The sequence below is a fragment of the Mobula birostris genome, chromosome 25, assembly GCF_030028105.1.
Source record: "Mobula birostris isolate sMobBir1 chromosome 25, sMobBir1.hap1, whole genome shotgun sequence".
Classification (NCBI taxonomy): domain Eukaryota; kingdom Metazoa; phylum Chordata; class Chondrichthyes; order Myliobatiformes; family Myliobatidae; genus Mobula; species Mobula birostris.
Genome location: NC_092394.1, coordinates 38,548,103 through 38,616,188, shown reverse-complemented (window position 1 = coordinate 38,616,188; position 68,086 = coordinate 38,548,103). Strand labels below are relative to the sequence as shown.

Genomic DNA, 68,086 nt, shown 5'->3' with positions numbered 1-68,086 from the left:
TTCTTGTGTTACAAGCTCACGGCACTCCTTACCTGTAGAAGATGGCCACCACTTGTGGGGTGTCCATCCAAGTCCCTGGCGGCCTATAAGATGATGAGAGGCATTGATCATGTAGATAGTCAGCGGCTTTTTCCTAGGGGCAAAATGGCTATCACGAGAGGGCATAGTTTTAAGGTGCTTGGAAGTAGGTACAGAGGAGATGTCAGGGAAAAGTTTTTTACGCAGAAGGTGGTGAGTGCATGGAATGGACTGTTGGTGATGGTGGTAGAGGCAGATACGACAGAGTCTTTTAAGAGACTCCTGGATAGGTACATGGAGCTTAGAAGAATAGAGGGCTATGGGTAACCAAAGGTATTTTCTAAAGTAAGTACATGTTCGGTGCAGCATTGTGTGCTGAAGGGCCTGTATTGTGCTGTAGTTTTTCTACATTTCTAAGTAAATTATGCTATGGTGAAGCAGGTCCTCAGCTCAAAAGAACTCTGGAGCTTTTTGGTGCAATTTCATATGTTTAAGGTGATAAATAAATGTAATGTGCACAAATGTGAAAAACCAGTCATGGTGGGGATATTAAGGTTATGCCTTTAAAATCGGAAAATAATTGCTCATTGGAACTCTGAACATTGGGCCTCTGTACCTCCCTCTGCAATTGGATCCTTGACTTCCTAACCGGAAGATCACAATCTGTGCGGATTGGTGATAACATCTCCTCCTCGCTGACGATCAACACTCAGGTGTGTGTGCTTAGCACATTACTCTACTCTCTCTATACCCATGATGGTGTGGCTAGGCATAGCTCAAATACCATCTATAAATTTGCTGATAATACAGCCATTGTGGGTAGAGTCTAAGATGGAGACAAGATGGTGTACAGGAGCGAGATATACCAACTAGTGGAGTGGGGTTGCAGCAACAACCTGGCACTCAACATCAGTTAGACGAAAGAACTGATTGTGGACTTCAGGAAGGGTAAGACGATGGATCATAAGTGGAGACAGTTTCACGTTTCTGGCGTCAAGATCTCTGAGCACCTAACCTGGTCCCAACATATCGATGCAGCTATAAAGAAGGCAGGACAGTGTCTATACTTCATTAGGAGTTTGAAGAGATTTGGTATGTCAACAAAAACACTCAAAAACTTCTATAGATGTACTGTGCTGAGCATTCTGACGGGGTGCATCACTGTATGGTATGGGGGGAGCTACTGCACAGGACCGAAAGAAGCTGCAGAAGGCCGTAAATTTAGTCGGCTGCATCTTAGGTACTTGCCTACAAAGTACCCAGGACATCTTCAAGGAGCAGTGTCTCAGGAAGGCCAATATTAAGGACCCCCAGCACCCAGGGCATGCCCTTTTCTCACTGTTACTATCAGGCAGGAGGTATAGAGACCTGAAGGCACACACTCTGATTCAGGAACAGCTTCTTACCCTCTGCCATCCGATTCCTAAATGGACATTGATCCCATGAACATTAACTCACTTTTTTAATATATATTATTTCTGCTTTTGCACGATTTTTAATCTATCCATTATATGTTTACTGTAATTGATTTACCTAATTTTTGCTTCTTCTTCTATATTATGTCCAGCATTGAAATGCTGCTGCTGTTAACAAATTTCACGACATATACCGGTGTCAATAAACCTGATTCTGATTCTGAACTGGCTAGCAATGGGAAAGAACCGAACAAGAACCACTTGAATAACCAATGGGAAGTTAGGATGCTTGTTTTCACAAGATAAGTTATAATATTATAATCTGCAATAAATTATAATGTGGTTTGAAAGGAAATTAAATAACTTTACATTGACTCCAATAAGGCCTTTGACAAGGTTCCACGTGATATGCTTCAGTAGAAGGTTAGATCACCTGGAACCTAAGGGAAGCTGGCTAACTGAATTCACAATTGGCTTGAAGGTAGAAAGTGGAGGATGATGGTAGAAGATCGTTTCTTGGACTGGAGGCCTGTGGTTAATGATGTGCCTCAGGGGTCCATCCTGGACTCATTGTTATTTGTCATCTGTATCACTAACTGGATAACAATGTATAAGGCATGGATGGTATAAGGATGATACTCAATTAGGTGGTATAGTGGACAATGAAGAAGGTTATCAAAAATTGCAAGGGTGTCTTGATCAGATGAGTAAGAAGACCGAAGAATGGCAAATGGAGTTTAATGTGGATAAACACAAAATGTAGCATTTTGGAAATACAAATCCAGGTAGGATTTTCACAATGAACAGTGGAGCCTTGGGAGTACTGTAGAATGGAGGGACTATGAAGTACAAGCGCATGATTCACTGAACGTGGAGTCATAGGTGGTGAAGGCAGCTTTAAGCATACTGGCCGTCATACGTCAGGGCATTGTGCATAAAAGATTGCAGGGAGGTGTAGTAAGTGGCTGGTAAAGCCATCGTGTTAGAATTGTGTAGGGTACAGGTGAGGTCTCACTTGGAGTACTGTTAACAGTTTTGGTCCCTTTTTAAAGAAAGGATATACTGGCATTAGAGGCAATGAAAAAGTAATGCACTAGGCTACTTCCTAGGCAGTGCAGCTAAAGAAATTAGATAGATTATGAGGACACACAGTCCTCTTTTATTGTCATTTAGTAATGCATGCATTAAGAAATGATACAATGTTCCTCCAGTGTGATATCACAGAAACACAAGACAGACCAAGACTGAAAAACTGACAAAAACCACATAATTATAATATATAGTTACAACAGTGCAAAGCAATACCGTAATTTGATAAAAGAACAGACCTTGGGCACGGTAAAAAAAAAGTCTCAAAGTCTCTTGAAAGTCTCACCCTCTCACGCAGACAGTAGAAGGAAGAAAAACTCTCCCTGCCATGAACCTCCAGCGCCGCAAACTTGCCGATGCAGCACCCAGGAAGCACCCGACCACAGCCGACTCTTGAGTCCATCCGAAAACTTCGAGCCTCCGACCAGCCCTTCGACACCAAGCACCAAGCACCATCTCTGCCGAGCGCTTCGACCCCGGCCCCGGCTACAGGCAACAGGCAAAGCTGAGGATTTGGGGCCTTACCCTCCGGAGATTCTCGATCGCACAGTAGCAGCGGCAGCGAAGCGGGCATTTCAGAAGTTTCTCCAGATGTTCCTCCGTGCTTCTCACGTCTGTCTCCATCAAATCAGAATTGTGCACGGTACCCTACTTAACAAATCAGTATTCCTTGGAGTTAAGGAGAATAAGGAGTGATCATATTGAAACATACTGTATAAAATATGGAGGAGCCATGCCAAGTGTCTCATATAGTGGGAAACGTATATTATCTGTAAAGTAAGAGATTGCAGTAGGAATCTTATGTTTCACCAAGATTAAGGATCCCAGATTCAAGATTGTTTACTGTTATTTCCAGAACACAAGTGTAAGGAGAATGAAATAATTGATACTCCAGATCCAATACAGCACAATAAAAAGCATAGTAACATAAAGAACACAATAATAAAAAATCACAATAAATATAAATACATAAGATAGCTTATATACATTTATTTTATGTTTCTAATGTGATGCTAGGCACAGGAATATCTGTACATAAGGTGACTGTCAGGAAATGACAAAGTAATTGTTTTGACTACCCACTGTCTAGACTTCCTGTCCACCATAAAGCAGTTTCCATACGATGCAGTGATACAGCATGTTAGGATGCTCTCTAATGCACATCTGTAGAATGATGTGAGTATAGATGTGCATAGACATGTTCCTTTCAGAAAGTAGAGGTGTTGGTGAGTTTCCTGATTGTCTAGAATGTGTTCTGGGACCATGAGAGTTTGTGCAAGATGTGCACTCCCAGCAGTTTCCAGAAGTAGTGGTGCAAGTTCTCCTGAAGTTATTAGTAGGATTATATATATCTAAGGGTACTAATACATTAGAAGCAGTTCATATAAAGTTTACTGGAAAACAATATTTGAAATGGACAGGCAGTCTTATGGGGAAAGTTTGGGCAGATTGGACTTGCATCTGCTGGAGTTTAGAAGAGTGAAAGAGGCTTTGCTAGAGTGGATATGGAGAGGAAGGTTTCCTGCTTTGGGAAAATCTAGAACTTGGGATCAATGTTTCAGAAAATTAAGGATTTCCCATTAAGGACAGAGATGAGGTAAAATTTTACCTCTTGGAAGGCTGTGAGTGTTTGGAATTCTCCTTCTCAGAGGATAACAAAAATAATCTTTAAATATTCTGAAGTTGGAGATAGATTGATAAGCAAGGAATGAATGATCCACACAGGCTGCAGTCAGATCAGCCATGAACTTGTTAAATTTAATGGAACAGGTTTGAGGGCTGAACTGACCTGATCCTGTTCCTGATCCATATAATCCTGCCTTTGCTGTATGTATTACATTTATGAGGAATCTATAATGGGCACCTCCAAATACTGGAGAAGTGCTAACAAGTTATCTCTGCAAGATACTCTAAATCTATTGCCAAGGTAATTGGCAAACCAACATTAGTACAGTATCCTCTTCAAGGCCAATATACTAGCACTAATGCACTTACTTTGATCACTTTCTGCTCTGGTGGACAAGCAGCTGAAATTGGCACTCTACCCCAAGCTCATTTGCAACATGTGGTTTCAGTGGAAAGTATATCTTTATTAACTTCCTGTCTTCCTATAACAATGCAACATCCTCACTGACTCACTGATGCCTCAGGCTGCGGCCATTCAAAATGGAGAAGGAATATTCAGGGAGATACTGACAGACGTGGGCTATTTGCACACAGCAGGGGTGTGGAATGTCCCAAATTCCTAACATTACACTTAGCAAGCACCTCTTGAACCACCTTTGACAGAACCTGAAGAAACCACACAACCGCCTCAGACCCAACTGCTCAGTTGTTTTTTTTTCAGAATTTTTAAACTTGAAAAATAAACACAAAATACTCTGCAGATGCTGGGGCCAAAGCAACACTCACAACACGCTGGAGGAACTCAGCAGGTCAGGCAGCATCCATGGAAACGATCAGTCAACATTTCGGGCCAGAACGTTGACTGATCGTTTCCACGGATGCTGCCCGACCTGCTGAGTTCCTCCAGCGTGTTGTGAGTAAACTTGAAAAACAGTTCCTCCAAACCATTTCTGTGCCAATGATCTAGCTTACTGGTACTCTACTAGTACCTCAGAGCAATGATCTTTTCCCAGCATTGAGAACGGTAATAAAATCTGTGCTAAAAAGATGATCATAGAATACACTCAGCGGCCAGTTTAATAGGTATCTCCTGTATCTAAGAAAGTGGCCACTGAGTATGTTCATGGTGTTCTGCTGCTGCAGCCCATCCATTTCAAGGTTCAATGTGATCTGCATTCAGAGATGCTCTTCTGTGCACCGTTGATGTAACACGTAGTTATCTGAGTTACTATCATCTTCCTGTCAGCTTGAACAAGTCAGGCCATTCTCTTCTTACCTCTCATTAACAAGACGTTTTCACCCACAGAATTGCCACTCTCATTTTTTTTTTGTTTCTCGCACCATTTTCTGTGACCTCTACAGACCGTCGTTAATGAAACTCCCAGATCAGCAGCTTCTGAGATACTCAAATGACCCCTTCTGGCACCAACAATTATTCCACGGACAGTCACTTAGATCACATCTTTCCCATTCTGATGTTTGGTCCGAACAACAATTAAACCTCTTGACTCTGTCTACATGATTTTATGCATTGAGTTGCTGCCACATGATCAGCTGAGGAGATATTTGCAATGGCGAGCAAGTGTACAGGTGTACCTAATAAAGAGGCCACTGAGTGTATATTTCAAGAAATGTATTACTGACAGTATGATTGATGCAAATTCCTCCCCTCCCCAGTGCTGTGCCAGAAACTTGGATGAAGATTCAGTCTTTTGTGTTCCCACAGTGAGTTCACATGATCTGATTGTTACATGACCTGGTACAGAGTGAGTTGGAAAGATACTGAGCAGTTACCAGCAAGCTCTGTTGAGCTTTATATCACAGAAATACCACAGGTTTGTGGAGAGATGTACAGCCAAATAAAGGGGGGGTGGTTGTTTTACTAAAAATAAAACACCTTTACATGTATATTTAAGGCTTTTAGTCACTTGAACTAAATTGTTAATAGACAACACACATCAAAGTTGCTGGTGAACGCAGCAGGCCAGGCAACATCTCTAGGAAGAGGTACAGTCGACGTTTTGGGCTGAGACCCTTCATCAGGACTATTAATAGACATGCAGCTTTGCAGCTAAATTGATTGCCTTATTTTGTATACCGTATATACAGTAATTTTGGATGAAATCTCTATGTGCAAATTTGCCTCATCTTTGCTCAACGAATGATAAATATTACTAACACTGAAGGAATGTATTCAGACATTTCTTGAAACGTCTATTCCTTACTGACACTAGATGCTTTCCTGCCCACTTTGCACTCTTGGTCTAAAGTTGAAAATTCAGGATGGTGCTACTCAAGGGACTGTCTATGAAGAGGGAAAAATGTGCCAACTCTTCTGTACTCCTCACCTGTTATCATCAATCAACATCTGAGGGAGCAGCTATCATTTTCTCAAAATGTCAAATTTGAAATGACCACCTTTGCTTTTTTTAACTGGAACATGTCTTTTAACTGCTTTAGCTAGGTTTTCTTCTATACACCTGCCCTCACTCAAACCCCCACTCTCTCCCTCCCATCCGGACATATGATTCCCCTTGTTCTCACTTACCACTTCAAAAGATTCTGCATCCAATACATCGTTCTCTACAACTTCCAACATCGCCAATGGATTTCATACCACCTGCCCCCGCACCCCCCCCCCACGGGATAGCACTCTCCATGACTCCCTTATCCAATCATCCTTCCCTGCCAATCTCCTTCTTAGCACTTATCCGAGATTTGAAGTTCATTATGTATTGTCATTCTTCAGGACATGAATGTATAAGAGAATGAAATGATTGTTACTCCTATAAGACATAATCTACAGGTAACTGTAAATTAGCAGTGCATGGGGGGTTGCAGAAGAGCGCTGAGTGACTGTGGAGAGGAGTGGCTGATGTGGATGTAGTGGTGGGGGGTGGCAGGGTGGGTTAACGGGTGGAAGTGTAGATCAGACTGACGGCTTGGGGGGAGCATCTTTTTTGAGTCTAGTGGTCCTTGTGTGTATGTTATGTGGCCTCTCTCCTGATGGGAGAGGGACAAACAGTCCATAACTCTTGATCTTTGTTGATATTACTGGCCTTCTTCTGGCACCTTTCTGTATATTTGCCCTTGATGGCAGAAAGGCTGGTGCTGGTGATATCACAGTGTACTGAAACCAAGTGTGTTGAAAAGTCAGACTCCCATGTGAAGACGACGACCTGGGTGTATTCATAGTCATACTTTATTGATCCCGGGGGAAATTGGTTTTCGTTACAGTTGCACCATAAATAATAAATGGTAATGAACCATAAATAGTTAAGTAGTAATATGTAAATTATGCCAGTAAATTATGAAATAAGTCCAGGACCAGCCTGGAGGGTTCAAACAAAACATCGATGGCTCAACTGAGAGCCACCGCAAAATATAACATTCTCAAAGCTAGGACCCAGCGATGAGCTAATCAGGAGTCTGCTTAAATAATCACAGAACACAAAAAACCCGTGCCAGTCAAAATAAGCTTAAACAGAAAACACAAGAGCTTAAAACAAATACAAATGCTCTATAAATCTCGGAGCCCAATGCTGTATGGCTCCCCATATAGGTCCCAAGTGCTCATGACAGGTGATGCATTGGGCAGTTTTAATTAGCCATCGTAGAGCCCTCTTGTCCATTGCAGTGCAGTTTCCATACCATACAGTGATGCTCCCAACTGCACATCTATAGGAGATTGTGAGTATTGATGTGTGTAGTCCAGCTCTTTTCAGCCTCCTCAGAAAGTAGAGACGTTGTTGAACTCTGTTAACTGTGGATTATTTGTTTTATCACTATGAGCATGTATTCGGGGATCACTGCAACCATACACCACCTCCCTCACCACAGGCAGGACCCTAAACAGTCCTTCTAAATAAGGAACCTGTGAGTCTGTGTTGTTTATTGCACCCACTGCAGCCTCCTATGTATCAGTAAGACTGACACAGATTAGAGGACCACTTTGTCGAGTATCCTTGCTCTGCGCACAGCAACAGCCAGGATCTCTCAGTGACCTCCCATTTCAATTCCACTTCCAGTTCCCACACCGACATGTCTGTCCAAGGCCTCCTCCTACTGCCATGAAAGGCTAAATGAAGGTTAGAGAAGGGATATCTCATATCCTGTTCCAACCTGATGACATCAACTCATCCGCTGAGCAGAACTTTACCTGCTCAGGGGATGTCCCATCCACTGCTACCAACCTTATAGTTCCCACACCCCACACTTCCCATTTCTACCTCCTACCCAAGATCCACAAACCTGCCTGTCCTGGCAGACCTATTGTCTCAGCTTGCTCCTTCCCCACCGAATCATTTCTGCATACCTCGACACGGTTTTATCCCCCCTTGTTCAATCCCTTCCTACCTACTTTCGTGACACTTCTCACGCTCTTAAACTTTTCGATGATTTTAAGTTCCCTGGCCCCCACCGCTTTATTTTCACCATGGATGTCCAGTCCCTATATACTTCCATCCCCCATCAGGAAGGTCTCAAAGCTCTACGCTTCTTTTTGGATTCCAGACCTAATCAGTTCCCCTCTACCACCACTCCGCTCCGTCTAGCGGAATTAGTCCTTACTCTTAATAATTTCTCCTTTGGCTCCTCCCACTTCCTCCAAACTAAAGGTGTAGCTATGGGCACCCATATGGGTCCTAGCTATGTCTGTCTTTTTGTTGGCTTTGTGGAACGATCTATGTTCCAAACCTATTCTGGTATCTGTCCCCCACTTTTCCTTCGCTACATCGACGACTGCATTGGCGCTGCTTCCTGCACGCATGCTGAGCTCGTTGACTTCATTAACTTTGCCTCCAACTTTCACCCTGCCCTCAAATTTACCTGGTCCATTTCCGACACCTCCCTCCCCTTTCTAGATCATTCTGACTCTATCTCTGGAGACATCTTATCTACTGATGTCTACTATAAGCCTACTGACTCTCACAGCTATCTGGACTATTCCTCTTCTCACCGTTTCTTGCAAGAATGCCATCCCCTTCTCGCAATTCTTCCATCTCCGCCACATTTGCTCTCAGGATGAGGCTTTTCATTCCAGGACGAGGGAGATGTCCTTCTTTTTTAAAGAAAGGGGCTTCCCTTCCTCCACCATCAACTCTGCTCTCAAACGCATCTCCCCCATTTCACACACATCTGCTCTCACTCCATCCTCCCGCCACCCCACTAGGAATAGGGTTCCCCTCGTCCTCACCTACCACCCCACCAGCCTCCAGGTCCAACATATTATTCTCCATAACCTCCGCCACCTCCAACGGGATCCCACCACTAAGCACATCTTTTCATCCCCTCCTCTCTCTGCTTTCCGCAGGGATCGCTCCCTACGCGACTTCCTTGTCCATTCGTCCCCCCATCCCTCCCCACCAATCTCCCTCCTGGCACTTATCCTTGTAAGCAGAACAAGTGCTACACATGCCCTTACACTTTCTACCTTACCACCATTCAGGGCCGCAGACAGTCCTTCCAGGTGAGGCAACACTTCACCTGTGAGTCCGCTGGGGTGATATACTGTGTTCGGCACTCCCAGTGTGGCCTTCTATATATTGGTGAGACCCGACACAATCTGGGAGATCGTTTCGCTGAACACCAATGCTCCATCCGCCAGAGAAAGCAGGATCTCCCAGTGGCCACACATTTTAATTCCATGCCCCATTCCCATTCTGATATGTCTATCCACAGCCTCCTCTACTGTAAAGATGAAGCCACACTCAGGTTGGAGGAACAACACCTTATATTCCGTCTGGGTAGCCTCCAACCTGATGGCATGAACATTGACTTCTCTAACTTCCGCTAATGTCCCACCTCCCCCTCGTACCCCATCCATTATTTATTTATATACACACATTCTTTTTCTTTTTCTTTCTCTCCTTTTTCTCCCTCTGTCCCTCTCACTATACCCCTTGCCCATCCTCTGGGTTCCCCCCCTCCTTTCTTTCTCCCTGGGCCTCCTGTCCCATGATCCTCTCATATCCCTTTTGCCAATCAACTGTCCAGCGCTTGGCTCCATCCCTCCCCCTCCTGTCTTCTCCTATCATTTTGGATCTCCCCCTCCCCCTCCCCCCCCACTTTCAAATCTCTTACTAGCTCTTCCTTCAGTTAGTCCTGACGAAGGATCTCGGCCCGAAACGTCGACTGTACCTCTTCCTAGAGATGCTGCCTGGCCTGCTGCATTCACTAGCAACTTTGATGTGTGTTGCTTGAATTTCCAGCATCTGCAGATTTCCTTGTGTTTGCGACATCAACATCCATCAGTTCTTCAAACTCATGGTAACCACTCCCCTCTGCTTTTCTTGTTCCACCCCCTTTGATTCCCATCATTCAAATGGTCCTCTCATCCTTGTTTACCCCTCCCCCATCATGTTTCTCTAGTTCCCCGCTTCCTTTCCTTTATTTCAAGGTCTACTGTCCTATCCTATCAAATATCTTCTTTATCTCTTCACCTATCATCTCTCTTCTTACATCATTCCCTTTTATTGCCTCCCCCATTCACCTACCTATTTTCTGCCAGTTTGTGCTCTTCCCCCTCCCCCTATCTTTTAATTCAGGCCTTTGCCTCCTTCCTTTCCAGTCGTGATGAATGTTGACTATTCATTTCTCTCCATTGATGCTACCTGTCCTGCTGGTTCCTACGTTTTCTGTGTGCTGCACAAGGTTTCCAGAATCTGCAAAATTTGTGATCAACTCTGTCGGGAATATTTACATGCACCTGAAATCTAATAATTTGCCCCGTATATTTTGCTCTTCCTTTTCCAGTCTCCTTCCTGTTGTATTATTCTCCTGGCTCTCAGTATATGCATTCAGCCATAACACCAGATTGCCAGCTCATTTGCACTGCTACCGCCCATCCCTCCCTTCCCTACCCCCAAGTGTAAGCATGAATGCCTGTCATTTTTTTTTTCAGTGAGCACTACCTCACTGAAAAATTGTTTCCTCAAATTGTTCTCCAAATCCCTGGTGTTCTGAACATCATATAAGTGATTGTTCACGGCATTTCACTATAAAATGTAGGTAGTTTTTTTAAAAACTTGCTCATTTGCTTAGTAGCTTCTACATTTTGGGGTAAAAAAATTGCATCTCCTCCCCCACTACAGCAATTTGTGACTAACATACTAGTGCTACTAGTTTTTCCAGTTTCACAGAGAGTCATATTTCTAGTTTGAGTTTCGTACCTGGGCGCTGAGCAACACACACACACACACACACACACACACACACACACACACACACACGCACACACACACACACACACACACACACACACACACACACAATGTTGGATGGAAATCAGCAGGTCAGGCATCAGCAAATCAGCATCTATGGAAAAGAAAAAACAGTCAACATTTCAGGCCAAAACCTTTCATCAGGATTCAGGACCTTGTTAGGAGCTGAAGTACAATCTTTCACTATTTTGGTTCCTTTACTAGCCAAAGTCCTGTTTTGCTTGCTCTTCAACCTACTTTGCTTGACTCTTTGACATGCATTAACCTGGAAAAGCCTCTATCACCTGGTGCAATCTCCACCCAAAACCTTTTGCCTCCACAAATGCTGCTTAACCTGCTGAGTCCTTGCTGCATGTTTTTTTTTGGTTCCAGTTTCCAGTATTTCATGATCAGATTTATTATCACCATCTTAGAAGATGTAAAATTTATTGTTTTGTAGGTGCAGGACAGTACAAATATATAATAAAATTACATATTTTTAAATAGTGCAAAAAATGAGTACCACAATGGACCATTCAGAAATCTGATAACCAAGAAAAAAAAAGTAGTTCCTGAATCGTTGATTGTGGGTTCTCAGACTCTTCTACCTCTTTCCTGATTGTGGTAATGAGAAGACAGTGTATTGCTTTTGCCCTCTGTTACTTCCCCTTCCCATCACATATGCTATCCATTTTGGAAACGTTTACTAATACCCCAAGTAGATTTTAACTCATCAATAGCATATAACAATCAAGGGACTTTAACACTGAGCTATCTTATACTGTCCACTCATTTTTAGGATCTACATATCCAGTGCGGTGCTACATTTATTCTATCCTGACTTGTGGAAGTGAATGCTGGACCATTTCCCCAGCATTGGAAAAGAGACTAGAAGCAGCTGAATTATGGTTCTACAGGAGAATGTTAGAAATATCATGGACCACACACACACACCAAATGAAGAAGTTCTCAGAAGAGCCCAAGCAGTTCAATCACTCATACCAACAATAAGAAAAAGGCAACTCAGATTCCTAGGACACATCGTGCGGAAAGATGAACTAGGAAAACTCATACTCTCTGGAAAGATTGAGGGGAGCAAACCTAGAGGAAGACTTCAGCTTATGTAAATCAAAAGCCTAGCCAGGTGGCTACACATCGAGGAAATTTGGAAGTCATCCAAAAAAAAACGAAGGATAGATCTATATGGAAAACCATGGTCACCAAAAGTCCACATCGGATATGGTACCTAGACAGACAGACGTATCCTTATATTCTGCACAAACACATCTGTAATCTTAAAAAAGAAACTAATTTATCTGGCATTCAGGTGACATAAAACTACCAATATTTCATGTAATGGCCTTTAATCAAACATTGTTTTATATGAGGGGAAAGGACAAAAAGCAAATCTCTGTAAGAAATCAAATGACAGAGATGCAGGGGTAGTAGAACAGTGCAAGAAAGCATATGGGTCTAGATAACGTGTAAATTGCAAGATTAGCAGATCTTTTCAACTGATACTCACCGGTAATGGCTTTTCTCCCCTAATCCCACAGTTTTATTCAAGGACCTATCCCTAGCTCATTGCTGTTTCTGATCTAGAAACTACCTTATGGCTTTGACGCAAAATAAAAATAATTTTCAATCGATACACTGAATGTCACTGCTCTAGTTCACAACCATTTTTCAGTTCCACTATCTAACCTGTCAGACTACTTCTCTCTGACCCCTAAATCTGGGTGAATACCATCTTCCTTCATTTAAATATAGAAAAGACCAAAATTAGTACTTCAGTTCAACGCTATTTCTTTGTCACCAATTCTGTCCCAGACCACAGTACTTATGAAAATGAACTACTTGACATGGAGTTATAACTGAGCTCGATTAGCTTTGGGCCAAATATCCATGTCATTGGAGATAATTTCCACCTTTACTAGAGCCTATCCCACTTGTTGCCAAAATCTTTCCAATACATTAAGGTTAGCCAAAACTACAACTAACAGGCTAAATAAGTGTTTTGAATCAATAAAGGGATTCATGAGCAGTGGTCGGGGCCACTAGTTATCGCCTGTAAGTGTTAACATCTCTGGCTCATTAAATCCTCTCAACATCGAACAGCCTACTTGAAAGTGTTCCATTTCAGAAGATCAGCCAAGCTAGTTCGGTCTTTCCCAGGTTTAAATTTTACCCATTTTATTTTTGATGCGCAACATCCATTGCATTTATATTTGTTCAGAGATCAGAACTATTGTCTACACACCATGTTTAACCAAAGTACCATACAGATTTCGCTGCCTTTCAGTTCTCCGCCTTCAGAGAAGAACCCTTTTATTCTAGTTGTTTACACATACCTCAAAAGTAGGAACAGATTATCTGTAGATCCAAATTCCACCCCCATCCTTTTAACTATTGATCCCTTTGTCGTAATGCCCACATTTTCACCCACGAGAAAAAAAATTGACAAGAAAATCTGAAAGTAATTTGGATTTTATTTCAGCCCTTCCAATTTACAATTTTACCAAGTCCCCGAAGTCTTCGAGAAAATAAATGCTCAAGAGTCATGGGAAAAAGGTTAATCTTTAACATATGGCAATGAGAAAACGATACAGGATTAATAATAAGGCTATAATTTCAAATCACATCGTTGCAAAGTAAATATAAAATAGTATTAACACTTTCAAAGGACTGAACTGCTGTTGTAGACCCATTTTATAAATTCCACCTTCCCAGTTGGCGAAATGGCGGCCGGTATATCCCATCACTCCCCTGTCGACAGGTATTAGTTACTTATAAAATACGACGTAACAACGAAGGTTTTCTTACTAACTGGTAACGCATTGTCGTTGTAACTCGATATTATCTAAACATTGGTGCTTTTACAACAAAAAATAATTTTCGTCAAAACCTTACGTTAACGAACTTCTCTATAGTCAGATTCTCGTCAGATTTAAAAATCGCTGCACCTGGAGTTACGTGGCGTGTAGGTGCAGATACAAATTCAAATTCACCCCCGATTGAAAATCCAAACGCAACTAGGTTAAGACAATGAACTAATTATTTAAAAACTGTACAGTAAATTCGCTTCGTTCCTCAACGAGGAAATGTAATATAAAACGCACAAACTTAATGTGATTTTATCTCGAGAAGTTGGTTCGTATCTTTTTCTTTACAAATTACACATAGTTCTTGCTCGTAGCAACAGACCTAGGTGCAGAATACTTCGCAGTGTAGCCATCGTCTTTCGGGGGGCAGGAACAGCAGAGCAGAGCCCCTCCGAGGATCAGCAGACCCGATGTTCCCCATCCGATGTAGAGGGAGGCACCAAGTTCTCTCCTCTGGGCGTCGGTGACCAGCGGGTTGTAGAAATCCTTGATGATGGTGTTCGCTGACCAGGACACCGGGATCAGGGTCAGCACTCCAGACAAGATGAAGACAATTCCCGCTATAATTGTGACCTTTGCCTTCGTTGCCTCGTTTTCTATGCAGTTGGTGCATTTTCCTCCCATGATGGAGACGAGGATGCCAATGACTCCCACCACAAGGGAGATAACGGTCAAAGCTCTGGAAGCCTGGAGATCTTGCGAGAGCGCCAAGAGCGAGTCGTAAACTTTACACTGCATCTGCCCGGTGCTCTGAACAATGCAGTTCATCCAAAGACCTTCCCAAATGATCTGCGCCACCACGATGTTGTTTCCAATGAAAGCGGTCACTCTCCACATAGGCAGGACGCAGGTGAGGAGTGCACCCAGCCACCCGAACACACACAGGGCTATGCCCAGAATCTGGAGTCCCATTGATGCCATTCTCGAACGATAGCAGAATCAATCTGCGACTTCTTTAAGGGTGAAAGAAATAGTACGACTAACTGCTTAGAAGACCCGGAACAATCTGAAGACAATGTACCTGCTGTGGCGTTTATATCCCCTCGCCAGTGGGCGGGCATTCAGTGCTGTCCACATAACTGAAAAAGAAGGATTTCCCGTTGAACCAGATTCCATTATATTTTTTTCAGATGCTGCTGATACCTCAAGTGCCAGATGGAAAGTTTAGAAAAGCACTTGTGTCCTTCAGACATCAGTGTTTGCAGCTAAATATATTTTATACCAGTAAGATTTTTTATTGGCATTACCAGTTGTAAATAATATCCTACTTGAAGGACAAAAGAATTTCACCTCCACCCAGTAACATTCACATTTCAAGCTGTTTTAAATTCAACTCAAATCACCAGAGGCCTTTACTGCAACCTGTTTTCTGTTTCCTTTAGGTGGAGTTAATTAAAAACTGGTATTTATCATATCTTTGTGGGTTGTAATGAAAGGATTTATGCACAGAGTTCATGAGCATCAGTCGAAATTGACAAAATGGGGAAAAAGTGTAGAAGGTATGCATCCTATAAATGAAAGAAGGGACTCAATTCCTTTCTTCCCAGTTCTTCTAAATTCTGTATTCTTTTCTCCAAAGACAAGGGTTTCCACACAATTGCATTTGGGGTACCTTTCTGAACAATGGTTGTCCCCTCTTCCATAGCTGACAGAGCTTCCAGTCATGTTTCATCCATTCCCTGCATCTGAGATCTCAGGGACTTTCATTATGGACAGAGCAGGACTAGAGTTACCCTTGTGAGGGGATCCTGGAGTACCCCTATTAACTGTTTGGAGAGAGACATATATCATTGATGGTTTGTTTGGAAAGGAGAGAGAGACAGAGTTATTTACCACTGATATGTTGCTTTTGGAAAAGAGAGAGAGAGACGAAGATTAATGGTTGGACTGTCACTTTAAGGCATTGGAAGTAATTTTGGATTTTTTACTGAGCTTGGAGTTAGAGACAGCACCAAGCAGCTAGAAGGTTGCTATGGTGACCAAAGGCTGGTTGTTGATGTTACTTTCAAGGACATGTTGACTGCTTGTGCACTTTACAGACAAAGGAAGGAGGGACTCTTTGAGTGACAGGTGATGCTCAGCCTAGTGAAATAAATGGGAGGTCAGATGATACAGACCTCAGGACACATGATCTGGACACTGAATGAGCATTGTGCCTGCAGAGAAAGTGGGTTTTGGAGGATCGATCAGGCGGATTGATCCAAATTGCTATTCCAATGTAGGAGAAGGGGTTGACTGGTGGGGAGTTGTCTCTGTGTCCACCCTCGCCTGGGTGATAGCTCCACCACAGAAGACTGGTCCCCCTGGTTAAAGTCACAGTCGGTGTCTTGTAAAGGATTTCAGAGGACGACGAGAAGATCGACGGCATCAGCTCACCTGAAGACTCAACTCACTCTCTCTCTCTCTCTCTCTCTCTCTCTCTCTCTCTCTCCATCACTACTCAACTAAATACCACGAACTGAACTGAACTTTACTCAACATCGTAAGACTGTATCTTTTTACCCCTAGACTTAAAGAAGCTTGGCTTTTTTTCATACATATATATTCCACACTTACTTTTATACATAATCATTACTAACCTGTTTGATTTATCTACATTTATATTACTGTATTGCATAGTTACTAATAAATATTAATAGTTTATAGCAATACGAGACTCCAAAGTGGTTTCTATTTCTGCTGGTTCTTTATCCCCGTCACGGGGTACATGACACCCTTATCACTAACTTACACCTCATCAGTCTCTGCATTCAACTGATCATCCTTTGCAATGTTCACCACCTTCAACGTACATCCATCACCAGATCCATCCCCCTCTCTACTTTTAGCTTTCCAAAGGAACTGATTCCTTTGCAACCCTTTGGACAGCTCTAACATCTTTACCGCCCACAACCCTTCTCATGGTACCTTTTCTTTTTCCACCCTCCAGGAAACAAGATAGTCCCTTGTGAAGCAACAAATCACTTGCATGTCTTCCAGTCTTGTGCTAAACAGGGTGCTCATGCTGTGATTTCATTTACATTGGAGAAACCAAATATATACTGGATGATGCACAGAGTATTTGCATTCAATCTGCAAGTGCAATTCTGAGCTTTCTGTTCCCATCCACTTTAATTTTCTATCTTAGTGGACCAGCTCCTCATCTTTCATTTGGCTATGTTGCATCCAGCTGGACTGGACTCAATATCAAATTCAACTTAGCTAGTCTGTATCAGAACTGTCACCTTCTGGTGCAGATTATTCATTTGTAATATTCATATACTTTTTCTTTCTCCATGAGTTTGGTCAGAACGGCTAGGCATTTCAAGCAGCTCTTCATTCTGCACCTTCTATTTTCCATTTTTGTGTTTTTCCCATCGCTTTACCTGCCTAACAAAGCTCACTTTACAGCTTTTGCCTTCTTTATTCTCTCTCTGTTTGTCTCTTCTTCCTGCAATTCTCGCTCTTTCCATCTGCCTCTCTCTCCCTCTCTGCCTCTCACTTTCTCTGCCACTTTATTTGTCTCTCTGCCACTCCCTCTCTCTGTCTTTCACTCTCTACATGCCTCGCCCTCTTTCCCTACCTCTCACTCTCTCTTCCTGCCTCTTGCTCTCTCTCCTTGCCTCTCACTCTCCCTCTCTGCCACACCTCCCACACCCTCCCATTTCCCCCCTCTCCCCCTTCCTCACACCTCGCTCCCCCACCTCTCTCCCCACCCACATCTGTTCCCCCACCTCTTTTCCTCCCACCACTCTCTCTCCATCCCACCTCTCTTCCCACTGCTGCACCTCTCTCTCCCCCACCTCTCTCTTTCCCCACGTCTCTCTTCCCCCCACCTCTCTTCCGCACCTCTCTCTTCCCCACCTCTCTCTTTCCCCACCTCTCTCTTCCCCCACCCCTCACCCCCACCTCTCCGTGGAGAGAGAAGGAGAGTTAATGCTTCAGGTCAATTATGTTTTTTTCAGGCTATTGTTTGATCTTTATGTGTATATGACGTATAGGTATGCAAAATAAAATTTGTCAGATGCATTGAAAGTTCATAAAGTTAAGTCATTGTATGACATCCTTAACAACACATGTGACTGCACCTTCTTTGACAATCCCTTGGCGATCAAAGGGATTAAGTTTTGTTGATTCTAAAGTGGCTGGGATCCACATCCTCGTTCATGAATGAGAAAGAAAGTGCTTAATGGGGCAGGGCAGATTACACATAGTCAGCAAAGGAGTAGATTCGTTCTGCTGCTTACATTCTTTTTCTGTTTCCACCTTTATTCTTAGTGACATCCCAAATGCTCAGTTTTATTCAGTAGGCGTGGGTAGAGGATTCATATTCATTCAAGCAACACACATAAAAGTTGCTGGTGAATGCAGCAGGCCAGGCAGCATCTCTAGGAAGAGGTACAGTTGAAGTTTCGTGCCGAGACCCTTCGTCAGGACTAACCGAAAGAAGAGCTAGTAGGAGATTTGAAAGTGGGAGGGGGCGGGGGAGATCCAAAATGATAGGAGAAGACAGGAGGGCCAGGGATGGAGCCAAGAGCTGGACAGGTGATTGGCAAAAGGGATATGAGAGGATCATGGGACAGGAGGCCTTGGGAGAAAGAAAGGGGGAGGGCCAGAGGATGGGCAAGGAGTATAGTGAGAGGGACAGAGGGAGAAAAAGGAGAGAGAGAAAAAGAAAGTGTGTATATAAATAAATAAATAACGGATGGGATACGAGGGGGAGCTGGGACATTAACGGAAGTTTGAGAAGTCAATGTCATGCCATCAGGTTGGAGGCTACCCAGACAGAATATAAGGTGTTGTTCCTCCAACCTGAGTTCATTCATATTCATCCATATTCATTCAAGGAAGCTTTGAGAACATCCATGAATTATTTCCTTTGCCTACCTGTACAGAATGCGTGGCTTTGGACTCTGGTGCCAAGCATTGACATGGCTTGATGTGTTCAACCAATTGAATGCAACTAAAGCCTTCCTGCTAGGAATATTAATCAGAAGGAGGACACTGACATTCATACATAGAGACTGTCAATGGATTTGGCATATTTTGCAGAGACAAGTTTAGTGAGACCTTAACTGTTTGAGATGTCTGCTGTAAATAGTCACTGTCTCAAAGTTCAAAGTAAATTTACTATCAAAGTACATTTACTATATGTCACCATATGAATATTGACATTCATTTTCTTGCAGACATTCACCGGAATACAGAGAAATGCAATGAAATCAACTTTAAAACTGCATATAAATAAAGACTGACAATCAATCAATGTGCAAAAGAAGACAAACTTTCAAATACAGATATATATATATGTATAATAATTAAGTAAATAAATAATACTGAGAACATGAGTTGTGGAGTCCTTGAAAGTGAATGTATAGGTGGTGAAATCAGTCAGTGTTGAGGTAAGTGAAGTTATCCACGATGGTTCAGGAGCCTGATGGTTGAAAGGTAATGATTGCTTCTGAACCTGGTGGCGTTGACCTAAGGCTCCTGTGCCATGTTCCTATGGCAGCATGGCTGGGATGGTGGGGGTTCTTGATGATGGATGCTGCTCTCCTGTGGCAGAAATTCTTGTAAATGCACATGATGGTGTCTTTTTAATTTCCTTCACCATCAAGGCAAACATAAAGTTACACATTGCCTCCCCTTCACTCTCTGCAAAATCTACTTGGCCCTCAAGGTTGGTAAACTTGGCAATCTTCTCTAGAATGGGCACTCAGAGGAACTCCACCTCAATAGTTTCCTTCACTCCTTGGACAGACCCCACTTCCTTCCTCTACTTGATGCAGGGGATTTTCACATTGTCCTCATACCCCTGACGCTCTTGAATGGTAAGTGTTGCCTTCAGACCTTTCCTTGTAACTCTCACTTGACAAAGCAGTCCCCTAATCTGTGTCGGGTTTCACCAATGTAGAGGAGGCCGCACCGGTCCCTCCCCACGGATCTCCCACCCAGCACTTATCCCTGTAGGTGTAAGTGCTACACCTGTCACTACACCTCCTCTCTTGCCACCATTCAGGGCCCAAACTGTCCTTCCAAGTGAGGCAACACTTCACTTGTGAGTCTGTTGGAGTCATCTATTGCATCCGGTGCTCCCGGTGCGGCCTCCTCTACATCGGTGAAACCCGATACAGATTGGGGGACCGCTTCGTCGAGCACCTCCGCTCCATCCGCCACAACAGACGGGATCTCCCAGTAGCCACCCACTTCAACTCTGCTTCCCACTCCGTTCAGATATGTCCATACATGGCCTCCTCTACTGCCATGATGAGGCTAAACTCAGGTTGGAGGAGCAATACCTCATATACCGTCTAGGTAGTCTCCAGCCCCTTGGTATGAACATAGAATTCTCCAACTTCTGGTAATTCGCTCCCCCTCCCTTCCTCTATCCCTATTTCACTCTGCCCCCTCTCCCAGCTGCCTATCACCTCCCTCATGGTTCTGCCTCCTTCTACTACCCATTGTGTTTCCCCCTATTCCTTCTTCACCTTTCCTGCCTATCACCTCCCTGCTTCCCCTCCCCAACCCTTTATCTTTCCCCTTACTGGTTTTTCACCTGGAACCTACCAGCCTTCTCCTTCCTACCATCCCCCCACCTTCTTTATAGGGCCTCTGCCCCTTCCCTCTACAGCCCTGACAAAGGGTTCCGGCCCGAAACGTCGACTCATTGTTCCCACGGATGCTGCCCGGCCTGCTGTGTTCCTCCAGCGTGTTGTGAGTGTTGCTTTGACCCCAGCATCTGCAGATTATTTTGTGTTTACTAAGCTAAGTGTACGTGCGGGTCCCCCTATATGCAGCACACTTTACCAGGGGTTCTCTGGAACTGGTCATGCCTTCAGTCTGAAGAAAGCCCCTAGCAAATGAGACCACAGCTCTCACATAAACTATTCTTGTTCTTTTGAGTGCCTAGGACCAGAAGCTGGTGCCATGGTGTGGAAGCCAGCCAATGGGAGAGAGCTGCTATATCCTTCGAACCGGCCAATCAACAACCAGCACTGCGGAAGCAGCTTTCAGCCAGCAGTAAATTAACACTTCATGTTACACACTCGCTCTATGCTCCAACTGTTTCTTATATATATTCAACACTGTGTAACTGTTCCCTGCATCACTTGTCACTTCTGTAATTCTGGTATGTGTTTGCAATGTGCCTCTTGCTTTACCTGACACCTGGTTCCAAAGTTTAAAGTAAATTTATTATCAAAGTACATATACTGCCCAGAGATTCATTTTCTTGTGGGCATTCACAGTAAATGCAAAGAAACACAACAGAATCAATGAAAAACCACACACAAGACAGGCAAACAATCAATGTGCAAAAGGCAACAAACTCTACAAATACAAAAAGAAAATAAAAACAAATAAAATTATATATATTTATAGAGAACATGAAATTTAGTCAAAAATTTACAAGCTCATTGTCTGTATCAGAGAAGAAGATGGTAATCCTGGGGATGCCTGAAATGTTGGAACTGAGACCATCGTCTGGAAAGGAGGCAGATATGACCACAGAAGAGTAGTCCTGCTCAACTAACTCCTACCAGTAACCAAAGAAATACTCTGTAAATCTTTAACACATCAAAAGATACAGGGGAAAACTCCAGGAGAAATACAGGGAGCAGCCCCCACAAATGGTCTTTTCCAATTGCTAAGACCATTGGCCCTGACAGTCAGGAGAAGCTATGGAACATTTTTCTCAAATTTGGCGGTGCTCCAAAACTCATTGTCGTCTTATCTCTGCTTCGAGATGGCATGCAAACCATGGGTGTAACTAATGGATCCTCAACAAATCTAATTTCAGCACAGACTCTGGTCAAGCAAGGTTATATCTTTGCCCAACATATTTCAATCTTTCTTGTACCATTGCTGAACCACACCTCCTGCTGGAGTGGAGTTAATCGAGAGCCCAGTGGGAAACCGTTCAACCTTAATTGATTCCACTCGAGAACCAAGCCTCAGTTTTTGAGCTGTGGTACATATTCAACTGGAATTGGAACAGGTTTATTATTGTCAAATGTACTAAGATGCCATGGTAGTTTGGTGGTTAGTGCAATGTATTTGAGCGCCAACAATCACTGATCGGGGTTTGATTCCCGCTGCTGTCTGTAAAGAATTTGTATTTTCTCCCTGTGACCGTGTGAGTTTCATCCAGGTGCTTTGGTTTGCTCTCACGTTCAAAAGATGTGCAATTAAAGTTAGGGAGCCATGGACGTGCTATGTTGGCACCAGAAGCATGGATACAGTGGTGAAGGCTGATCCCGGCACATCCTTGGACCTTGTTGGTCATTGACACATATAACACATTTAACTGTATGATTCAATGTATATGTGACAAATGAAGCTAATCTAGTCTTTATACAGTGAAAAGTTTGTCTTGCCTACTGTTCATACAAATCAAAACATAGTGCATTGAGGTAGAACAAGAAGATAAAGTGCAGTGCAGGAAAACAATAAGGTGCAAGATCATAAAGAGGTAGATTGTGAGGTCAAGGGTCTATCTCATTGGGAATCATTATAACAATGTGATAAAGGTCGTCCTTAAGCCTTGTGCATGCTTTCAGCTTTTGTACCTTCTGCCTGATGGCAGAAGGGAGAAAAGAGAGTTTCCAGGGCAGGAGGGTTGGATCTTTCATTATGCTGGTTGCTTTACTGAGGCAGTGAGGAGTGCATACAGAGTCCATGGAGAAGAGGCTGGTTTCTGTGATATGCTGAGATGTGCCCACAAATCTGTGCAGTTTGTTGTGGTCACACGCAGAATGGTTGTGACATCATGCAGTTATGCATCCAGATAGAATGCTTTCTAAGGTGCACTAATAAAATTTTGTAGGAATCAACAGGGACGTGACAAATTTCTTGTGCATCCTGAGGAAGTAGAGGCATTGATGAGTTTTCCTGGCCATGCCATGTATGTGGTTGGACTAGCACAGACTATGGCGACATTCACTCCACGGTACTTGAAGCTCTCAAACTTAATTTAAGGTGGGGGTTTATATGGGAGGCAGGGTTTGAGGGTCAGCACAACATTGTGGGCTGAAGGGCCTGTACTGTGCTGTACTATTCTATGTTCTATTAACACTGTTAATGTAGACAGGAGCATGTGCACTGTCCCCTTCCTGAAGTCAATGACCAGCTCTCGTTTTTTTTGTTGACATTGAGGGATAGGTTGTTGTCACAACACAATGTCACTAAGATCTGCATCTCCTTCCTGTACTCTGACACATCATCAAACTTTTAGTTAGAGTTAAAGCAGAATTGGGCCATCCAGTCATGAGTATTCAGATGGTTGAGTAGAGGCCCGAGGACACAACCAATAGTGTTTCAAATAATCATGGCAGAAGTGTTGCTGCCTGTCTTTACTATCTGTGGTCTGTTGTGCGGAAGTCACGTATCCAGTTGCAAAGGGAAGCATTGGCTCCCAGGGTCTAGAGTTTGGTGATGAGTTTGCTTGGAATAATAGTATTGAAGGCAGAGCAGAAGTAGGTGTTTTTACTGTCCAGAGATGAGTGTAAGGCCAGGAAAATGGTGACTGCAGTAGGCCTGTTTCAGCAGTATGTTTGTATTTGAATTTGTCGTGTCAAATCCCAAACTTCCTGTCATCACCAGCTCATTCAGCAAAGCATAAACATTCACTACAGGGCTCTAGAAAGCACAGCATGTAAATTCCCATTTCTCAGGAGTCAATTCTCACCATTGAGATTTATTATCACTTTCAATGCACCAGATAATCTTTGGCCAACTGAAGGAAATCATGTTTAAAAATCAAGGCCTTAAAAGCTCATGATCTTGGACCGCAGTGATCTTTACCGCTCTAAAAAAATTTCTGAGTCACAGATTACGTATAAATCTCCTCAAAGAGATGACAAAAATCCGCAAGAGCCATCAACATAAAATGCTCCAAATCAAGTGGCAATTTAAGCACACTGAAGCCAGTGTCTTCTGCAGTGAGGTGCTAATTACATTTAGTCAGCTGCATTGGGTAGGTTGTGAGGCTAACATCAGACTCAAAAAGCAGACATTCTATTTTGAGCCCTGGTATGGGAGGTGATTACTAAGAAAACAAAAGGATTCAAGGATATTCTTGAAGCCACTTTGACAAAATGCAGCACCCCTACTACATCTGAGAACTCAAAGCGCTGGTATTGGGAAACTTGCATAAGAAGCACAAAGACACCCTGGGTAAATGCTAATTGGGCCATGCTAATTCTTGCAGTCTTTGTGGCTGTATAGCGCATACTTTCTCATAATGGTAACCTTTCCCAGTGTTCTTGAGTTCCTCAATCTCATCTGAGTTTCCCTATTTTCAATATTGTTTAACTCATGGTTACCGTCCTTTTTTAAAGCACTCAGACCCAGTATTACTGCCATTTTTGACCCTATGTATGTATTCTTTTCTTCCAGACAGAGCTGTTCCTTCTGATTCTGTAGTTTATCTAGCAGATTTTATACCTACATGTCATTATAGTCTTTTCCTTTCTAACTTTTCTAATCCATAGCAGTCTAACCCAATTATTAAAGTTTGGTCATGGTATTTACGTCCTTTATCTTTTCGTATTCAGCTAATGTTAGCCTGGCCTCTTTTACAATCATTATGCTAACTGTGACATTATCTCCTGCAAGGCTTACTCTTTCTTGTTGCACTGTTGTGCAAACTGTAATTCATCTCTCATGACAGTTACAAAAGATTTCATTCTTTCTGGCTTAACCTTCGTTTAAATGTTCCCACCACAATTCAACTTGTGAGGCATATCCTTGAAATTCTTGAGCCAACTGTTGCACAAATTTCTGTGAAGCCAACTCATAAATCTAAAACAGCAGTTAACTAAAAATTAACTAAATATATTTGTAATGCAACATGTTTTCAGATTGGTATGCTGTTAAACAATTATTTGTGTGCAAAACCCCCCCAAGATTCCAATTCAAATATGCAAGCATCCTGTCAGCTAAGGGAAAGTTTGTCCTTATATTGTGCCTTTCAGAACTCAGTATACTGTATCATGTGCTTTACAATTAGTACAATGCTGTTTATGTGGTCACTTTTGAAAAGGAGAAGACGTAATCATTGTGTGCAAAACACAATCCTTCACACAGACATGAGATAAAATGTTTGGTTTAAGCTTGTTGAGATTAGTCAGACATGCAATTAATCGGGCAAGCGAATGTATCCACACTTGATATGTAACTTATAAGTAGTGGAAAGGTTTTGGGTATCAGGAACTGAACCACTTGCTTCAGCACACCTAGCTTTTGACATGCTCTGGTAATACTTAAGGTGAATTTCTACTCATTGGGTTACCCTCACAAAACAGAGGTTATCTCTGAACTCCTCATCCTAAATCTCAGCACTACCTTCTGCAACTGGATCGTTGGCTTCCTGATCAACATACTATCAGTAAGGAAGGGCAGAAACACCCCCATCACAATTATCCTCAAACCTGGAGCCGCACAAGGCTGTGTCCTTAGCCCTTTACTTTACACTCTATGTATTCACAACTCTGTGGCCATATTCTGTTTTACCTCCATCTACAACTTCACAGATGTCATCACCATAGCGGGCTGAAACTCAGGCAACAACAGGAAGGAGATAGAGAGCCTAGGAGCCTGGTATCATCACAATAACTCTTCCCACAATGTCAGTGAAAGAAAAGAACTAGTCATTGATTTTAGGAAGTGGGACAGCGGTGGAGTTGTTTGAAAGTCAGGTTCTTAGGTGTAAATGTCACCAACAATTTGTCCTAGTCATATCACGTAGATAAAACCAAGAAAGCACACCAGCACTTCTACGTCAATATGCTAAAGAAATGTGTCATGTTATGATAACCGTCATTAATTTTTATGACGCACCATAGAAAGCATCCTATCCAGATGTATCACAGGTAAAACTCTCCCAAACACTGAGTACACGTACATGAAACATTGTCATAGGAAAGCAGCATCCATCATCAGGGATCCCCATCGCCAAGGTCATGCTCACTTATCACCGCTGCCATCAGGTAGAAGGTACAAGAGCCTCAGGATGCACTCCACCAGGTTCAAGAACAGTTACTACCCCTCAACAATCAGACTCTTGAACAAAAAGGTATAACTATACGTAACTTCACTTGCCCCATCATTAAAATGTTCCCACAACCAACAAACTCACTTACAAGGACTCTTCCGCTCATGTTCTCATTATTTATTGCTATTTATTTATATTTGCATTTACACAGCTTGTTGTCCTCTGCACTCTGGTTGATCTTTCACTGAACCTGTTATAGTTACTATTCTTTAGATTTATTGAGTATACCCACAAGATTGAATCTCAGGGTTGTATATGGTGCCATATATGTACTTTGATAATAACATTTATTTTGAACTTTATAAAGCATCCTGTCCAGATGCATTACAGCCTAGTGTGGCAGCTGCTCTGCCTAAGCTACAAGAGAGTTGTGACTACAGCCCAGTCGATCACAAAAATTAGCCACTCTTCCGTTGACTCTGCCTACACTTTCACAGCCGAAGGAAAGCAGCCAAAATCATTAAAGACTCCTCCCACCCTTGTCAATCTCCCTTCTTCTACATCCCATCAGGCAGAAGATACATTCCATCAGATTCAATGACAGCTTCTATCTTGCTGTTACAAGACACATGAACAAAACTCTTACCTGATAAAGATGTGCTCTTGACCTCTCAGTTTGGCTTATCATGGTCTTTGCCTCTTATTGGTCTACGTGCACTGCACTTTCCTTGTAACACTTTGTAACTCTGCACCTTCTTTTGTAATCTGTTATCGTTTCCCTTCGTAATATGATGTACTGCTATATAGAAATGTCTGCTTGAACAACATGCAGCACAAAGCCTTTTACTGTATTTTGGTACATGACAATGGTAATTCAATTGCCAATTACCCTTAATTATGCTGACTCACCCTACATATTGCCCCTCAGCGGAACGTCTGGGAGCGCTGCATACATTGATGAATCCAGCTTCTAACCACCATTCTCATGATCACGTCACCTAAATTGTGAAAATGCTTGTTTGACATCCAGTCTTGGATCAGCGGCAATTTCCTCCATATAACCGTTAGGAAAACATTCTCTTTCTCAAACTCATTTACTCAAAGGATATGGTGATGGACTTCAGGAAGACTAAGCCTGCCCTGCTCCCCGTTACTGTTGATGGTGAGGACACAGATGTGGTAAGGACCTGCAAATACCTGGGGGTGCACCTGGATGACAGACTTGAGTGGAGCACCAACACAGAGGCTGTGTCCAAGAAGGGTCTGAGTCACCTCTACTTCCTGAGGTCCTTTGGAGTATGCAGGCCTCTCCTTCACATGTTTTACCAGTCTGTTGTCGCCAGTTCAATCTTCTGTGCGGTGGTGTGCTGGGACAATGGCATCAACACAGGTGATGCCAACAAGCTCAATAAACTGATTAGAAGGGCAAGCTTTGTTATAGGAGTCAAACTGGACACAGTTTGGTAGACCAAAGGCCTCTATGGAAAATCTTGGCAATCCTGAAAAATGTTTCTCACCCTCTGCAAGCCATCTTGGAGCACCTTTAGTGATAGACTAAGACAAATGCGCTGCTCCAAAGAGCACCATATGAGGCCATTCTTACCCTCAGCCATTAGGCTCTATGAGTCAACTTATAGCTGGGGAAGTGATGACCCCCTCCTGTTAGACTGTTTGAGCTAACTTAGTTTTTATTCTTTCTTACTTCTCTTCCAATATTTGTATACTTGTACACTTGCAATGCTACAGTGATACTCTAATTTCCTTTGGGATCAATAAAGTATCTATCTATTTCCCCAGCCACCATCTCCATATCTCTTTCCATCAGTATCTGAAAGTGAAACAGACTCTACATAGTTCTGCTGTCATGTTTGTTTCTTAGTTAAAAACCCAATATTAGTTTATAGTTATATATCCAAATTTTCACTAATGCTGTCTGCTTCCGTTCCGAATCTATCCTAGTGTCAGGCCCTGTGTTTGAGAAACCCCTCCAAAGCAGTCCCACCAGGATCAAGAGCACAAGAGATTCTGCAGATGCTGGGAATCCAGATCAACACATATAAAATGCCAGAGGAACTCAGAAAGCCAGGCAGCATCTATGGAGGGGAATGCAATCAACATTTCAGGCTGAGACCCTTCATTAGGACTCAAAAGGAAAGGAGGGGATCGAGGCTATAACAAGAAGGTGAGGGAGAGGAGAAGGAGTACAAACAATATGTGAGACCAGGTGGGTGGGTGGGGGAAGGGTAATGAAGTAAGAATCTGGGTGCGGATTGCTAGAAGAGGTATCAGGCTAAAGAAGAAGGAATCTTCACAGGAGAGAACAGTAGACTATGGGTGTAACTTCCAACCTGATGGCATGAACATTGATTTCTCACTTCCAGCAATTTCACCCCGTCTCTCCTTCTCTCATTTTCCATTCCTCATTCTCATTACCTTCTCCCCTTTCTCTTCTAACCTCCCTCTGATTCCCTTCCACCTTCCCCTTCTTCCATGATCCACTGTCCTCTCCCATTAGATTGCTTCTTCTTCAGCCCTTTACCTCATCCACCTATCACCTCCCACAAACTTACTTCATTCCCCAACTTCCCCTTCACCTTGTTTTACCCATCGTCTTCCAGCTTGGACTCGTTCCCCTCTGTCCATCTTCTAATTCTGGCTTCTGTCCCTTCCTTTCCAATCCTGATGAAGGGTCTCGGCCCAAAATATTTACTGCTTATTTCGTTGTGTATATTGTGCCTGTGTTGCTGAGTTCCTCCAGTATTCAAAGTTCAATATGAATTTATTATCAAAGTACACACTGTATATGTCACCCTCTGAGATTCAATTTCTTGCAGGCGTAATCAGTAACTCCAATAACCATAATAGAATCAAAGAAATACCACACCCAATGCAAAAGGCAATAAACCATGCAAATATAAAAGAAAAAAAGAAATAATGATAATAAATAAATAGACAATAAATATCCAGAACATGAGAAAGAGTCCCTGAAAGTGAGTCCATGGTTTGTAGGCACAGTTCAGTGATAAGGTGAGTGAAGTCGAGTGAAGCCATCCCCTATGGTTCAAGAGCCCAAGGGCCAAGGGATTTTGGGTCTGTTGCTCCATTAGGATTAAAGATAATTTGCTTTTACTCCAAGTTTATGGGCTGATAGTCCTATGCAGGATCTGCAGAATTTTCTACAGGTAGTGCTAGTTGGGATGTTGTTCTCTTACATTTTTTCTGATTTGGTAGGAGTCCAAGCCAGTTCTCAGCACAAATCCATGTCCCTTATCCTCACTTATTACTCTGCGACCTGTTCTTTCCTACGTATCAGAGCCCCACCCTGATTCACCAACTACCCATATTCATGTGGGAGAATTTACAAAGGACAATTGTTCTACCAATTAACAGATCTTTTGGATGTGAGAGGATATTAAAAAACAGGGAAACCCAAGAGGCCCAGAGAGAAAGAGCATGAAAATTCTCTGGACTCTGATGAGGATTATAAACATCTGTTGATTGGAATTGGTTGAATAGTCAGAAGCACAATTCTGGGGATTTTAGCTTGAGAAAGATATTGACATTATATTTATAGCCTATCATACCACTGACTTTTTACTATTTTTGCAGAGAGTGTATTCGTGGTCTCTCTGTTACTTTGTAGAGTCTACTGAAGGTCATCAAAGGATCTCAACTGGATTTCCTTCCATGATTCCGGGTTTGAGATATAGGAATGTTTTTAGGCTCTATTGGTGCACAAGAGACAGTGGTGAATTTCATCAATAACAGCCATCATCATTATAGGTGGCTCTCAGATCTGGAAGGGAATTCATGTTTTCTATGAGTTCCTTATGGATTCCAATAGGTGCAGGCAAACAAGAGACAAGGTGAGAGAAGGGGAGGGGGGCAGATAGCAAAGAGGAGTGGTTTGATAGAGGAATCAGAAAATAAAATACTGGAGTACCTCAGTGGGTCAGGCAGCAGCGGTAGAGGCAAATGGACGACCAACATCGCTGCAGGTTCCAGAAGCCGCAGCCTCTTATTTCCAAGGTGGTAGAGAACCTTGGTCTTAATATACTGTTCAAAGCTTATCCTTTGCTTCTCTTCATTGAGGCAACCAACAGAACATGGGACTCAACTTGTGAATGGTATTTACCATTTGTCTCGTGCAGACAGTACCTTGAGCTCAATACTGAATATATCTCCACTAGCTCCAATGTATTAACCTCAGCTTATGTATTTGATGCCATAGTGTTTACTTTCTAACCCATGTTCCCAGACTCTCCTGGCTGCCTCTTGTTGATACATCGAGATACAGAACAGGCCCTTTGAACCACACCACCCAGCAACACCCCAATTTAATCCTCGGCTAATCATGGGACAATTTATGACAACCGATGAATCTACCCATTAGTAGATCTTTAGGAGGAAACCAGAGCACCCAGAGAAAATCCACAGTCACAGGGAGAACATGAAAATTCCTCACAGGCAGCAGCAGGAAATGAACCCAAGTTGCTGGTACTACTGCATAAAGCATTGTACTAACCCCTACCCTACCGTGCACCATGCCTCCCCTTGGGCACTAAATCTTTGTCACGTTTTAATCTTTATTACATAAAATAGAAGGTAAAGGTTTGACTAAAAACATCAACCTCATTTCCAGTTCCTTTTCCATGTTCCACATCTCCAACTAACTCTACGCTTAATCTGCAGTATAATAGTGCCACTTTTGGAGGTTCTACCTTCACCTCTGGAATTCTCCTCCCGAGCACATGGTCACTTGCGCAGTTTTACTGCGGCCATATCAAACTTTCAAAAATCGGGAAACAAGCAACACACATCAAAGTTGCTGGTGAACACAGCAGGCCAGGCAGCATCCCTAGGAAGAGGTACAGTCACTGTTTCGGGCTGAGATCCTTGTCAGGACTAACTGAAGGAAGAGCTAGTAAGAGATTTCGAAGTGGGAGGGGGAGGGGGAGGGGGAGATCCAAAATGATAGGGGAAGACAGGAGGGGGAGGGATGGAGCCAAGAGCTGGACAGGTGATTGGCAAAGAGGATATGAGAGGATCATGGGACAGGAGGCCCAGGGAGAAGGGGGGGGGGACCCAGACGATGGGCAAGGGGGACAGAGGGAGAAAAAAGAGAGAGAAAGAATGTGTGTATATAAATAAATAACAGATGGGGTACGAGGGGGAGGTGGGGCATTAGCAGAAGTTAGAGAAGTCAATGTTCATGCTATCAGGTTGGAGGCTACCCAGACAGAATATAAGGTGTTGTTCCGCCAACATGAGTGTGGCTTCATCGTTACAGTAGAGGAGGCCGTGGATAGACATATCAGAATGGGAATGGGATGTGGAATTAAAATGTGTGGCCACTGGGAAAAGTTGTTTTGGCCAAGTTGGAAAATGTGATTAGACACCAAGTTGTTCTGTGGATGTCTGCAAGGAGCGCATAATGCTCGATTAGCGGATTACAGTACTCATTTTCACTGCACTGTCTCTTCAAGGACAGCTAGAAACAATCATTACCAGTAGCAGCTACGAAAGGACGGCGAAGAAAACCAGCATCACCGCCTACATTCCCAGTCTCAGCAAGCCGCTCCCAAACAAAAAGTTCGGAGTTGTTCTACCAGTAGGGAATTGGTCATGTGATTCCTCTGGATTACCTTTGAAGGTTACAGGGAAATTGTTAAGCAAATCTTCGGCCCCATAACAATGAACCGGAAAGCCATGGCAACTCCCGCAGGCAGCGAGTAATTAGACACTTGCAAATGAAATTTAAATTAAGAGCAGTTTTTTAAAAAAAAGTCACCGCACGATTCACAACTCAATGAAACAAACTTTTAAATTTATTGTAATAGTACAAAACGTGCACTTAGTATTGAATAACTTGATTTCAAAACTACACTTCAAATCATTTGATACCCGATAGCACGCGGTAACAAGTGGAAAAAGAAACGTTAAAATTGTAAAGTTAAACAATTAACAAAATGAAATCTTAAGACGTGTCGAACGGGAGCAGTCTCATTTACAAATCGTATCGAACGAAAATATAGTTTTCAAATATAACCAAACCCTTTGTTTCCAATAATATTCTACATTGAAATTCGCTTTCTTCTAAAAACGAGCAGATCAGCGATGTTCAGATTAATCTTAACATTTCGCCAATGCGCTTTTAATTATCTTCCATTTAACGGAAGTTTTAACCATTATAGATAAGAAAGCGCGTGTCCAAGTCCAAACTTGAGATATTCACAGTTCAAATAAAGTAGCCCGACAATAAAAAAGTTCTCGCTTTCTCAAACATTGCCTTGAGATGTTGGTCTATTTCTTTACACGTAGTTTCTGCTAGCGGAAGACTTGGCTGCCGAATACTTCGCGGTGTAGCCATTGTTGTCTTTCGGGGGGCAGGAACAGCAGAGCAGAGCCCCTCCGAGGATCAGCAGACCCGATGTTCCCCATCCGATGTAGAGGGAGGCGCCAAGTTCTCTCCGCTGGGCGTCGGTGACCAGTGGGTTGTAGAAATCCTTGATGATGGTGTTCGCTGACCAGGACACCGGGATCAGGGTCAGCACTCCAGCCAAGATGAAGACAATTCCCGATACAATTGTGACTTTTGCTTTCGTTACCTCGTTTTCTATACAGGTGGTGCATTTGCCTCCCACAATGGAGATGAGGATGCCCAGGATTCCTACCACAATGGCAATGACGGTCAAAGCTCTGGAAGCCTGGAGGTCTTGCGAGAGCGCCAACAGGGAGTCGTACACTTTACACTGCATCTGCCCGGTGCTCTGAACAATGCAGTTCATCCAAAGACCTTCCCAAATTATTTGCGCCACCACGATGTTGTTTCCAACGAAAGCGGTCACCCTCCACATGGGAAGAACGCAGGTTATGATGGCTCCCAGCCATCCGATCACACACAGGGCTATGCCCAGAATCTGGAGTCCCATCGATACCATTCTGAATTCTGTTGCTGCAGGCAGTTAACGTACGTTGCTGTCTTGAGTCGTTCTGAGAGCTAAGCGGCAAACACAACGGTACTTATTAAACGCACATGGGCGGGTTATAGTATCCCAGCCCACAGAAGCCCCTCCCAATTAGATCATGGCTTAGTTGGGGGTTTCACCCATTTGTCATTGAAACCTTGACCATTCCACCGGGTATCAGTATGCTTTATGGGAAGGAAGGCTGAAAATGTTTAACAAACTCTTTTAAAATAGATATAAAGGTTTACGTGCAGCAGTGTTTTAGACAGCTCAAGCATCTTCCCAGCCGTTAATGAAATCAAGTTTGTCATCCGACTGATCTGTTGTTTACGGTATCTGCCAGTAACCTGTGTTGATTCAAAGCCACACCCAGAACCAATACCTCAGAAGGTTTCAATGAATCATCTAATGGGGGTGGGGGGGGGGGAGAGAGCAAAGGCGACCAAGGTTGATGCAAAGAAGTGTTTTAGCCGGGAAAAGGAGAGAAAAAAAATCAAAGAGAAAATGCAAGCGAAGATCGAGGACTTTTTTCACGGACGGTAACTTCAGGTAAATTTGACCTAAATTCGAAAAAAAAATGGCCAGACAGATGTAGATAACCTTTGGACCTCTGCGAACTCTTTGACTGGCTCTAACTGTTGGTGATTAATTACCGTGATTAATCAATAGCTATAGAATTCCTAAATGGCACAGTTAGTGGTGTAGCGGAAGGTCGGCTTGGTAATCGTAGTTATTCTCGCAAATCGTTTGGGTATCAGGAAGCATCAGGTTAAAAAGTGGAGTTTATTTTCCAGTTTAAGGGTATATTTAACTCCATAAATTAGTTTTGAAATGCTGTCATATCATACATTTGTTTCCAATTTGTGCTATCGAAGTAAAATTGATCAAGAAAACGAGTTAAATGTTTTGTTGTGAATCCTTACTGTTCTTTGAATACTGCGATATTGTTTATTTCTGTCGAGCCGTGGGCTACTGGCGTGAGTTATCAGTTTCGGGTTAATTGTCATCTGAATATGTACACTGAGATAAAGGTAGAATGAAAAACGTCAGACAGCATCGCATGACAGATAACGCATAAAATTATACATAAGTTATTCATAAATGATACAAGACAGTGAAGAGAGGGGAGAAACAACATAACAAAAAAAATCAGAGATAACATCATGGTAGTGCAAGAGGTGACGGTGTTCCGTTGCTGAAGTTAGGGTTGGAGAACATGACAATTCAGAGAAAGTAGCTACTCCTGAATCTGGTGCGGTGTGACTTCCAGCTTCAAAACCTCCTACCTGATGTTAACAGCGAATAGAGGGCATTAAAAGGATGGCGGGGTCTTTGATGGTAGATTTTGTCTTCTGTAGCGGCAGTAGTGGGGAGGGTTGTCCACTATTCTCTGCTGTTCCATGCAGTCCTGTGCGTTGGAATTTCAGTAACCAGAAAGAATATATTCAACAGTGCATCTGCAGAAGTTCGTTACAGTATTTGGTGAAATGCCAAATCTCCATAAGTTTCTAAGAAAATACAGGCTACTGGCACGCCTTCTTGGCGATTGCATTTGCAGCTGGTGGCAATATATTTTTTAAAAAATATATTTATTATAACAGTGTGTAATAGAATACATCTCTGAGCTTTGCCCTCCTGCAGGCAACTATGAAACAAAAAAAACATAATGGTGCCCATTCAAGAAAATATCAAACACCCAACGAACGAAAAAAGAACAAATTGCGCAAACAGCAAAAAGGGAGGGAACAACATATAAGATATTAAACATCAAACCAGCAGTCTAGTAGCATTCAGTTTAGTTTAGTTCAGCGCCTGCACTGTTAGCCAATGCAGGCCGCTGGGCCCAGTCCGCAACAATGGCTCTGATCAAACTGCTCAAAGCAGCAAAAGAAAAGATTATCCAGAATCCTGAAACACATCCAACATGAACCTCAAAGTCCCCCCAAAACGAGTCCACAGCCTCACCGACCAATCCAGCCAGATAAAGTGGAGTCCAGGACTCACGCACCTTCCTCCGACAACAGCTAATGAGAGGGAGAGGAAGGCCAGTCAAATGCAGACAGAAGGTGCGGAACACCCGCCCGTCCTCCGCTCTCGTCCTCGTTGACTTCAACCTTGCACGACGCCTCCTCAATCGGAGAGGAGCAATGGAGTCGCTTATGGGCTCTCACCTGGCCTCCAGGCTTCCAGGCTGCACACTTTGCACCAAACCTCATGGAACTCCCTCAGAGACAGATCAATAGCCTGTTTAGTTTACCCCCAAAGTACTTTTTCCTTCAGTTGGTGTCAACTGAGGGAAAAATTTACAGTGCAAAATGAGAGGCTGACTCCTGCTATGTATTTTCCAATGAAAATTTACTCCAGTATTTCTGATAAAGAAACGGGTATCAATCTGGATCATACATTAAACTACTGGAAGAACTCAGTGGGTCGAGCAGCATATGTGGAGAAAAAGTGGGGGCCGACGTTTCATTTTGAGAACCTGAGTGGGATTCGTGCTGAGGCATCATACAGATCCAGAAGAGAGGTCTCCATCTGAAATGTCAAACATCTGTTTGGCTTCACAGATGCTGCTTGACCCATTGAGTTCTTCCAGCACTTTATAAATGAAAATAATTCCAATATCTACATTCTCACGCGTCGGTTCATGTTCCGAAGTGAGTCTTTGATCAGTGACTTTCTGGCCAGATCTGTCTGTGCTAATTTTTTTGATTATCCGTTCCAATTACTTTAGAATACACTTGTACTGATTATACAGGCATGCCATTGGTAAAGTACACACCTACAGTTTTGTCTTTCTGGATTAGACCTTTCCCCAGAGAAAGTTGAAGGCGACATGTGAATATAAAGTCAAAACTAGCATTCAGGTGCACTTGGAGATCAGAATCAGAATCCTTTACTATTGCCAAGTATGTGGACACATACAGGGAATTTGATGCCGGTTTCCCTGAGCTCTTGCTGTACAGAATCAAAAACAAACAAAACAATAGTACAAATAATCATGAACTATATACAGTGAGGTATACCTGTGTATGTACAGGTGGACTTGGTTTATAATAGACTAAAATTCAAGTGTTCATAAGACTGGTGGCATACGGAAAGAAACCATTCTTGTACCTATTTGTCCTGGCATACAGTGATCTAAAGCATACAGGTGATGTCCAGGGTGTTCCAACTCCTTCCTTCTGGTAGGCACTTTAGATGACATTATCATACAAATCATTTCTCCCATCTTATTTATTTATTTATTTGTTTATTTATTGAACTACAACATGGAATAGGCACTTCCAGCCCTTCAAGCCATACTGCCCAACAACCCCTGGTTTAAACCTAGCCTAATCCACAGGACAATTTACAATGACCAATTACCGTACCAACCCGTACTGTACATCTTTGGAATACGGGCGGAAACCAGAGCACCTGGGGCAAACCCACACGGTCACGGGGAGAACATACAATCTCCTTACATGTTTTAGATACAGAGTCAAATAATTACTTTACAGCTGTGGTCAGCATTCCAATCTAAGGAACCCAGTTAGCAGCAAGTATTCACAAACAACATTGTCATATTCATTGAACTATCTCTGCCTATCTATTTTGTTATCCTGGCTCTGCTCTCTGATCGTGTCATGTCCATTGTGGTCAAACTACATTCCAATTTTATTTGGGAATTGCATGCACTGCACACTATCTTCTCATTGTTAGTGTTTGATTTTAGATATCATGTATATGATCCAATCACTGGATTTTTCATTGAACATTCCAAAATCTTGCTCCTTCCCGTGCATATCCTCTGGGATATATATAGTTAAGTTCAGTGCAAATCTGAAATTGTACTGAATAATAGGTGGAGCAAACACCCAGTTCAATGCATCAATTTGAAGTGTACTTAGTGACTGTGCAGGATTGCTAAGCTGTGTATAAATAAGTTTTTTTTAAATAACTGAAACTCACATGAGCAGCTGTACTGTCACAAGGTAGGTTCAATTCTACCTTGTGCCAGAAAAGCAGCATTCATACTATAATTGAACTTTCTTGGAAAGAAAGACTTCATTTTTAATTTCATTTTTTCCTGAAATTCATTAGCAAATCCAGCATTTATTGCTCTTGGGAAAGCGATGGTGATCTGCTTTCATTTGATGGTGATGGGGAGAAATCAGTCAAATAGGGTGAGAGGGATAATACATCAGCCATGATGAAATGGCAGAGAACACTCATTGAGTCAAATAACCTATATCTTATGCTTTCTGAATCACCACTGTCCTTTTGGTAAAAAACGATTTAACAATGCTTTTGCCCAGGGAGTTCCAGAACTTAAATAAAATTGCAATATACACTCACTGGCCACTTTATTAGGTGCAAGAGTGGAACCCGGTGTAGTCTTCTGTTGCTGTAGCCCATCCTCTTCAAGATTCCATTCAACATGTTTTGTATTCAGACATGTTTTAACACATGGTTATTTGAGCTACTGTTGCCTTCCTGTCATCTTGAACCAGTCTGGCCATTCTCCTCTGACCTCTGGTTACAAGGTGGATTCTGCCATTTACTGGATGTTTTTGTTTTCAACACCATCCTCTGTAAACTCTAAAGACTTGTGCATAAAAATCCTAGAACAACAGTTTGAGATACCCAAATCACCCCATCTGGCAACAACAATCATTCCATGGTCAAAGTCACTTAGACCACATTTCTTCCCCATTCTGATGTCTGGTCTGAACAGCAACTCAACCTCTTGACCATGTTTGCAGGCTTTTGTGAATTGAGTAGCTGGCACAAGATTAGCTGATTAGATATTTGCATTAATGAGCAGGTATCTAATAAAGTGGCCACTGAGTGTTTTTCAAGCCAGGATAGCACTCAACTTGAAAGAGAACTGAAAGTAATTTTGTTCCCATAGGCCTGACACCTGTAAGCTTCTTGATGATTTGGGAGGTGCTGTCAGACCATGCTTGTAGCAAGTAACTGCAGTGCATTATATGCAGTAGATGGTATACGCTGTACACTCCCATTGGTGGTGGGAATTAATGTTTTAGAGGATGTACCAGTTAAGTGAGTTGCGGTGTCTGGATGATATCAGGAATGTTGAGTGTTGCTAGAGCTGTACTCATCCAGATAAGTAGGAAGTATTCCATCACATTTTTGACATGCCTTCTAGATGGTATCCAGAGATAATTCATTCCCCCCAAGATCTCTCTCTCTCTCTCTCTCTCTCAGTCTGGCTATCCATCCCATAGGATGATGATGTTTCCTTTCAGTCAGTTAGTGGGGTGGTACCCCACCCCTCAGAAAGGAACAGCGTGTGCGTGAATGGATTTTAGGTGAGTAGGGGGTTGCACAGGTCCAGACCCACCCTCTCAACATCCCCTCCCGAATCCAGCGGCATGGTGGGGTCCAAGATGGCTGGGGGAAGTTCTGTTGCAGTGAACAGCCAGGCCAAGCTTCGATGCAAGGGATGCCCTTTCCACACTTCACGGCACGTGTTTGCTAGATGGCTGTTGACCCTACGAGATGGTTCGTCTGCCCTTTGACAGGTCTTGTTTTTCATCCTGCAGGGTGTCTAGCCACCCTCCTCACCAGGTAAGCCTGGTGGGGGATCCGGTTTAGTTGCCGACCACCTGACCATGTGACAGGTAGTACTGGGTTACATGGTACAAGTAGCACTCTAGACGAGTGACCTGACCTGAGATACTCATCCATTGACCTCCTGGTCAGTAATAACATCCAAGATGTTGACAGTGGGGAGCTCATTGAAGGGAATGTATTTGGATATATCAAGGGTGGGTTTTATCATCTCTCATTGGAGAAGGTTATTCCCTGGCACTTGCAGCTCACAAATGTCAGTTTCCTCTTATTATCCCCTACCTTAATGTTCTCTGTGTCTTGCTGGATGCAAGCTTGGATTGTTTTGTTTGCTGAGGAATTGCAAATGGAATTAAACATGACATATAATAAAAGAATATTCCCATTTCTGATATTATGGGAGTGTGGTCGTTGATGAAGCAGGTGAAGATGTTTGAGCCTAAAACTCGCTGTCATAGGTGAAAGATGGTTATTGTATATTTAAATAAGGTGTTAGGTGAGAGTGAACATGTTGTGTACCCTGGGCAATATCTTCCAAGAAGAGGAGAAATTATTATGAGAAAGAACTCATAAGGGAGTATGGCATTTGAAGGGGCTGCCAACCTCCTCAGTAATGAATAATAAATTCAATAAGTGTTTATATGTGTGTAGGCATGTATGGGTATGCATGATTTAGTGACTGCATCACTATTTTTCCTTAATATTCTAAGGGATATTATTGCGTATATATAAATCTCTAGAGGATATAATTCTGTGTTGTCAGCTATTAACATGGCAACAAACCCCTATATAGTAAGACCATAATAAAAGAGAAAGTTAATTGGCCTCTTGAAACTGTTCACCATTCAATAAGATATGGACTAATCTTGTCCTCAGCATCACTTTCCCTTTTATTCCTCTCAACACCCCTGTACTTAATGTATTTGTCAGTATCCACCTGAAATATCTTGTGATTTGACTTCCAGAGCTCTCTGTGTTAGAGTGTTGAAGGTTCACAACCCACTGAGAAAATAAATTCCTCCTCATATCCATCTAAAGTAGGCAACTCCTTATTCTGCTCTGTGTCTCCTAATTCTGGATGCCACCAAAGAGAGACATCATCTCAGCATCCACCCTCAAAATTTTACCTTTCAGTAAAATAATTTCTCATTGTTCTAAGCTCTGCTGAGGATATGGCCAACCTGCTTATACATCATTCCCTTCTTCCCAAGAATCATGGATGGCATGGTAGCATAGTGGTTAGCACAATGCTTTACAGTACAGGTGACCCAGGTTCAATGCCCACTGCTGCCTGTAAGAAGTTTGAACGTTCTCCCCGTGACTGTGTGTGTGTCCTCCCACAGTCCGAAGACCTACTGGTGAATAGGTTAATTGGTGGGACAGCTGGGCAGTGTTTGCTCGAAGGCCCATTCTGTAGTTCAATAAATATATAACTAATCTCCTCTGCACTTCCTCCATTGCAAGCACGTCCTTCCTTAAATATGGAAATCAAAACAGGAACAGTTTCACTAGCACCTTGTGAAGATGTATTAAAACTTCCCTGCTTTCATCGTGAATACCCTTTATAATGGAGGCTACCATCCCAATAGCCTTCTACATTACTTCCTCTGGGTGCGTGCTAACTTGTGTTTTGTGTCCACATCTCTATTTTCTAACTCCATTTAAATAATACTTCAACTATTCGTTCTTCTATCCGAAGTAAATACCTTGGCAATTTCCAACATTAATTTCCATCTTTTTGTTCGGCCACTAAATCTGTCCATATTCTTTTGCACATTCTTTATGACCTTCACAAAACTTGCTAATCCCACCACAAAAAGAAGGAGCTGCTGGTGGAATTCAGCTGCATCAAATGGACAATTGAAATTTCGGGCTGAGACCCTCAACATCAATGGTCCACATTTTCACAGATGCTTCCTGACCCATTAAGGTCATTCAGCAGCTTACCTTTTGCTCCAGTTTCAGTATCTGAAGTCCCTGGTGCCTCTACCTTTCCAATTCAACTGTGTACAATAAGGGAGGCATTGTATTTATCTAAAATAGCCATGATAATACTCTGGGCATTTTTCACCAATCTCTTCCTCTAGATGTGTCAAAGGGCTAAGCAAAGTTTAACTGCTTATAAATGCCAGAATGGAACATGATACTGCAGCTTTTCTGGCTGTATTGTGCTGAGCAGGAAGTTTTACCAGTACTTTTTTCTGTAAAGTTTGGCTGTGCAAGTAGCTTATCTGCTCTCCAGTTCGAGCAAAATGACACGTACGTGTTTTGCAAGACAATGTCAGTAAAAGTCTTATTGTTCCAAGTGAGACCAGTCGATGGTCAATTACAACTGGAAGAACATCATTTCATAGTCCTGCATTCTGTGAAGCAATGTACCGTTTCAAAGGGCCCCTGACATACAGGGCACAAACATCCAATGCAGAACAGGTTGAAAATAATGCTGATTCTAACACCTGTAACTGTGGACTTCTGAAACTTTTGATGAGAATTTTGTATTTTCTACAGTTATAAGGAGAAACTAGTAATTTTAGTTCAAACAGAAGTGACTAGGATAGGATTTAATTCAGGTATATAGTATATAATAATGGTATGAGAGGCCTAAGCAGGTTGAAGTTGATTGCCCAGCTTCCTCTGGGGGTAACCTGAGAACATAGGTTCAGTTGTAGGGTGATAACAAGGGAGTTGGGAAATACTCTTTCATCAAAAAAGCGTTAGGTATCTGGAACACATTCCAAGAAAGCATGGCCTAGTTAAATCATCAATTACATTTAATTCTTACCCGGAAGATCACTTCAAGAGCTGTAACCTACTGAGTTATGCACCAAAAGGAGGAATAGCTCCATTTTGGATGGCATGGAAACAATGTGCCACATGGTATCATTCTGTCTTATAAAATTCTGTGTGATTGGTGGATCTGATGAGTGAGCCTCGTGATTTAGAGGTGTAGGAAGGGTATGGAAAGCGGGCCCGTGTGGCTGGAGATTTGGAGACAGGAAGGGAAGAATTTCTTAAGTATATAGAGTCAATCAAGAGGAATGGGGACCAAGGAAGATTGACTGCATGGATTCAGAATGGGTTAGGAGAGGGAGCATATTCTGCCTGGAGGTCCATGTCCGGTGGTGCCCTGTAAGGTTCTATACTGGGAGCCCTCCTTCTTGTGATTTTCCAAAAATGTAAATGACTTGAATGAGAAAATGGGAGGGTGGGTTAGTAAGTTTGAACATGACATGAAGTTTGGTGTCCTGGATAGTGTAGAAAGTTGTAAGCTAAAATGAGACATTGATAGCACACAGAGCTGGTCTGAGAAGTGGCAGATGGAGTTCAATCCAGAAAAAAAAAGTGAAGCAGTATTCCTTGGAAGGTTGAACTTGAAGGCAGAGTACAAAGTTAATGGCAGGATTCTTAGTAATATGAAGGAACAGAGAGTTCCTGGCATACAAGTCCATAGATCCCACAAAGTTGCCTCACAAGTTGATAGGACAATTAAGAATGTGTATGTGTATTGGCCCTTGTTAGCTGGGGGATTGAGCTCAAGAGCCCCGAGGTAACGTTGCAGCTCTATACAACTCTGGTTAGACAACACTTGAAATATCGTGTTCAATTCTAGTCGCCTCATTATTGGAAGGATATTAAGCTTTAGAGAGGGTGCAGAGGAAATTTACCAGGATGCTGCCTGGATTAGAGAGCATATCTAATGAGGATAGGATAAGTGAACTAGAAATTTTTGCTTTGGAGCAAAGGGGAATGAGAGGAGACTAGATAGAGATGTATAGATGAGAAATGACACTGATAGAGTGAACTGTCAGTGCCTTGCCCTCGGGGTGGCAATGGCTAATAGCAGAAGGAATACTTTTAAGTTGATTGGAGGAAAGTATGGGGTGGATGTAAGAGGTGTATTTTATTGCACAAAGTGTTTAGTGCATAGAATGCACTGTTGGGGCAGTGATAGAAGCAGATATATTAGGGACATTTAAGAGTCGAGTGGATGATAAAAAAGTGGAGGGCTATGTGTTAGGGAAGTGTGAGATTGATTTTGGTGTAGGTTCAAATTTCAGAGTACATTTATTATCAAGGTACAAACAGTATACGTAACCATACACTAACCTAACATTTATTTTCTTGCAGACATTCACAGTAAGTACAAAGAAACAAAATAGAATCAATGAAAAACTGCACACAAAGACAAACAACCAATATGCAAAAGGCAACAAATTGTACAAATAAAAAAGAGGAAAAAAACCTAATCAGTAAACAAATAATAAACATTGAGAACAAAAGTTGTAGAGTTCTTGAAAGTGAGTCCATGAGTTCTGGAATCAGCTCATTGTTAGGATGAGTGAAGTTATTCACTCTGGTTCAGGAGACTAATGGTTGAAGGGTAATAACTGTTTCTGAACTTGGTGGTGTGGATTCTAAAGTTCCTGTATCAACTTCTGATGGTAGCAGAGCATGGAATGGATGGTGAGGATCCTTGGTGGGAATGCTGCTTTCCTGCAACAGTGCTCCATGTAGATGTGCTCAATGGTGAGGAGGGCTTTACCTGTGATGGATTGGGCTGTACCCACTACTTTTTGTAGGCTTTCTCATTTCCGAGCATTGGTATTTCCATACCAGGCCGTGATGCAACCAGTCGGTACATTCTCCACCATGGATCGGTAGAGGTTTGTCAAGGTTTAAGATGACATGCCAGATCCTGAGAAGTTTCTGAAAAAGTAGAGGTGCTGCTGTGCCTCCATTGAAATGATATTTGTGTGCTGGGCCCAGGACAGATACTCCGAAATTTAAAGTTACTGACCTTCTCCACCTCCAATCTCCTGATGAGGACTGGCGCAGGGACATCCACTTTCCTCCTCCTGTAGTCAGTAATCAGCTCTTTGGTTTTGATGTTGACTGAGAGGTTGTTGTTTTATCACACCATTCAGCTAGATTTTCAATCTCTCTCCTATATGCTGATTTGGCACCAGCTTTGATTCAACCAACAACAGCAGTGTCGTCAGTAAACTTAAATATGGAATTGGAAAAGTACTTAGCCTCACATTCATAAGTATAAAATGGGACTAAGCACACAGCCTTGTGGTGCATCTGTGCTGAATCTGATTGTGGAGATGTTGCTAATCCAAAATGACTGAGGTCTGTACGTGAGGAAATCAAGGATCCAGTTGCCCAAGGAAGTAGTGAAGCCTAATTCTATATAGTAGTTATATTATATAGTGTATTGTGTACTATATATAGTTGAGATGCATTCTCTATTGAGTTGGAGTTTACAGCTAAGCAGGGAGGAGTGTTATTTAATATTTCAGTAACATTCGAGTAATCTTGTAAATATATTGTTTGATTAAACATCCTTGGTTGTTTATATTAGTCTTTATATGTAAAAATCTGTGAATTGCATATGTCAATATGCTACCACATGATATGTGCATGCCTCCCTCAAAGCAGAATACAAAGTTAGACTAATATTTTGGACTCCCATGTTTTCCTTTGAATTAGTTGAATGTTCTGAAGTTACAAAGCATAACAAAGATCTTCCCAATCACCTTCAACTCCATACAGAGAGGACCAATTTTGTCTCTTGCCATCCTTTTGCTCTCAATACATCTATGGAAACCCATGGGATTCTCCTTCATCTTGTCTGCTAGAGCAACCTCATGACTTCCTTTAGCCCTTCTGATTCCCTAAGGTGTTCTCTTACATTCCTTATATTCCTTAAGTAGCTCATTTTCTCCTTGCTGCCTATACCTGCTATGCACCTCCTGTTTCTTAACCAAGACCTCAATATCTCTCAAAAACCAAGGTTCCCTGAACCTATTCACCTTGTTTTTTTATCATGGCAGGAACATACTAGCTCTGTATTCTCAAATTCATTTTTGAAGGCTTCCCACTTACCAAGTACACATTTGCCACAAAACAACCAAATCCACACTTGCCAGATTCTTTCTGATACCATTAAAATTGGCTTTTCTCCAATTTAGAATTTCAACCCGAGGACCAGATCTATCCTTGTTGATAAATATCTTGAAACTTATGGTATTATGATCACTAGATCCGAAGTGTTCCCCTAAACACACTTCCTCTCATCTGTCCGGTCTCATTCCTTAATAGGGGATCCAAAATCGTACTGTCTGTAGTGGGGACCTCTATCTACTGATTAAGGATATGTACCTTGGTAATACATTTACTTTTGTTGAATGGAACATTATGGGCATGCCACATTGGCACCAAAGTGTTTGGTGACACCGTGGGCTTCCCCAGCATATACCTCTGTATGCTGGTTGTTAATGCAAACAATGCATTTCACTGTATGCTTTGATGTCCATGTGATAAATATACCTGAATCTGATATGACACGCATTCCGCTACAAAATGTCACAGTTTTACTAGTTGATATGTTTGTGCTTTTTCATGCGTATAGTAAACTATACATTTCTGCAGCACTACCGAGACTTGTTATGGGTGAACGTGGTTCTAGAATAATTCCAAAATAATTTCCAGTACATCCGGGTATTTCCAACTCCTGCAAGGATTGGACATGTTTACTAACAAATATTTTGCATTTCTCACTGACCTTCAGCGTGTGTGCTGCCATTTGGAATTCCATCCCTGAATTCCTTTTGACATCTCCACTTTTCTTTTAAATTCTTCCTCAAAAATATTGATAAGCTAATCCAAGCCTTTGGTCATTCCTCTCGGTGGGGTTTCCAAATTTTAAGTATGTACCTGTGAAGCATTTTAAACGGTACCTTAGCATACGGGTGCAATAATGGTTGTCATATTTGTTTAGGTTGTCGGTTATATTAATATCAGAACTGCAAGTACTTCAGTGGTATGCTATAAATGGAACACATCCAGCAGTCCAACCATCCATGCAGAAAGTAAGCATTTCACATCAATTCTCACAATTGAAAGATGTTACAGATTAACAGTAAAAGAGTGCACAAAAATGGAAAGAAAGAATGGTCTGCAAAATGATTTGACCATGTTTTCAAATAGAGCACACCTTTGTATCAGGTGGAAAATACCATTTGATAGAGCTTGAGGCCGTGTTCATTATTGTACACTGTATTGGTAAAAGCAGGACGAGGTGTGAGTGAGGGCTAGTACCTGTAATAGGCATTGAAGCCTTTGCAAATGCAAATATAGACCCTGACACATATTTAAAAATGCTGCTGCAGAACTGACCGGAGGATGAACAGAATAAGGCCAGTTGGCCCATCATTTGATCACGGCTGATTTACTATCGCTCTCAATCCCATTCTCTTGCCTTCTCCCCATTACCATTGAAGCCCTCACTAACCAAAAGCCTATCAACTTCCACTTTAAATATGCCCAACGACTTGGCCTCCACAGCTATCTGTGGCAATGAATTCCACATATTCACCACCTTCCTCCTCATCTCTGCTGTAAAAGGATGTCCTTCTATTCGGAGGCTGTGTCCTTTGGTCTCCCAATATTGGAAACATCCTCCCGACATCCACTCTAAGTATTTTAATATTTGGTAGGTTTCAATGAGATTTCTGCCTTATTATTTTAAAATCCAATGAGTACAGGCACAGAACCATCAAATGCTTCTCATATGTTAACCCTTTCATTCCTGTGATCATACTCATAAATATCGTCTGGACCGTCTCCAATGTCAGCATATCCTCTCTTAGGCAGAGAACCTAAAGTTGCTCACAATACCCAAATGTGGCCTGACCAACACTTTACCAAGCCTCAGCATTACGTCCTTGATTTTATATTCTAGTTCTCTGGAAATTATTATGCATTTTCCTTTTTTACTACTGACACAACCTGAAAGTTAACCTTGAGGGAATCCTGCACTGGGACTTCCAAGTCCCTTTACACTTTAGATTTGTGAACTCACTCTGAATCTAATCAGTCCAAGTCCTTCTGCAGACCGCTGCTTCCTCAACACTGCCTGCCCCTCCATCTATCTTTGTATCATCTGCAAGCATAGCTACAATGATCACCCAGATCATTAACATAAATGTGAAAAGTTGTGTACCCAACACCGATCCCTACAGAACAGTCACCGGCAGCCAACCAGAAAAGGGCCCCTTTATTCCATTTCTTTGCCTCCTGTCAGTCAGCCAATCCTCTGTCTATGTTGATATCTCTCCTGACTCCATGGGCTGTTATTTAGCAGTTTCATGTGCAGCACCTTGTCAAAGGACTTCTGAAAATCCAGGTGAACATTTACTGACTCTTCTTTGTCTATCCTGCTTGTAATTTCCTCAAAGCATTCCAACGTATTTGTCAGGCAAGATTTCTCTTTAAGGAATCCATACTGACTGGGTTTGTCATCTACCTCCAAGCACTCTGAAGGCTGCTTCTTAATGGACTCCCAACATCTTGCCATCCACCAAAGTCAAGCTAACTGGCCTCTAACTTCCTGTCTTTTGCCTCCCTCCCTTCCTAAAGAGCAGAGTGATATTGACGATTTTATAGTCCTCCAGAACCATTCAAGTGCCTAGTGATTTTTGAAAGGTCTGTTCTGATGAAGGGTCTCAGCCCAAAATGATGACTGTTTTACAATTTTTTATAGGTCCTGTCTGACCTGCTGAGTTTCTCCAGCATTTTGTGTGTGTGTGTGTGTGTGTGTGTGTGTGTGTGTGTGTCTGTGTGTGTGTGTGTGTGTGTGTTTTGCTTTGGATTTCCAGCATCTGCAGATATTCTTGTGTTTGTAGTTCAGCTGCAGCCTGTCCCATCTGATTAGTTCTGTTCTTCCCCAAAACTAGTGCTTATGCCTCACGAATTCAAACCCACATCTCCCACACCAGTCTTTGAGCTAGGTATTTAACTCTCTGTTCATGTTCAAAGCAAATTTATTATTAAAGTATGTATACGTGTTAGTTAAGTTAAAGTCTGTCCCAAGCCTTATATGCACATCAGGCCATGCTTATGTTGGTTTCCGTGGCGTGAAGCGACCGAGAGTACGAGACTCCCCCCGCCCCCCCCCCCCCCTGGATAGGATGCCAGTCTATTGCAAGGTTAACCCCCAGCATTTTGCCGGTACCCATTTTCAGCTGGGTGGACTGGAGCAATGTGTGGTTAAGTGCCTTGTTCAAGGACACAACACGCTGCCTCGGCTGGGGCTCGAACCCACGACCTTCAGATCGCTAGTCCAACGCCTTAACCACCTGGCCAGGCAGCACATATATGTGCACAAAGTATGTATAAGTATTTCCTTGTGGACTTTCACAGTAGATACAAAGAAACACAATGGAGTAAATGAAAAATTGAACACAAACAAAGATAGGCAAACAACCAATGTGCAAAAGATGACAAACTGCAAGGACCAAAAAAAAAAATGGGTAATAAATAATATTAAGAACTCAATATTAATATTAAGAACTTTTTTTTTAGTCTTTAAGATGATGTCTTTTTTGAGACATTGTAAGTGTTGTTACTTCAATGTACTCATGTTATTTTTTTCTGTATAATATAACAATAAAAAGATTTGAAAAGAAAGAAAGAATATTAAGAACTCAAGTTGTAGTGTCATTGAAAGTGAGTTCATAGGTTGTGGAATCACTTCAGTGAGGTAACTGAAGTTATTATTAATAACAGAATGCAGACGTGCACCATGGTATTCCTTGGGGTTAGCGCGACACTATTACAGTTCGAAGTGTCAGAGTTTGGACTTCATTTCCGGTGCTGATCTATAAGGAATCTCTGTATGTCCTCACCGTGGAATGCTCAGGTTTTTCCTGGGAGCCCTGGTTTCTTCCCACAGTCCAACGATGTACCAGGTAGGTTAATTGGTCATTGTAATTTGTTCCGTGATTAGCTTAAGGTTAAATCGGGGTTGGTGGAACAGCATGGCTCAAAGGGCCCACTCTGTGCGATATCACTAAATAAATAAATATTGCCTGAGCCTCTGTTGCCAATGATCGAGTTTCCCACAGAAAGGGTGTGTTTTTCAAAGAATACATACTAATACAGGCCAGACCGTGGTGGTTTGCTGCTCCCGGTTCAACAGGGAGCTAAAAACCACTATCATCATTCTTTTATATTCTCTTGCTGCTCTTCTGCATTCTCCTTGAACTTTTTCTTGGCCTTAGTACTTAAAATTTCTCAACTTTGCTTTAATTCATCACTGACCTTCAGCATAAGTACAACCACATTGGATTCCATCCCTGAAAACCAATTTCCCCCGGGATCAATAAAGTATGACTATGACTATGACTATGAATTCTTTGGCATCACCACATTTCTTTTAAAAACTATCTCAAAAGTTAATGACCTAAGTCAAGTTTTTGGTCATATCTTTTTGGCTTGGTTTCCAATTTCTAAATGTGTACCTGTATAGTATTTTTTAAAAAAACATACTTTAACAATGTTCTAAGTATATTTATTATCAAAGTATGTATACATAATACAACAGGAGATTTGTCTCTTTACAGGCAACCACAGAACAAGAAACCTGAAGAACCCATTAAAAAAAATCCAGCAAGCACCCAATGTGCAGAGAGAGGGAAAAAAAGCAAATTGTTCAAACAATAAAAGCAAGCAAACAGCATTCAGAATAAAACAGCCTGGAGACACAAAGCCCAGAGCAGGCCTGTAGCCTCAGCCTCGGCCTCAACACAGCGAACATCGCAAAGCAGCGTGCGGAACTGGCCCGACCCTCGCCTTCTGTAACAATGCTGTGTAACATTTAATGTTAGCTTTATTTAGTTTGTTCATCATGAATTTTTAATCAGAGAATGTGTACTTGGGAAATTTGTGTATATAGCAAGAGCCAGGGTTCTAAACATCTTGTCCAGCATCACCTTGATTGAGGAGTGGTCATAGAGCAATACAGCAAGGATATAGGCCCATTCATAATATAAATCCCATTCTGGTCTGACTTTCCAAAATACATCACCTCGGACTTACCTATATTGAAATCCACTCCTCAGCTCATTTACCTATCTGATGAAGCTTATTTAGTAGCGAAATGGTTTCATTTTCACCTTCGGCTGTTTCTGGCATCTGCAAGCATGAATGCTTGAAACAGCAATCAGCAAAACAGTTCCAAATTGTCTTACTGTTTATTATCTAATAATAAACAGCAAGATTCTATTTTAAAACTTCACTGTAAACACAGTGGTGTGTGTTAATAAGCACATGGGTACATATGACTGATGCTAGTTAGAAACTGTTTGGCAACAGTCTCCTGTCCCAATAAAGTGGCATAGTGTCCCAAATAAACGAAAGGAATCCCAGCAATTTTCTCAATTAGTTTTTGTTCTTTAAGGGTTGTCCCAAATAAGCCCCAATTTACCTATGGTCCAATTAACCGGAACAAAGCTGTGCTGGCTCCTCCTAATCAGTCTCTGTCTATCCGAGTGCCGGTTGATGCTCTCTCTCAGAATTCCCTCCAGTAACTTCTCCACTACTGATGTCAGGCTGTGCAGCCTATGGTTTGCTGACTTGTCGTTGTTATCCTTAAAAAATGGAACAACATTAGTCACCTTGCGGTCTTTGGGTACTTCACCAGTGGCTGACAATGAAGCAAATATCTCCAAAAGGGCCTCTGCAATTTCTTCTCTTCCTCTCATGAAGTCTGAGGATGCACTCTGTCAGGTTCTGGTGATTTATTCGCTTTACCAGTGGATTGTATGTACATGCTGTTAGAGTGAGTTTTTTTTGCATAGATAATTTGTTTACACTTAAGTGACTTTGGCCACCAGACTTCTATTTGACAAAGTGCTGTGGATTGAGTCCACAACAATGCGCTTCCTAAAAAGGTGTGAATACCAGATGCTTCTGGCGCCATAGCTTGAACTGATGCTGTAGTTTTGAAGACAGTATTATCTATACATTATAAATATTAATTGTCTTCTATGTTAGCACGGGAAATGCCAAATACATGTATTGTAGACTTAACTTGCATTCCTAAAGGCTGTGAATACCAACCCAGACATGTTGGCATCAGAAGGAAAGGATGGTGTGATATTTTGTATGTAGCTTCAATAGGAAGCACTGTCTATGCATTGTCTATAACTTTTTAAGTAGAGATTGCCTGTGTGTTTAGTATATAAATATCAAGCCCACATTGAGCTAACAGACCTTTCTACCAAAAGTGTCTCTGTCCGTATGATGCCTGCTTGTTGTGTCGAATAAAGAAGCTGCTTTGTATCTACCAGTGACTCTGTCTCTCTGGTGATTTCATCCACGCTGCAACACACGCCTACTTCAAAAGGACAGAAAGGGAATTGCATTGTTTATCCATGCATTCGAGCATACCATTCAAAGTACAATCTGCTGAAGGATCTCGGCAGGTCAAACATCATCCTTGGATGCAAAGGGATCATTAATAATTCCATTTGATAGTTGACATTTCTGAATGTGTGTAGAGGACGCTTACACAAGGGTCAGGGCTAGAAATTTAAAAAGGAGCTTTCACTGGCTTTTGGCTTTTCTGGCGGCCCGATCGAATCGCGATTCATTAGCAAGGGCAAAAGTGGAGTAGTCATTGTTGGAGTAGACCAGTAGACCAGGGCTTTGGTTCAACAGGCTTGGGTGGGTGAGGTAAGTTTCTGGCACTGAGTTTGGCACTGTGGTTCAGAAGGGAAGTGGGGGGGGGGGTGGCGTGGAGAGGACTGCAATAGTGATAGGGAATTCCATAGTTAGGGGAGTAGACATGAGATTTTGTGGATGTGAAAGAGAAGCTTGGATGGTGTGTTGCCTCCCAGGTGCCAAGGTCAGCAATGTCTTGGACTGGTTCCACAGCATTCTAAAAGGCAAGTGTGAGCAGCCAGAAGACTTGGTACATATTGGCACCAATGACATAGGTAGGAAAAGGGAGGAGGCCTGAAGAAAGAACTTGGGCAGAAAGCTGAAAAGCCTCTGAACAGTAGCCAGGCTGTGGGCTACAAATTACGATGGAAGATAAAAATGCCATGTCATGAGGATTTCAATGTGCATGTAGATTGGGTAAAATCAGGTTAGCGATGGATCCCGAGAGAAGGTTTCTAAAGGTTTCAATAGGTACATTTAATGTCAGAGAAATGTATACAATATACATCCTGAAATTCTTTTTCTTTGCAAGCATCCACGAAAACAGAGGAATGCCCCAAAGGATGAATGACAGTTAAAATGTTCGAACCCCAAAGCCCCCCCCAGCTCTCCAATCCCATTCACAGGCAGCAGCAAGGCAACAACTGACCCCCACAGCAAAAAAAATCCGGAACCCTGAAGGCGTGCTCACCTTCCAGGCCACGTCCCTGGGATATCAAGAAGCGGCTGGTCGTGAGGCCACAAGAGCAGGTCCCATTCCCACAAAGAACCAAAGTCAGAGTGTAACTCCAGGTCAGGTTCTTCAAAAGGACCTTGAAAAGGAAAAAAAAAGAGATATTAAGATAGAAATAGAGCTGTTTCTGAAGAAGCAAGCAAAGGAGTCGCCATTTAGTGCCACCTTGACTTTGCTCTGCCTCCAGAAGTCCAGAAGGGATTTGTAAAATGCATATGAGATAGCTTTCTAGAGCAGCTTGCAGTTGAGCCCATCTAGGGAAAAGGCTGTTCTGGACTGGGTGTTGTGTAATGAGTCACTTTGATTAAGGAGCTTTAAATAAAGGAAACGTGAAGGAGGCTGTGATCATAATATGATAGGCTTCACCCTGCAATTTGAGAGGGAGAAGCTAAAGTCAGAAGTATCAGTATTACAGTGGAGTAAAAGGGAAATACAGAGGCATGAGAAAGGAACTGGCCAAAGTTGATTGGAATGGAACACCAGCAGGGATGATGGTAGAACAGCAATGGCTGGAGTTTCTGGAAGAAATACAGAAGGTGCAGGATTGATATATCCCAAAGAAAAAGTAGTATTCTAAAAGCAGGATGACGCAAATGTGGTTGACTAGGGAAGTAAAAGCAAAAGTGAGTGCATATAACAGAGCAAATATTAGTGATAAGTTGGAGGATAGAGAAGCTTTTAAAAACTAACTGAAGGCTACTAATAAAAACATAAGGAGAGAAAAGATTAAATATGAAAGTAAGCTAAGCAATAATATAAAAGAGGATACCAAAAGTTTTTTTCAGATATATAAAGAGTAAAAGAGAGGTAGGACTGAATATTGGACTGCTGAGAGATAGTAATAGGGGACAAGGAAATAGCAGATGAACGAAATAAGTATTTTGTATCCACCCTCACTGTGGAAGACACTGTCAGTATGCTGGATGTTCAAGACTGTCAGGGAACAGAAGTGAATGCAATTGCTATTACTAGGGAGAAGGTGTTTGGGAAGCTGAAATGTCTGAAGGTAGATAAATCACCTGGACCAGATGGTCTACATCCCAGGTTCTGAAAGAGATAGTTTAAGAGATTGTGGAGGCATTAGTTATAATCTTTCAAGAATCAATCAATTCTGTCATGGTTCCAGATGTCTAGAAAATTGCAAATGTCTCTCCACTCTTCAAGAAAGGAGAGAGAAGAAGAAAGGAAATTAGAGACGAGGCCAGTTAGTCAATGGTTGGGAAGATTTTGGAGTCGATTGTTAAGGATGTACTTGAAGATACATGATAAAATAGGCTGAAGTCAGCATAGTTTCCTTAAGGGAAAGTCTTGGTTGACCAATCTATTGGAATTATTTGAAGAAATAACAAACAGGATATACAAAGGAGAACTGATGGATGTCGTGTACTTGGATTTTCAGAAGGCCTTTGACAATATGCCACACTTGAGGCTGCTTAACAAATTAAGAACCATTGGTAGTACATGATAGATACTAGCATGGATACAACAATGGATGATTGGAAGAAGGCAAAGAGTGCGAATAAAGGGACCCTTTTCTGGTTGGCTGTTGGTCACTGGGGTACCCCACTGGGGTCTGTGTTGGGACCACTTCTTTTTACGTTATATATCAATGATCCCAGCTATGGGTAAATAGCCGGTCTACCTTGTGGACAGCCTCAGGAGAGACCACAGCCACAGGAGTAGCATAGACAGCAAATCCGAGTGGAGCACCTAAGGCGGCTAGATGACAATGAACAACCTTCTGGCGGCCCCTGCAGCCAAGCTGGTGCCAAACATATTGCTTCACTTTCCTTTAGACTACACTGGTGAGGCCGAGAAGGGAATCTTGACAACTGGGCATCTCAGGATCTCCATACCCTCCACCCAAGCTTGTGATGATGATGACGATAGCCCATTTTTCTTCAAGAAAGACGGATGCCAACCACCGTCAATGATTTGGGTGATAGAATTGATGGTTTTATGGCCATGTTTGCACATGATACAAAGAAAGGTGGAGGGGCAGGTAGTGTTAAGGAAGTAGAGAGGCTACATAAGGACTTAGACAAATTAGGAGGATGGGCAAAGAAATGGCAGATGGAATACAGTGTCGGGAAATGTATGGTCATGCACTTTGGTAGAAGAATTGAAAGGGTTGACAATTTCCTAGAGAGGAAATACAAAAAAAAAACTGAGGTGCAAAGAGACTTGGGACTCCTTGTGTAAGAATCCCTAAAGATTAACTTGCAGGTTGAGTTCGTGGTGAGGAAGGCAATTGCAATGTTAGCATTCATTTCGAGAGGGCTAGAATATAAAAGCAAGGATGTAATTCTGAGGCTTTATAAGACTCTAGTGAGGCCTCACTGAGAGTACTGTGAGCAGTTTTGGGCCTCTGATCTAAAAAAGGATGTGCTGACATTGGAGAGGGTTCAGGGGAGGTACATGAGAATGATTCTGGGAATGAAAGGGATATTGTATGAGGAGCATTTGATGCTCTAGGCCTGTATTCACCAGAATTTAGAAGAATAAGAGGGGTTCTTATTGAAACCTATTCAATGTTGAAAGGCCTAGACAGAATGGACGTGGAGAGGATGTTTCCTATAATGGGAGAGTCTAGGATCAGAGAGCACAGCCTCAGAATAGAGGGATATCCATTTTTTATGATGAGGAGGAATTTCTTTAGCCAGAGGGTAGTAAATCTATGAAATTCATTGCCACAGGTGGCTGCGAATAGCAGGTCATTGGGTGTATTTAACACAGAGGTTGTTAGGTTCCTGATTAATTGGGGTGTGAGAAGTTATGGAGAGAAAGCAGGAGAATGGGGTTGGGGGGGGGCGGTAAATGGATCAGCCATGATGAAATGTCAGAGCAGACTCAATGGGCCAAATTACCGAATTCTGCTTCTATCTCTTATGATCTGACCTTTACCTCCACAGATACTGCTTCACCTGCTGCGTTGCGCTAGCAGTTTGTTTATTGCTCCGGTCCCACAGCTGTAGCTGCTTGTGAATTCAATAATTCCACTGTTGCTTCACCTGTTTTCCAGAAAACCTGTCCAAGTACTTCACGTACTTGCACACAACAGCCAGGTTCATTACCGTGGCTTCATGTTGATGATTCCACATTTGAGGCTCATTTGTCTGGGACTGCTTGTGCACTGGAATCATAAGCCTCAGGTATCTATGTGGTTGTAGAGTTCTCACTGAGAAACGATGAAAACTTCACAAATAGGTCACTGTGGTTGGGTGGAGTAGCTTCTTGCTCAAGATTCAGATATTTTTTTCTGCCTCTCAACCAACTAAATGGGTGTTTAGTGATTGGCCAATAGTGCCAGGTTTGGATTGCAGTCTCCCTGGAGTTAGTGATTAGATTAGCTGCATGAGCATACTTCTGAATTTCCACAGAGACAAGAAAGTTGGGTTTCTCACCCAATGAGTTTATTTAATACTTAGGTGGTTCGACTTTTACACTTGAAAAAAGCAGTGATCCTTCGCACTTCTGGTGACTGTCAGCAGGAGTGGGAAGGTTTCCTGCTTATTTCCTTCCCAAAATATACTTCTATCATTAAATCTACAATTATAGAATCCAGGTCTTTCCATCGTCAGGTCCGTAGAACCTGTCAAATCATTATATTTCTTTATAATATTTAATTCAGACATTTCCTTCCCAGACATTCCACCAGGAATAATGACGGGAGGTTATTCTACAAAGCCCAGTACTCAATGACCAGTGTGAGGGGAGAGTGAATGTTTCTCACCAGCCATAAGGCAAAATCTTGGAATTCTTCTGAAGGTCTGGTGATGAGGCAGTCTGCTCAGGGTACTACTCGGAGGATCTATTATTTCCTTTCTCAGAAGGCCTCGAGGACATTTTGTGCAGACTGCTGCTGATTGATTTCTGGTCAAAGGTGCTCTTCTGCACAAATTTTCGAGGGAAGATAGTAAGTACGGCAGGTTTCAACCAAATGGAACATTACTTGCTCAAGTGGCAAGGGCCGTCATAAGACTAGAGGCAGGAGGAACCTCTATATATGGTGACATTTGGTGTTGGCATTTTCAGATCCCCCATTTTAACCCCTGCCTTCCCAACCCAGGCATATGTAAACTTTTTATGTAAAGTAATACAAATTGTGAGTTAGCTCATCTCTGTTCTGAATATTTACACTGACAGGAAGCACGAAGTATCAGCATCTTTTCATTATGCAATGCATTTCTTTTTAATAGACAGCTGAAGATATAATCACCGGAAGTGGCCAAATCAAACCCAAGAAAAGGAAGCAACTAACAATGAAGGGTTGTTAAATTACAGAGATTTGGGGAGTTGGAGGAGATTACAAAAATAGTGAGGGATGAGGATTTTGAATTTTAAATTTTAAAGTTGCGGCATTGTTTGACTGATAGCCATTTTAGAGCAGTTGTCACTGGGTGATAGGAAAATAGATGCTGGCTCATATAACATGGGACAATGATGTGCAAAAGAACCACTGAAGGTAATGAGCCTCTCATTCACACTATGCATATTTTTCTGGCTGGATTTATTGATCTATTTACAAACAAGAGAATATCTGCAGATGCTGGAAATCCGAGCAACACATAACCAAATGCTGGAGGAACTCAGCAGGCCAGGCAGCATTTATGGAAAGAAAGTACAGTCAACTTCTGGACAGACTTTTTTCCATAGATGCTGCCTGGCCTACTGAGTTCCTCCAGCATTTTGTGTGTGTTATCGATCTACTTATCTTTTTCTCAGTGATGTTCATCACCTTTTTAAAGTTACTTTACTAAGGGGTGAAGTTCTTCAATTTAAAACTTCTTCATCTCTTTCTTTTCACTCTGTTGTAGTTATTGATTTATCTCTCCGTGAGATTTTACTGACCTTGTGATCCTTTTCCGTACTCTGCAACACTTGCCTTTCTACAAAATGTTCTCCCAACCTGCTGCGTTCAGCTTGGCACCGAGCACCTGATTGTTGATGTAGACAGACTGGTTCTGTCAGTCTTTTGGTTTCATCACTTTCCAACCCCAATTGCTTAATTGTTATTTATTGGCATCTCCGAAGCAGCACACCCAGAGTGAGTCATTACCAAATAAGAAAGAAGCCAAACAACATAACATGAAACTCAGCTCAGAGGCTTGTTCTCATTACCTGAGCACTGGGGGAGGGGATTAGGACAAAGAGAGGAGGTCGCAGTGACTCAACATAAATGTGGGTCTCCTGTGGGTTTCATTTTCAGGAGAGAACTACTTTTAAAATGCCCTCACAAAACAGGGGCCCACAGTTCCACATCATGAACTGTACACATGAAAATGCTGCCAGCCCTTTCACTCCAGTCCACGGGAAGTATCCAGTTTAAGAGTTTCAGAATCAGGTTTATTGTCACAATAACATTTGTTATGCAATTTGTTGTTTTCAGCAACAATACAGTGTAAACAGAAAGTTACATTGAATAATGCAAAAGAGGTATAACGAGGCAGCATTCATGGACCACTCAGAAATCCGATAGTGGAGGGGTAGAAACTGCTGTATTCCAAAAATGCTGAATGTGGGCCTTCAGGCTCCTGTACCCCCTCCCGGATGGTAGTAATAAAGAAGAAGGCTTGATCCAGATGGTGAAGGTCCTCAGTGACTGGATGCATTGCCATCCTTGATTATGTTTCCCGTGGAAACTATTTCAGAATAAAATTGATTTATGATCAGGTAGTGAAAGGATTTCATTTCCATTCTTTACTTCATACTGAAGAGGTTTTCACTAATGTATCAATAACTCAGTGATCTGCTACTATAATAATTCATAGAATCAGAATTCCTATCAATTATCTCCTCAAGCTGTGGACTCTGAGTTCATGTACAATTGGAACATGTCTGGCCTCTTAACCTGACGGCATGAATATCGAGTTCTCTAGCTTTCCCTGATAACATTTCTCCTTTTTTCTTCTCCTCCTGATTTAACTGGCCCCCATTATCTCTTTCCCCTCCCCACCTTCTCAATCTATCCATCATCCACACACTCTTCCCACTGGCTCTCCATCCCAGCCATCCCTTCATTCTGTGGCTCATCCATTCCTATCAGATTACATCTTCTTCAGCCCTTTGACACTTCCACCTTTCACCTCCCAGTTGCTTACATCAGTCCTGCTCTCCCCTACACTGTCCACTTACCACCCCAATTCCTCAGTTTGATCCACCTATCATCCACTAGCTATTGCTCCACCTCTTCCCCCAACTTTTATTTAGACCATAAAACATAGGAACAATATTAGGCCATTTGGCCCATTGAGTTCGCTCCATCATGGCTGATTTATTACTCTCTCAACCCCACACACCGTGTCCCATTTGCCACTCCTTTGCCGATACACCTAAGCCCTTCTGCAGTCTCTGTTTCCTCAACACTACCCGTTTCTCCATATCTCCCCTCTTTCTTTCCAGTTCTGATGAGGGGACTTGAACCAAAACATTTCTATAAATGCTGCCTGACTGGCTGAGATCCTGCACTTCTTTGTGTGTTGCTCCAGATTTCCAACATTTACAATCCCTTGTGCCTCCAGACTAACTCTAGATTATTAACCACATTTCTGTTACTGAAATGTGAGCATGAATTTTAGATACTTCGTTGATGTCCTGTGGGGGTGTACCTTATTCTGATAGTAGAACATCACTTCCATTGTGATTGGTTAGATTAGAAGCTGCAGCTGCTTTTCCCATTGGATAGATGCATGTTGTCGAGTTTCAAATATCCTGGGTATGTAAAGTAGCATGTGGAAGGGGCTTGCTGTCGTTCTTCCTTTGTTTTAGGCAGTACTGTACACAATGATTTGGAAGATAGGCTCTGCGTGCTCTTTTAAGAAAGTATGTTTGTTGAATCACCTGTCCAGCTCTTGGCTCCATCCCTCCCCCTCCTGTCTTCTCCTATCATTTCGGATCTCCCCCTCCCCCTCACCTGATTCAACATTACAGTTGACCTCAAATTTTTCCTTTTTTGAACCCACATGTAACCACTAACTTCCTGCCCATGTATCTCTATTCTCAGCATCATATTTTAATCTGCATGCTGTACTAAAGTAAAGTTTTGCACTCGAAACAAATTAGGTGATCCAAGCCACATCTTGTTCTACACTTGCATTTCCAGAAGTCAGTGTATCAGCAGGAGAGGCCCTGGATCAACTGAAGGATGATTGGAAAAGGAATGGAAGATTACTCTAATAAAGCACCTTCAATAATGGCTGAATGTCACAGAGCAGTTTGCAAATTAATTTTGGAAAAGAATAGGTCAAGCAGATTGCATGCATCAAGTTCCTGATCTACAGCACAACACTCCACGCTCTATCCCAACAACCTATACAGTATCGTCAACTTCCCTTTGATTCTTTTTGCCATTAATTTATACTAAACTGATAATTTACAGTAGCCAGTTAACCTACAGACACATCTTTGAGATGTGGCAGAAACCAGAGAACTCAGAGAGAAACCTGCGTAAGTGTTCAGTTTGTACTGTGAGCCTGATCATCGATGCAGATAGAGGCAAGGAATGGTCTTCAACTTGAAACATTAACTCCTTCTCTTCCAAAATGCTCACTGACTTACTGAGATTTTTCAGCATTTCTGTTTCTTTTGTAGGACTCCATTGTTGCCTTAGCAAAAGTTTCATCATGCAATTCCTTTTGGCTGAGTAGTGGAAAATAGATTAGGGCTAAGGTGGAACAGCGTGTGGAAAGGCAGGCACTGTAGCTTTCAAGTCTTGCAGATCCTCTGCGATGAAGGACTCTCTTATTAGCTCTTACCATTGCAGAGAAAATAGGCTGCACTGTGAACTTCAAGGTTGGATGAGCTTAGAGGACTGGTGATTGGCAGGATGGGGAATTCTCTGCATCATATCATATCTAGTGAGATTAGTAAGTGGTCATACCTTTTTAACTCTGAATTACATGCTCAATCCCTGCTAAATTACTCCAGGTCATATCTTACAAACTTAACTGAGTTTTTTTTTGAGGAGGTGGCCAAAATGATTAATGAGGTGGGCCAGTGGATGTTGGCTCCATGGACTTTACTGTGGCGTTTCAAGTTCCCCTCACAGTACATTGATCAAGAAGGCTAAGATGCATGGGATCCATGGTGAATTGATTTTTTGGATTCAGAATTAGCTTGCTCATAGAAAACAGGTAGTAGTGGAAAAGTGATACTCTGGCTGAAGGTGCTGGGTTCTGTTGTTTGTGATATACATTCAGTGTCCACTTTATTTGGTACCCCTGTACAGCTGCTCGTTAAGGCAAATATCTAATCATGTGGCAGCAACTCAATGCACAAAAGCATACAGACTTGGTCAAGAGGATTAGTTGTTGTTCAGGCCAAACATCACAATGGGGAAGAAATGTCATCTACAAACGCTTGTAAGTGACTTTGATACTGGAATGGTTTGTTGGATCTAGACGGGGTAATTTGAGTATCTCAGAAACCACTGATCTCCTAGGATTTTCACGCATAACAGTCTCTAGAGTTTATTGAGAATGGTGCGAGAAACAAAAGACATCCAGTGAGTGGTAGTTCTGTGGGAGAAATGGCTTGTTAGTGTAAGAGGTCAGACGAGAAAGGCCAGACAGGTTCAGGCTGACAGGAAGGTGACAGGAACTCAAATAACCATGTGCTACAACTGTGGTGTGCAGCAGAGCATCTCTGAATGCACAACATGTTAAACGTTGAAGTGGATGGACTACAGCTGCAGAAGACCATGAACATACACTCAGTGGCCACCTTATTAGGTACCTCAAGGCTACTAAGTATGTATAAGTGATTTGGATGAAAACGTAGATGGGTTGGTTAGTAAGAACGCAGTCAACACAAAATTAGAGTTGTGGACAGTAATGAAGGTCATGGCCAAGGATCAGTTATAGTTATCGGCAGAGAAATGGCAGATGGAGTTCAGTCTGGGCCACTGTGCGTCACTTTGGAAGGCCAAACGTAAGGGGAAAGTATTCAGTTAATAGCAGGACTTGTAACACCACTGAAGTACAGCTGGGTATCAGGGTCCACGTCTACAGCTTCCTGAGAGTACCAAAGCAAGTAGATGGAGTGGTAAAGATGTCTAGCATGCTTGTGTTTGTTACTCGGGGCATAGAGGACGGAAGTCACGATGCAGTTATATCAAATGTTGGTCAAACCATATGGAGTATTTCTGCTTATAGGAAGGATAGAGAGGCTTCAGGTTAAAGTTGATTGTCATAGGCATACGTACACAGGGTTCAAATACCATAAATATTAGTGTTTCTGCAGCAGCAACACAGTATACTACAAGCATGACAACATAAGATAACAAACTTGAATTTACTTAAATTAGTCATAATGTAACACACATTAAAGTTGCTGGTGAACGCAGCAGGCCAGGCAGCATCTCTAGGAAGAGGTACAGTCGACGTTTCAGGCCGAGACCCTTCGTCAGGACTAACTGAAGGAAGAGTTAGTAAGAGATTACTTACTAACTTATTAACTCTTACTAACTCTTACTAACACTTCCTTCAGTTAGTCCTGACGAAGGGTCTCGGCCTGAAACGTCGACTGTACCTCTTCCTAGAGATGCTGCCTGGCCTGCTGCTTTCACCAGCAACTTTGATGTGTGTTGCTTGAATTTGCAGCATCTGCAGAATTCCTGTTGTTTTAGTCATAATGTACTTGGGTAAATAAAAATAAATTGAGAAAATGAAAACTAAACATATATTTTTTGGCTTGGGTGCAGAAGAGGCTTACCAAGCGGCTGCCTGGATTAGAGGGTATGAGATGCAAGGAAAAGTCAGACAATCTTGGATTGCTTTCTCCGGAGCATGAAAGCTGAGGGTAGATGTGATCGAAGTTTCTAAAGTTACGGGAGGCATAGGCAGCCAGTACTTTTTCCCAGGGTAGCAACATTGAATACTAGAGGGCATGGCTTTCAGGTAAGAGGGGTAGAAAGTTTAAAAGTGATACATGTTTTTTCACAGAGAGAGATAGGTGCCTGGAATGTGCTGACAGGATGGCCGTGAAAGAAACAATGGCCTTTGATGGGCACATAAATATGGTGGGAGTACAGAGATAAGTATGGGTAGGCAGAAGGGATTAGTTTAATTTGGCCTCATGCCGAGCACAGACATTACAGGTCAAAGAGCCTGTTTCTGTGCGACTGTTCTGTGTTCTGAGATATCCTGTGTTGTGTTTGTCTTCTTTAACACTCTGAATAATCTAACCCTCGGTCAGAGCTGTGACAGTTGTTACTGCGCTGAGATTCATGGTCGATGCTTTCCTTTGGCTTCTCTGACAATGGTGCAGGTATTAAATAGAAACCTGGATATGTTGGTATTTTGAATCAAAAACAAACAATTGTAGGAAAGTCATGTAAAAAGAACTCAAAAACAACAAAACAATGGGAAATTGTGGTTCCCTTACAATAATTTATTCTTACAAAAGGCTAAAAGAAAGTTGGAAAATTGAGTTTATTGTCATATTCACAAGTACATGTAAGCACAGGTACTTTGAAAAACTTACCTGCAGCAGAATCCACATATAAGGAGCATTCACAATAGAAACATAGAAACATAGAAACATAGAAAATAGTTGCAGGAGTAGGCCATTTGGCCCTTCGAGCCTGCACCGCCATTCAGTATGATCATGGCTGATCATCCAACTCAGGACCCTGTACCAGCCTTCCCTCCATACCCCCTGATCCCTTTAGCCACAAGGGCCATATCTAACTCCCTCTTAAATATAGCCAATGAACTGGCCTCAACTGTTTCCTGTTTCAACTGGCCCCAACAATAAATACATAAACGCAATTTTCACAAGAAAGGTCACTATTAGTAGGTGCCACGGTAGTGCTGCAGTTAGCACAATACTATTACAGCTCAGGGAGCTGGAGTTCAGAGTTCATTTATGACATCATCTGTAAGGAGTCAGTACTTCCTAACCGTGGAATACATGGATTTCCTTCAGGTGCTTCCGATTCCTCCCAAAATCCAAAGATGTAATCGTTAGTAGGTTAATTGGTCATTACAAATTGTCCCGTGATTAGGATAGGTTAAATCGGGGGTTGCTAGGCAGTATGGCTTGAAGAGCCTCTTCCACCCTGTGTTTATAAATAACCAACTAACTAACAAAAAAAAGTCCATTTTAGCTAGAGGTGTGGAATTAGCAGAATGATGTCGATTTTAAAAGGATGTGGAGTGCAGATTAGGAAACAAAGGCTATCAGAGGCTTGGGACATTTTAGTGTGCATGTCCCATTCAAACAAAGTAACTGGTACTCCCTCCCGGAATGAACGTGAATAGCCTCAGGGCACATGATTAAGAGATCAAGAGATCAAGGGCCTGAGATTCGGTTAACTCCAAAGGGGTTGTCCTGAACTTTAGTTTAATACTGTCAATGACTTAAGTTGATAAGGCTGAACTATTAAGACCCATACTGATGCATATATATTCATTTCTGTTCATCAGGCTACAGACAGAATAGAAATAGTCAACACTCTGGTTAAACATTGCACATTATACTATCTATTTTTGGCTGCTTATACTTTCAAATTCCCCAGCTATGGGTAAATAGCCCCACTGCCTCGTGGCCGGCTTCGGGAAAGACAAAGGCTATGGGAGTAAACCTAGACAAAAAATACAGAGAGGAGCATCTAAGGTGGCTGAATGTCACTGAACATCCTTCCAGCAGCTCCTGCAGCCAAGCTGGTGCCAAACGTATTGCTTCACTTTCCTTTGGACTAAACCAATGAGGGTGAGAGAGGGATCTTGACGACTGGGCATCCCAAGATCTCCATACCTTCCGCCCAGGCTTGTGCCCTGGAGAGGTCACTCTAGTGCCGCTGTTTGCAGCAACAGAACCAACATGGGAGGCAGCAGTTATGAGTGCAACATTCACATGCAGATACGGCAGCAAGATCTGCAGCTCCAAAATCGGACTGTACAGCCATTGCAGGCATTGCAGCTCTACAACGGACCGACCCATAGTGCATACTATATTTCCATTGTCCTTCGATACATTCAACTCAGGTGGGTGCCATCACCAATATTTTCAAATATCATGGGAAACATTACAGAATGGCTACAGTGTCAAAAGAGGCCAATCAAACCAGTTCTGTAAGAGCAATGCAGTTAGTCTCACTTCCTCAGCCCTCCTCTGCAAATTCAGATACTTACCTAGATTTCATCTGAAAGCCTCCATTATTTTTCCTCATCCTTGTTTATGTTCTTTTTCCAGTCACACTTAGTCTCTGTTCAACCCCCAGAGGTGAATAATTATTATTCCCTTTTATGATTTGAATGACTTTTATTACACCTTACGATCTTGTCTACTTGCAGGAAAACAATCAAACTTCTCCATTCCGTCCATATAATTAAAGTCCCTCATCTTTGGACTCATTTTGCTAAATCACTGTACACCTCCAAAGCCTTCAGATCTTTCAGTAAAGTGCTGTTCTGCTCAGAGCTGAAAACAGATGAGGCAAAATATTTGCTCTTGTACTCTAAGCTTCTATTAATAAAGCCTAGAATCAATCACAAATGCTTTCTAACCATTTTTTCAGCCTGCACTGCCAGGTGTAATAAACGAAGCACCCAATCCTCCTTCAAAGAACGGGATTTCCCTTCCACTATCAATGCTCCCCTCACCTACGTCTCCTCCATTTCCTGCACATTTGCCCTCACCCCATCCTCCTGCTGCCATAACAGGGATAGAGTTCCCTTTGTCCTTGAATACAACTCCACGAGCCCCTGTATCCAGAATATTATTGTCTGCAACTTCCGCCATCTACAATGGGATACTACCACTAAGCACATCTTTCCCAACTCCTTCCCCCACTCCCCGTTTTCCACAAGGATCACTCTCTATGTGACTCCCTTGTCCAATCGACCCTCATCAATATCATTGTTGTAACCCCACTCAGCAACCAACCTACCTCACTCCTATATGCCTCCCTTTCATCATCTGGAATTCTGCCAACAGTGAATTTATAGTGCTGTGGATATTCATCATCCATGGCCTGGGGGAAGGGAGGGGAGGCTCTTTTTGCTAAACTCAGCTTTCTATTGTAGCCACTGATACTTCTAGAGATCAAAGAGTTATTTTTGAGTAAATTGAACTTCCAATGAATATTCTTTCTTCAGCTTCTTGTTGTAAACAGGAGCTAGTCTTCAGTTCTTAATGTAAATGACAAGCAGTAGTTTGTCTGAAGTTAAAAGGAACCTTTGCAAACAAACAGTATTATCTGTAGAGGACAGGTTGCTGGCCCACAGCTTGAAGATGACTGCTCAAGAGATGCAGTATAAGACAATGAGGCCTGTATCAAACCAGATAAGACTGTCTAAGTCTCCAGAGATCAAGACAGCCAAGAGGTGGTCATGGGAGGCTGAGGAATGGTTACAGGATTGCCTTGATTCAGTGGAGTGGGCTGTCTTCAAGAGCTCATCTGAGGACCTGAAAGACTACGCCAGGGTCATTATGGATTTCATAGAAACAGCTGTGGATGAGTGTGCCCCCATGAAATTGTTCAGCGTTTTCCCCAGTCGGAAGCCCTGGATGAATAGTGGAATCTGGAAACTACTGAGAGCCAGATCAGAGGCATTGAAGTCTGGAGATCAAGAATGCAGGTATGATCTCCAGAAAGCCCTTAGATCCCGGACTGGACTGGAACCTATGAGGGATACTCGTCAGCTGTGGCAGGATTTGAAAGCCATAACCTCCTGCAAAGCTAAATCTTGTGATATAAGGGGCAGCAGAGTTCTGCTTCCAGATGAGCTAAAAGCCTTGTATGCTTGATGTGACCTCCAGAACAGGGAGGAACAATCACGCACCGCATGTCTCCCGATGTTCTGTTGGTCTCAGTATGTACAGGCTGCTTTCAAGAAAGTGAATCAAGGAAAGCATCTGGTCCAGACAGAGTACTTGGCCGAGTGCCGACCAACTGGCTGGTGTATTCACAGATATCTTCAACCACTTGGTCTGGCAGTGTGTGGTACCCACCTGCTTCAAGCAGGCTTCAGTTGTACCAGTGCCCAAGAAGAGCATGGTTACCTGTCTAAATGACTGTTGCCCAGTGGTACTTACATCCACAGCGATGAAGTGTTTTGAGAGGCTGGTGTTGAAGCACATCAGCTCCTGGCTGAATAGAGACTTGGATCGACTCCAATTCGTCTACCAAAGCAACAGGTCTACAGCAGATGCTATCTCATAGGCTCCTCATACAACCCTGGAATGTCTGGACGGCAAAGGTACATACATCCGGATGATCTTTATCAATTACAGCTTGTCACTTAACACCATCACGCCCTCAAAACTGATCAGTAATCTCCAAGAGCTGGTCCTCAATAACCCTCGTACAATTGGATCCTGGATTTCCTCACTTGTAGAGCGCAGTCAGCTCGGATTGACAAAAACATCTCCTCCACAATCTCCATCAGCACAGGATCACCACAGGGACGAGTACTTAGCCCCCTGCTCTACTCACTTTACACCTATGACTGTGTGGCTAAGTACAGGTCCAACCAAGTTTGCTGATGACACCACTGTTGAGGGGCTGTATCAAAGGGGGTGATGAATCAGCATACAGGAGGGAGATTGAGGAACTTGGCTGAATGGTATAATAACAACAACCTCTCACGCAGTGTCAATAAGACCAAGGAACTGATTGTAGAATTCAGAAGAGGGAAACCAGAGATCCATGAGCCAGTCATCATCAGAGGATCAGAAGTGGAGAGGGGCAGTAACTTTAAATTTCTGGGTGACATTATCTCAGAGGACCTGTCCTGGGCCCATCATATAAATATTATTGTGAAGGAAGCACAACAGCACCTCTACTTCCTCAGGAGTCTGTGGAGGTTCGGCATGTCCTCAAAAACCTTGGCAAACTTCTATAGATGTGTGGTGGAAAGTGTGCTGACTGGCTGCATTACAGCTTGGGATGGGAACACCAATGCCTTTGGGTGAAAAATTCTCAAAGGCATTTAGCCCAGTAAAAAGGCATCCGTTAGTCTTGCGAGACCATGGATCTGCGCCTGGAAAGTCTTCACTCTCCAGGGCGCAGGCCTGGGCAAGATTGTATGGAAGACCAGCAGTTGCCCATGCTGCAAGTCTCCCCTTTCCATGACACCAATGTTGTCCAAGGGAAGGGCACTAGGACCCATACAGCTTGGCACCAGTGTCGTCACAGAGCAATATGTGATTAAGTGCCTTGCTCAAGGACACAACACGTTGCCTCGGCTGGAGTTCGAACTCACGACCTTCAGGTCGCTAGTCTAATGCCTTAACCACTTGGCCACGTGCCCACATCATGGGTAAAATCCTCCCAACCATTGAGCATATCTACATTAAGCATTGCCTTAGAAAAGTGGCGTCAATCATCAAAGATCCTCACCACCCATGCCATCTCACTGCTGCTATCAGGTAGAATGTACAGGTACCTCAGGACTCGCACCACCAGGTTCAAGAACAGTTACTACCCCTCAGCCATCAGGCCCTTGAACAAAAGGGGATAGCTACACTCATTTAAGGACGCTGTTATATTGTTAATTCATGCATGTTATTTGTTGCTATTTATTTATATCTGCATTTGCACAGTTTGTTTACAGTTTAAAGCTTCTGTTTACGGTTGCTGTTCTATTGATTTACAAAGTATGCCCAAGGAAAAGAATCTCAGGGTTGCATGTGGTGACATGTACGTACGCTGATAATACATTTTAGTTTGAACTTTGAATTTAAGTTATTTAGTTCAAAGAAGTTTGCAAACCAGATTGATGCTATCACTTAGCTCATCAAATAGCTGATCTAACAATAGCTAATGATTTGTGTACTCAGAGTCAACATGTACAGCATTAACTTTGGGTGTTTGGGGTATTTGTTGTCAGGAACTTTTAGACCATTTGTGTGAATAGGTATCTGAAAAAATATCACCCGTCAGGTCACCTAAATGGCAGAATAGCAGTATAAAATAAGAGAGCAGTCAAGTTTGTCAGGATGGTCAAGGAACATCAAGGAAAAGAATAACAAAAGACGGGCTAAATTAGAATCCATTCCTCTGACTTTGATTCCTGTGACTGATGACTCTAAGCCTGCAGCTCTTTGATATGCCTTTTTAGCGTATAGGAATTGCACCTGTGCTTCGGA

General features: G+C 42.4%; 2 protein-coding genes and 1 long non-coding RNA gene across 4 annotated transcripts; 1 reads left to right on the top strand and 2 right to left on the bottom strand.

Moving 5' to 3' along the window:
• Positions 1-13,818: 13,818 nt before the first annotated feature.
• Positions 13,819-15,263, bottom strand: LOC140187667 (claudin-4-like). Its single transcript, XM_072243194.1, has one exon. The coding sequence runs from the start codon at positions 15,148-15,150 to the stop codon at positions 14,521-14,523; it is 630 nt and encodes a 209-aa protein (XP_072099295.1). The 5' UTR covers positions 15,151-15,263; the 3' UTR covers positions 13,819-14,520.
• A 16,743-nt stretch (positions 15,264-32,006) lies between these two features.
• On the bottom strand, positions 32,007-33,222 carry LOC140187666 (claudin-4-like). Its single transcript, XM_072243193.1, has one exon. The coding sequence runs from the start codon at positions 33,139-33,141 to the stop codon at positions 32,512-32,514; it is 630 nt and encodes a 209-aa protein (XP_072099294.1). The 5' UTR covers positions 33,142-33,222; the 3' UTR covers positions 32,007-32,511.
• A 389-nt stretch (positions 33,223-33,611) lies between these two features.
• LOC140187662 (uncharacterized) lies at positions 33,612-50,859 on the top strand. 2 transcript variants are annotated; one of them, XR_011883130.1, is made up of 3 exons: positions 33,612-33,717; positions 48,322-48,503; positions 49,158-50,859. It is a non-coding gene; the product is annotated as an uncharacterized lncRNA (long non-coding RNA). The 2 variants fall into 2 exon arrangements; XR_011883131.1 differs by lacking the exon at positions 33,612-33,717 and adding an exon at positions 45,533-45,623.
• Positions 50,860-68,086: the final 17,227 nt, after the last annotated feature.

Coding starts and splice junctions, on each gene's coding strand:
- LOC140187666 (XM_072243193.1), bottom strand. CDS start 33,141: ATGGTATCGATGGGACTCCAGATTCTGGGCATAGCCCTGTGTGTGATC.
- LOC140187667 (XM_072243194.1), bottom strand. CDS start 15,150: ATGGCATCAATGGGACTCCAGATTCTGGGCATAGCCCTGTGTGTGTTC.